The 72,089-nt window shown below is 41.6% G+C and overlaps 1 protein-coding gene across 1 annotated transcript; it reads right to left on the bottom strand.

Moving 5' to 3' along the window:
- Window positions 1-39,617: 39,617 nt before the first annotated feature.
- Window positions 39,618-45,626, bottom strand: ING2 (inhibitor of growth family member 2). Its single transcript, XM_019953585.2, has 2 exons — window positions 45,266-45,626; window positions 39,618-40,436 (listed from the first exon to the last, which is right to left on the bottom strand). Exons 1-2 carry the CDS (start codon window positions 45,447-45,449, stop codon window positions 39,766-39,768), a joined length of 855 nt encoding a protein of 284 aa, XP_019809144.2. The 5' UTR covers window positions 45,450-45,626; the 3' UTR covers window positions 39,618-39,765.
- Between the last annotated feature and the right edge of the window lie 26,463 nt (window positions 45,627-72,089).

The raw sequence follows: 72,089 nt of genomic DNA, 5'->3' as shown, positions 1-72,089 counted from the left end.
GCACAGAGTCAGACACAACTGAAGCAACTTAGCAGCAGCAGCAGCAAACACCTTCAGATTGCTTCCTCGGAGGGAGGCGTCATCCTAAGTGCTTTTGTTAATTCATTCACAGTCCATAGAAATCTCCAGGCCAGAATACTGGAGTAGGTAGCCTTTCTGTTCTCCAGGGTATCTTCCCAACCCAGGAACCGAACCCAGGTCTCCTACATTGCAGGTGGATTCTTTACCAGCTGAGCCATAAGGGAAGCCCCATTTAAACTTCAGAGCAAATCTATTAGATTGGTAATAATAGGACCATTTGTTACCATCATTTAACAGATGAGGAAACCGGGGTACCTGGAAATGACTTAATGCACCCAAGTCACACAGTTCATAAGTCACGGGCAGTCAGTTCAGTTGCGCAGTCGTGTCTGACTCTTTGCGACCCAATGGACTGCAGCACGCCAGGCTTCTCTGTCCATCACCAACTTCTGGAGCTTGCTCAAACTCATGTCCATCGAGTCAGTGATGCCACCCAACCATCTCATCCTCTGTCGTCCCCTTCTCCTCCTGCCTTCAATCTTTCCCAGCATCAGGGTATTTTCCAAGGAGTCAGTTCTTTGCATCAGGTGGCCAAAGTATTGGAACTTCAGCTTCAGCATCAGTCCTTCCAATGAATATTCAAGGGTTGATTTCCTTTAGGATTGACTGGTTGGATCTCCTTGCAATCTAAGGGACTCTCAAGCGTTTTCTCCAGCACCACAGTTCAAAAGCAGCAATTCTTCAGCACTCAACTTTCTTTATAGTCCAACTCTCACACCCATACATGACTACTGGAAAAACCATAGCTTTGACTAGATGGACCTTTGTTGGCAAAGTAATGTCTCTGCTTTTTAATATGCTGTCTAGGTTGGTCATAACTTTTCTTCCAAGGAGTAAGCATCTTTTAATTTCATGGCTGCAATCACCATCTGCAGTGATTTTGGAGCCCAAGAAAATAAAGTCTGTCACTGTTTCCATTGTTTCCCCATCTATTTACCATGAAGTGATGGGACCGGATACCTGGGTTCAAACCCAGGCAGGCTGGCATGGGGACTCTGGTTTAATAAGAAATGCATTTGATTGCTGTCCTGGTCCTACGAATTTCCTGATGATAGGAAGTTCTTTTGTTATTCATAATGAACCCCCTGCCATCCCATCGAAGTTTATGTTAAAGAGTGGACATAGGGTGGAGCCCCTACAGAGCCTCAGGATAGGGCTGGTCACCAGAAAGACCAAGTTATTAGAAGATTGGAGTTTCACCCACTGACCTTTGGGAAGCGGGATGGTAGCTGGAGGTCTTGTTGCTTAGCCACTTAATCATGTCCAACACTTTGGGACCCTATGGATTGTAGCCTGCCAGGCTCCTCTGTCCATGGAATTTTCCAGGCAAGAATACTGGAGTGGGTTGTCATTTCCTTCTCCAGGGGATCTTCCTGACCCAGGGATTAAACCCGCATCTCCTATATTGTCAGGTGGATTCTTCACCACTGATCCACCTGGGGAAGCTCAATGCAGGGGACATGGTTTCAATCCTTGGTCTGGGACGATTCCACATTTCCCTCGCAAAACTAGGCCCCAGGTGCCACAACTACTGAGACCAAAATCAAGAGCATGTTCCCTGCAAGTAGAGAAAGTCTGCATGCAGCAACAAAGACCCAGCCCAGCCAAAAACAAATAATTAATAAATAAAAATGAAAAAGCAAAAAGCGATACAGAATATGCAGAGGACTGGAGACACAGGACAGAGGGTTCAGATGGAAATCATGGGAAAGATTGTCTTTTGGAAAATTTTCTGTTGCGAAGAAGAAGACAGAGTTCCAAAGAAGACATACAGATGGCTAACAAACACATGAAAAGATGCTGAACATCGCTCATTATTAGAGAAATGCAAATCAAACCCACAGTGAGATATCACATCACACTGGTCAGAATGGCCATCATCAAAAAGTGTACAAACAATAAATGCTGGAGAGGGTGTGGAGAAAAGGGAACACTCTTTTCTTGGAGAAAAGGGAACGCTCTTGTGGGAATGTAAACTGATACAGCCACTATGGAAGACAGTATGGAGATTCCTTAAAAACTAGGAATAAAACCACCATATGACCCAGCAATCCCACTCCTAGGAATACACCCTGAGCAAACCAAAAGTGAAAAAGACACATGTATCCCACTGGCTATGGTTTTTCAGTGGTCATGTATGGATGTGAGAGTTGGACTGTGAAGAAGGCTGAGCGCTGGAGAATTGATGCTTTTGAACTGTGGTGTTGGAGAAGACTCTTGAGAGGCCCTTGGACTGCAAGGAGATCCAACCAGTCCATTCTGAAGATCAGCCCTGGGATTTCTTTGGAAGGAATGATGCTAAAGCTGAAACTCCAGTACTTTGGCCACCCCATGCAAAGAGTTGACTCATTGGAAAAGACTCTGATGCTGGGGGGGATTGGGGGCAGGAGGAGAAGGGGACGACAGAGGATGAGATGGCTGGATGGCATCACTGACTCGATGGGTGTGAGTCTGAGTGAACTCCAGGAGTTGGTGATGGACAGGGAGGCCTGGCGTGCTGAGATTCATGGGGTCACAAAGAGTCAGATACGACTGAGCGACTGAACTGAACTGATCCCATTGTTCATTGCAGCACTATTTACAATAGCTAGGACACGGAAGCAACAAAGATGTCCATCGACAGAGGAATGGATAAAGAAGCTGTGGTGCATATACACCATGGAATATTACTGAGCCATAAAAAGGAACACATTTGAGTCAGTTCTGATGAGGTGGATGAATCTAAAACCTATCATACAGAGTGAAGTGAGTCAGAAAGAGAAAGATAAATATTGTATTCTAACACATATATATGGAATCTAGAAAAATGATACTGAAGAATTTATTTACAGGGCAGCAACGAAGAAACAGAAATAGAGAAGAGACTTATGGACACGGGGAGAGGGGAGGAGAGGGTGAGATGTACGGAAAGAGTAACATGGAAACTTACATTACCATATGTAACATAGATAGCCAATGGGAATTTGCTGTATGGCTCAGGAAACTCAAACAGGAGCTCTGTATCAACCTAGAGGGATGGGATGCGGGGGGTGGTGGAGATAGGAGGGAGGTTCAAAATGGAGGGGATATATGTGTACCTATGGTTTGACAGAAAACAACAAAATTCTGTAAAGCAATTATCCTTCAATTAAAAAAAAAGAATAAGACAGGGACGTGGAAACAATAAGCCATTATCAAAGCATAAAATCTTTGTATGTTTGTTTGTAAGGATAGAAAAGACATAGTAGGTGCTGAGTTAATTCACAAACAAAATTAAAGCTCACTCTTATTTTGTGCTTTCTCCACGTACAGCACTGCTCTAAGCATTTTACATATATTAATTTATTTTTTATTCCTGCAATCCTATATGAAGTAGAGCTTTTATTCCCATCATCCCGATTATATGTGTGAGGAAACACGCACAGAAGACACTTGCCCAGTTCTGTGCTCTGAAGCTCCTCAGTCCTGCCTGGAATGATGAGTGGGAAGATCAGACTTGAGACAAGACTTTTAGAAGGTCTTCTTTTAAAAAATAAATCCACAGTAAATGGAATTAATTGTATTAATGATTTCATCTATTACCCAGGAAATGAATATGACCATGAAAGGCATTAGCGAGAAAACCTTGTAGATTTATAAAACAGCAGTATTTAAAAAACCTCTCTTCCTCACCACTGTGTTCTCAGCATCCAGTTCCATGTGCAAAACGGGCATTCCAGAAATATCTGTTGAACAATAAATAAGTAACTCCCAGCCATAAATTATTATTACCTGCTTGGTAATATTTACTGGTGCTGACATAATTTTTAGTCATGATAAAATGATACTGTGACAGAGAAAAGTACTATTTTTTAAAAGTACGTTCCGTAACCTCTCGTTTAGTGTTTCACAGGAAGGTTACTTTTAAAAATCTAAAAAGGGATATTTCTTACTGTCCTGTCTTTGTCTGTTCGGACTGCTGTAATGAAGACCCCATAGACTGAGTGGCTTATAAACCACAGGAATCGATTCCTCACAGTTCTGCAGGCTGGAAATCCAAGGTCACTGTGCTGGTAGGCTGCGTGTCTGGGGTGAGCCCACTTCCTTATCCACGGCACCTTCTGGCTGTGTCTTAGCGTGCTGGAAGAGATGAGGGGTCTTGCTCAGGCCTCCTTTGTAACCACAAGTCCCACTCATGAGGGCCCTGCCCTCACGACCTAATCATACCCAAAATCCTCACCTCCAAACACCGTCCCCTATGTTAGGACTTAAGCATGTGACTTTAAGGGGACATGTGCAGGACCTTGGCCATCTCCAGTTAGTTTCTAGGTTTTTCCTCTCCTTAAACGTTCCTTGGGTTGTGTATGTCTGTGTGTAGGGGGTGGTGTTTTTTGGTTTTGTGTTTTGTATTTTTCCAAAATGATCTGTGTTGCTGAAACAGCAGAGGGAGTTAAAATTAATGAATTGAGATTGCTGCTATCATCCAATGTTTCCAAGGCACAAAATATTTGAAAACTGAAAGTGTCAGTTTTCTATTCTACTAGAAACGAGTTTGAACAGGGAGCAGGAGAGGGGGCTTCGTTGCTCAGTTTTGTCCAATTCTTTGCAACCCCGTGGACAGTAGCTCATTAGGCTCCTCTGTGCATGGGATTCTCCAGGTAAGAATACTGGAGTGAGTCTCCATTCCTTTCTCCAGGGGATCTTCCCAACCCAGGGATCGAATCCAGGTCTCCTGCATTGCAGGGAGATTCTTTATTATCTGAACCACCAGGGGGAAGCATGAGAGGAGGAGTAGTTAAAATAAGATGCTAGTGTTGAAGTATTGCTTCCTGTGTTGAGAACGCCTAACTTGTCCAATAAAACCTTCTAGAGGGGACCTGAAGAGACAGCACTCTGACTTGCAGACCCACAATTCCACACAGCAAACCTCAGGAAGTGGCAGAGAAGGTAGACCCAGAGGCCCCTGGGAGTCTGCTAGGTCACCTCCAAAGGATATAGTTGTCAAGTGGGAAAAAGAGTTCTGGACCACAGAACTCCTTTAACTATAACATGTGGTCCATCTGCATGTAATGTAATGACTGATACATGCTTGCTCCATCACTAAGTCGTGTCCGACGCTTTGCGACCCTAGGGACTGTAGCCTGCCAGGCTCCTCCGTCCATGGGATTCTCCAGGCAAGAATAATCGAGTGGATTGCCTTGCCCTCCACCAGGGGATCTTCCCCACCCAGGGACTGAACCAGTATTTCCTGCCTCTTCTGTGTTGCAAGCAGATTCTTTACCCGCTGAGTCACCTAGGAAACCCAATACCTAATACGTGTGACTTTAAATCTACCTTTATATTTGTTCCACCAATTCATATATTTTGGGGGATGGTTAGTTATATGTGCCAATTTGACAGGCCTGCAGGGTACCCAGATATTTGATCAAACATTATTCTGGGAAGGTTTCTGGGAGCATATTATGGGTGAGATTAACATCTTAGTCCACAGAGTAAAGCAGATCATCCTCCAGAAGGTGGGTGGGCCTCACCCAATCAGTTGAAGGGCTGGATATAACACAAAGCGCCCTCCTCTCCCAGTGAGAGAAAATTATCCAGGAGACTGTCTTTGAATTTCATCTGCACTGTCGCTGTCCTGGGTCTCCAGGCTGCTGGTCTGCACTGCAGAGTTAGACCTGCCAGTCTTCATCATCTTGTGAGCCAATCCCTTGTAATAAATCTCTCATCTCTTTCTCTGTGTATCCACATCCTATTGATTCTATTTCTCTGGAAAGAATCTGAAAAAGGAGATAGATAAATGGATACCTATATCTATCTGTCTATCTATATCTGAATCACTTTGCTGTATACCGAAACTAACACAACGCTGAAAATCAACTATCCTTCAATGTAAATTTGGGAATCATATCCTGACTGTGATATCCTGCATAAGCTGTTAGGCCCTGTTTATGAGTCTATTTATTGGTCCACAGCCCTGTGTTACTCCAGGAGGAACATGGCTGAGGTTACATCGTAAGTCTCTGGTAGGGTAAGGGGTATGCCTCAATTTTTTGATTTTCCATTTATTGATCCAGACACTAAACAAATCGAAGACAGTATATGAGCCTCTTTTTCTTGCTCTGAGAAGGTTCTCAGCACTTTTTATCAGTACAGATAAAGGGCCAGCACATTGCTCTTATTAATATGCTGAAAATATTTGCTTCCAACATCTGTCATTTTGCATAACTATGAATACAAACCATAGACACCATCTGGGATGTCAGAGCAAAGGGGAATGTGACTGTTTGAAATTCCCTTCGAATTTAATTTCACAGTTTTTAAAACTCTTGTTTTTCCTTCCATGATAATCACAGGGGAAAATAATTAACAATTATCCTCTGAGTGATAAAATTACTGCAAATTAAGAAACTGTGATGAATGTAATTTCCAAATAATTATGTGACAGGAGCATGAAAAGTTCAGAACTAATGAAACAAAATTAATTAAAGCTACTGAGGGATCATTTTGGTGTTTATTTGTTTTGGTCCCTTGAGGACAGACTGTCCCAAGAGGCTTTACAACCCTGAGAACTACGATTCAAAAAGAAATATGAGGGACTTCATGGAAATCAAGTGGTTGAGATTCCAAGCTTCCAATGCAGAGGGCTTGGGTTCAGTCTCTGGTCGGGGAACTATGATGTTACATGCCGTGTGGCAAAATAATAATACTCAGCAATAATACTAGTAATAATGGTAATTAAATAAATAAGCAAATAAATAAAATTTTTAAAAAATCTGAAGGGTTTGCTCAGAGTATCTGGCAAATGTGTTGGGTTGCATTACCCATGGCACATGGCATATAGGTCTCCTCAGAACCTTCAGGAAAACATAGCTACTGTAATGCAAAGTGTTAAATTTGTTGATGTGAATATGAGATGGGGTCAGATGTGTTGATGCCTAAACCAGTGCTTCCAAATTGGGAGTTAACATCAGAAAAATAAACTAAGTCAGACCTCTGAAAATTATTTCGTCTATAAAAGCAATGAGAAAATGGGTAAAAAAAAAAAAAAAAAGAAAGGTCAGAATTTAGTCTTTTCAAAAGTGGTTCTGATTTAGTAGCTAAGACTCTGCCTTCCAATGCAGTGGGTACAGGTTCCATCCCTGGGTGGGGAATTAAGATTCCACACGCCAAGGGGTACAGCTTTAAAAAAAAAAATGTGCTGGAATAACCAAACATCTACGTGTTAAAAAAAAAAAAAAAGAATCTAGACACAGACATCATACTATTCACAAAAATTGAAAATGAACTATAGACTGAAATGTAAAATGAAAAAACTATAAACTTCTAGATGAAAACACAAGAGAAACTATAAATGGACTTTGGATATGGCTGTGACTTAAGACAAAACATCAAAGGTACAGTCCATGAAAGAAAGGGTAAGCTAGTCTTCATTAAAATAAAATTTAAAACTTCTGCTATGTGTAAGACAATATCAAGAGAATGAGAAGACAAGCCACATTCTGGGAGAAAATATTCATGAAAGACACATTTGATAAATGACTGTTTCTAAAATATAGAAAATACTCATAAAACTCAATACTAAAAATAAGAAAATGCTGATTAAAATGGGCCCAAGACCTGAACAGACATCTCACCAAAGAAGATACACAGATGGCAAATAAGCATATAAAAAGATGTTTCACATCCTGGGTCATCAGGGAAATGCAAATTAAAACAATAACAAAATCGGTTTTTTTTTCTTTTTTCTTCCAGCCACCTTCAAGATTTTATCTTTTTCCTGGTTTTTAGCAATTTGACCATGAAGTGCCTGCATGATTTTTTTTTTCTCCAGCTTAGAGTTCTCTGAGTTTCTTGAATCTGTGATTTGTTGTCTTGCATTAATTTTGGAAAATTCTCAACAATTACCTGTTTCACTGTTTTGTTGTTGTTATTGTTGCTATTCTCTTCTCCTTCTCGGACTCCAACTTCCACTATTGTCCAACAGTTGTTTGATATTGTCCAACAGCTTTTGTTGCTCTGCTAGGCCACTCAGTCATATCTGACTCTTTGAGACCCCATGGACTGTAGCCTGCCAGGCTCCTCTGTCCACGGAATTCTCCACATAAGAATACTGGATCGGGTTGTCATTCCCTTCTCCAGGGGATCCTCCCAATCCTGGGATTGAACTTGGGTCTCCTGCATTGCAGGCAGACTCTTTACCGTCTGAGCCACAGTGGAAGCTACATGTTGCTCTAGGCTTAAAAAAAAACAAACAAACAAAACAAAAAAAAACTTGGTTTTCCCTTCATGTTTCAGTTTGGATAATTCATATGAACCTATCAGCTCTTCCCAATCTGCTATAAGCCCATTATAGGAATTCTTCATCTTTAACATCACGGCGTTTGATTTCTCAAATTTCCATTTTACTCTTTTTTATAGTTTCTATCTCTCTGGAAAAAACCTCCCTTTTGTTCATGCATACTGTTCACATTTTCCTCTAATTTCTTTAGCATGAAAGTGAAAGTCACTCAGTCGTGTCCGACTCTTTGCAACCCCATGGACTACACAGTCCATGGAATTCTCCAGAATACTGGAGTGGGTAGCCTTTCCCTTCTCCAGGGGATCTTCCCAACCCAGGGGGATGATTGAGCCCAGGGATCAAACCCAGGTCTCCCCCATTGCAGGCTGATTCTTTACCAACTGAGCTATCAAGGAAGTGTTAATCATAATTATTTTAAAGACCTGTTTGATTGTTCCAACCACAGGAACAATAATTTTTTATAATTTTGAATTTTGAAAGAGACGAAACCATTTGAGCATTTGTGGTCTGTAACAACATGATAAATTTCTGATATATTATCTTGAAATTTAAAGTTTAGCACATCTAGAGATTATTCTCACAGAATAATTTTTCTAAAAAAGATTTTACTCAATACAAAATATATTTTATGTAAGTCTGAATTCTTTTAAATTTTAAATTATACCCTGGCATTTTAAGGTTTTCTCTAACTTATGGAGGTTTTTTAAATTGACTTCATGATTCTCACATAACTTAAAATGCTTATTTATGCATTCTATAATTACACCTTCAATTACAATGAAAATTTAATTTTAAGAATTTCTCCCTTATTAGTAATTGGTTTATTTGAAGCATCTTATGAAAGTAGTATTCTTTTCCATTGAATGCAATGACCTTTAAATTTAATTTCCAGGCCTGTGGATGTTTGCTTTGCTTTGCAATGTTCCAGCAGTTTTATAAACTGAAGATCCAAAACTCTGAGAATTCTAATAACTCCCTGATATGCTTTGCTGCAGTTCCTGTGTGTACGCTTTCCTTTTGTAATAACTCACTGACAAACTTTAACACTTGAGCCCCCGCAGCTCCTGTCCCCGTTCTCAGGCCAGAGAGTGTTTGTGCAGACACTAAAGGATGGGCTCTGGGGACAGAGGATCAAGACTCCGCACCCCGGATGCTGGCACTGCCCCCATACCGCACCACTCTTTATGACGCAGCTGTTGTCTCCGCCACCACGGCTTCTGCTACTGCAACTCTCACCACCACTGATCAGGGCCCAGTCCCAGGCCCCGCGGAGCCCAGGCTGTCCAGAAGATACGCGTATGTATGTGTGCGTGGCCATCGGGCCAATTGCTCAGTGCCAGGCCCCTGGTTTATCTCTGCTGCTGATATGCTTATTTCCATCGTCCCATAGGACTTGCTTACAAAACGCAAGTGCAAAGATGAAATTATCAAAACTTTCAAGATGGCAACTGCAAAGCCTAAACCACACACACTGAGTCAGAGACCACACAATACCTGACTCCATTCATATGAAACCAAGTCACAGACTTGGGAAGGCAGCCCTGGCTTCCATTTGCCCTTTTCTTAGTGTGGTGCCACCTTTCAACAGCAGTGCCAGAGGGGCTGGAGGCAGGCATCGTCTACCCCATTTAACATCCCCCTCCTCACCCTGTTGCATTGATCGGCAGTAAGCAAATACTTTAATACCTCTCCTCCAACCATTATTCTCAAGCTTCATTAATAAATCAGTGAATGATTTCTTAGTTCATATGAATCCCTAGATTTTCTAATATATTTTTAAAATCACATTGTTTATATAAACAAGGGACTTAAAAAAATTATTTGCCCACAATGTGCGCATGGTAGGGATAACCCTGACTTCCTATAAGCCTATAAGCTTCTTGACAATAGGAATTTTGTTTGCTTTGCTTATTCTGTGTCTTTAGTTCCATATTGTTTTGTACTGATTGTTCTCTACTAATCAACTCCTAGTGAAATTCATGAGTGCCTCTAAATGATGTGATAGATTGTGTAGAAGTCACTCTGCTGGAAATGATTGTAGTAATCAGGATTTAGAAATTATTTTGTAAGGCAGAGATTGCCATATTGCTCTTTGGGTGCGTGTGTGTTTAGTCACTCAGTTGTGCCCAACTCGTTGTAACTCCATGGGCTATAACCCTCCAGGTTCCTCTGTTCGTGGAATTTTCCAGGCAAGATTACTGGAGTGGGTTGCCATTTCCTTCTCCAGGGGATCTTCCCGACCCAGGAATCTAACCTGTGTCTCTTGCATCCTGCATTGGCAGATGGATTCTTTTTTTTTTTTTTTTGATACCCTAGGTGGGACATGAAGCAGGTGGATTCTTCGAGTCACTTGGGAAGTCCTATATTGGTCTTTGCACAAGCCAAATTGGAATCATGTAGCTCTTCTCTGATTTAGTTAATGGTTTATAGAATGCCTGCCAGATTTCAGGCACTTTTACATATATGATTGCAGCTCACCATTCTGGCAGTCAGTACACCATCTGTGTGTACAGTGGAGTGAACAGACACGACAGCTTGGTGTCATCATGTCATTAGCAGAACAAGCATGAACACATAGCACTTGAGTTTCTAGGGGATTCGTTGCCTGTGTCTGAGAGCTGCTAGGCTGCCCCCCACGCTTGCCTCTATAGTCTAGGCTACAATGTTTTTTTAATAAGTTCTTCAAAATTAGTTCAAGCAGCCTCAAACAGCTTTGAGGGTGCCATCTCGCCCATACCATTCACCCCGGGATTATAAAGGTGGTATTCAGCCTCTCCTACTGCTGCTACAGCCAGTGTCATATATATACGAATCTCCAGGCAATGAAGAAGTATCATTTGTGAAAACTATTGTTGTTGTTGTTCAGTCGCCCAGCCGTGTCTGACTCTGCAACCCCACGGACTGCAGCACGCCAGGCCTCCCTGTTCTTCACCATCTCCCCAAAATGATAATTGGCAGGTCAGCTACACATCTCTGCAAAAATTGTTTGAGGTTAAGTTTGCAAATGAGCTCCAAAGTGTCCTTTATAGATGGTGAGTCATCACTTCTGTAAAGTCCCTTTTGGACTGGCATCTCTTTTCAGCCTAGTAGGCCACGCCAACCTTCCCTCACCAGGGTCAGAGCAGGGCAGACATTTGAAAGCTTTGAATCTAGAGAATGGGTTTGGTTTTGGAGAGTCTAGAAGCGCCTGACTATTTAGAACATCCTTGATGAAGCATTATCAGGTAAAAACTGCTCACTTTGTGTCTCTCACAAAGTAAGAATTACCAAATTTTGGTAATTCTCCCAATATTTCAAACTTTTCATTTCTGTTGTGTGTGTGATGGTGATCAGTCTTCTTTGATGTTATTCTGTAATTGTTTTGGGGTCCCATGACTCTCACCCATATCAGACAGCAAACAATTGACAAATACTGTGTGTGTTCTGACTGCTCCACTAACCGGTGTTCCCCCATCTCTCTTCCTCTCTTCTGGCCTCCCTATTCCCTGAGACACAACAATATTGAAATTAGACCAGTCGATAACCCTACAGTGCCCTCTAAGTGTTCAAGTGAAAGGAAAAACCAACCAGTGGGGCAAACTTCACTGCTGTCTTATTTTAAGAAATTGTCACAGTCACCCCAGCCTTCAGCAACTACCGTCCTGACCAGTCTGCAGCCATTAACCTCGAGGCAAGACCCTCCACCAGTAAAAAATTAGTTTGCTGAAGGCTCAGGTGATGATGACCATTTACAGGCAATAAAGTATTTTTAAAAACACATACATTGTTTTTTTAGACTATTTATGCTATTGCACACCTGAAAGAGTATAGTTCAGTTCAGTTCAGTTCAGTCGCTCAGTTGTGTCCAACTCTTTGTGACCCCATGAATTGCAGCACACCAGGCCTCCCTGTCCATCACCAACTCCTGGAGTTCACCCAGACTCACGTCCATCGAGTCAGTGATGCCATCCAGTCATCTCATCCTCTGTTGTCCCCTTCTCCTCCTGCCCCCAATCCCTCCCAGCATCAGAGTCTTTTCCAATGAGTCAACTCTTCCCATGAGGTGGCCAAAGTACTGGAGTTTCAGCTTTAGCATCATTCCTTCCAAAGAAATCCCAGGGCTGATCTCCTTCAGAATGGACTGGTTGGATCTCCTTGCAGTCCAAGGGACTCTCAAGAGTCTTCTCCAACACCACAGTTCAAAAGCATCAATTCTTCGGCGCTCAGCTTTCTTCACAGTCCAACTCTCACATCCATACATGACCACTGGAAAAACCATAGCCTTGACTAGACAGACCTTTGTTGGCAAAGTAATGTCTCTGCTTTTCAATATGGTATCTAGGTTGGTCATAACTTTCCTTCCAAGGAGTAAGTGTCTTTTAATTTCATGGCTGCAGTCACCATCTGTAGTGATTTTGGAGCTCCTCCAAAAAAGTCTGACACTGTTTCCACTGTTTCCCCATCTATTTCCCATGAGGTCATGGGCCCAGATGCCATGATCTTCGTTTTCTGAATGTTGAGTTTTAAGCCAACTTTTTCACTCTCCTCTTTCACCTTCATCAAGAGGCTTTTTAGTTCCTCTTCACTTTCTGCTATAAGGGTGGTGTCATCTGCATATCTGAGGTTATTGATATATCTCCAGGCAATCTTGATTCCAGCTTGTGCTTCTTCCAGCCCAGCTTTTCTCATGATGTACTCTGCATATAAGTTAAATAATCAGGGTGACAATATACAGCCTTGACGTACTCCATTCCGGTCACAGCTGCCCGTGCTGAAAGAGTACAATATAGTGTAAACACACCTTTTTTGCACTGGAAAACCAAAAAAAATGTGTGAGCCTCACTTTAATGACATCTTGTCTTTATTGCGGTGATCTGGAATCAAACCTGCTTTATCTCCAAGGTCTGCCTGTATAATTTAAATATTAGAAGAGTCTCACTTCAGAACTGGGTCCTTTAGACCAAGAGCTTTGGGTTAAGGCCATGTTCATACTACAGGACGTGAAGAATAAAAAGGGCACATTTATAAATAGGCTGGTTGTCAAGCTCCTCCCTCTCTGGAACTTTACTACTGTTCTTCTCTGACGTTTTGTCAAATTCTGATGTTAGGCTCTCATGAAAGCTGTTGGAACATTGGAAGAAGGGGGACCTGTGTAGTGTGACATGTGCCTGGCAACTGAAGCTTATAAATCAAGCTGAAACCTGGTGAATCTACAAGATTTATGGCTCATGGGAAAATATGCTAACTCAACTGCAAATTGATACCACACCAAACTGGCCTCTGTCTTCTTACATAACACCGCTCAAATTGTCAGGCCGTCTTTGGGGGAATTTATTGCAGCACGTTCGATGGAAACAGAGTCTCTGGCCACTTGACTGAGCCCTTTCAGACCAACTCGAAATGATCTCTGACCAGCTTGCAGAAGAGATGGGCAGAGCCTCCAATACACACCTTCAACCAAAACAGTGGAAGGGATTTGAAAAACTGAATTCACAGAGTCATCAAAAAGCGATGGAAATTTTTGCCCTGAAATTTAATTTCATAGAACCCTTTAGAATACATACAAAGATTCCACACCCCTTTACTTAGGAAAGCATAACCTGGCTTTAAAATCTTTTGAACACGATCATAAAGGATGACAAATTAGGCATGTTGAACAAATTAGGAATTGCAATGTCTTCCTCTATCACTTTTTCTTCCCCCTTTCTGTTTCTCTGATGGAAATTACAACATTTGAAACTGCTTCTTGAAGAAGCTGGAGTTTCAGCCAGATTTCAGGAATCCCCATTTCCTGGGCAAGTTTTATCTCCTAATCATAGGGCGTCCCTGGTGGCTCAGACGATAAAGAATCTCTCTGCAATGCAGGAGACCAGGGTTCCATTCCTGGGTAAGGAAGATCCCCTGGAGAAGGGAATGGTTACCCACTCCAGTATTCTTGCCTGGAGAATCCCAGGGACAGAAGAGCCCAGAGGGATATATTAGTCCATGGGGTCACAAAGAGCTGGACATAATTGAGCGACCCAAAAACAACAACAAACACAATCATAAGTCTAGAATGGCAGGCACTCTCTCTGTGATGAGCTATTCATGACTGGCTATGAACCTACATCCTCTGGGTTTCTGCTCATTTCTGGCTCACTTTTGGGGGACTTCCGTTCCATCTGTAGAGTAAAGCCTTTGTATCTCTAGGTGATGCCAGGCCTCCCTTCATGATAATCAAGAGTCATGTAAGCATCAGTTCTGCCTAAATCAGAAAGAGCCTCCGTGGAACTTTCTGCCTCTCCCTCTGAATCTTCTGCTGTTTTGAATAATGATCTCAGATCTATTTTTGTTCATGCAATCCTGCATCTTGAATTCATGACATAAAAGTCTTAGGATTTGATATCCTGTATTTCAAATTATCACTTCTGTAGTTTAAAATAGTTTATGCTTTTATGCTATCAATCACTAGGTTGAGTTATTTTGTAGGACAGTCTACTTTCTTTATATACTCTCTCTGGCGAGAAATTGAAGAGAACTCTTTTTCACAGATTCATGTTCCTTCCAGCCTGACTCAATTGTATTTTAAGGGGTGTTTTCAGGTCTGATGAACACTGGAATCTTCAGGATTCCAACAACCCTCTTCTTCCGTCTGTTTCCCTGTCTTCTATGTCCACGGCCCTTTCTCTTCTTTGGTCTCTTTTAAATATTTATTTGGCTACACCAGGTCTTAGTTGCAGCATGTGGAATCTTAATTCCTTGACCAGGGTTTGAGCCCTGGGCCCCCTGCATTGTTAGCTCAGGGTCTTAGCCACTGAACCACCAGGGAAGTCCCCTGCCTCTTTAAAAAAAAAAAAAAAAAACTGGTCATAAATTAAAAATATAACTCATAGGACTTCCCTGGCGGTCCAGTGGTTAAGACTCTGCACTTCTAATGCATGGGGTGTGTCTTTGATCCCTGGTGGGAGAACTAAGATCCCACGGGTTGGGCAACCAAAAATAATGTTGCTGATACACTCACAGGTAGATGCCGTCTCTGACAAGGACACCCCTCCGGAGGCAGGCAAAGGTGTGAGTGAACAGAGAGGCCGTGGAGGCGGTCCACACCTGAGCGGAAAGTATTCCTGCAGATACCTCTATTCTGCCTCATGCAGCTCTGTGCTGAAAACATTGGCCTTGCTTATCCTTGTCATCTGAGTACAAGTCGGTCTTGTTGACAGAAGCCAAAACCATTCAATGAAACGTGGGTGAGAAACTTCATAAAGGAGGCATCAGTCTGACAATCTGGCCCGTAAAGGTTGGTCTTGGCCTTTGTAAAAGTGGAACAATAAGCCATTATGGACCCGTAATGTGATGCCAAAACAAGCACACAGCACCTCGTGTAAAGGGTTCCTGACCGTAAAGTTGAAACTAACTTCATGTACAGGAAATACACGAGTTTGCAGAAGAAATCAAATTACACCACCAAGAAACAGCCAGGATAGATTGTAGGAGAGTCTTTTGTCAAATGAGTCATTTTCTTTTACATACTGTACGTAGCATGTATAAAAGAGACGGCTATACAATAAAAGAGAGATGTCAATGTAAGGTGTGATACTTCGTTGGATCCTGACTCAAAAAATAATCTGAAAAAAAGCATTTTTAAGATAAAGTGGGGCATTTCAAATGTGCTCTGAATTTAGACTATATTAAGGAATTTTTTTTTAATTTATTTATTTAGGCTGTACTGCTGCTTAGTTTTGGCTTGAGTGACCTTCTGTGCAGTATGTGGACTCTTAGATTCAGCATGTGGGGTCTAGTTCCCTGACCTAGCTCCCTACATTGGGAGCCCAGAATCTTATCCACAGGATGACCAGGGAAATCTCTCTCTTTTTTTCTTTAATTGAGATACAACTGCCATATATTGCTTTATTAGTTTCAGGTATACAATATAGTCGTTTGACATTTGCATATATTGTGATGCAATGGTCACCACAATAACTTTATTAATAGTTAACATCCATCACCATATATAATACAGAATTTTTTTTCCTAAGGAATGATTATTGATCTTTTAGAGTGATTATGTCAAACCAGTTTTTGTTTAATTCCTTTTTAATTGTCACTTAGACATGCACATTGAAGTATTTACAAAAAGATAAATTGTTTGAGATTTGCTTCAAAATGCTCAAGAAAAAAGCAAAACAGAAATATATGGGGAGATAGATGATGTAAGATTGGGAATATTACAAGAACTGTTGAAATTGCATCATGACGGGTATATGGGGACTCATTATATTATTCTCTTTCCTGTTGTGTATGTTTAAAAGATTCCATAATAAAAGGTTAAATAATAAAATAAAATAAGTTTTCTTCCTAGGAAACAGAGGTAGATTCAAATTTTACACCACATGGTTTATTAGGGGGGGACATTGAATGGGGGTGGGTAAACATACAGTTCCTTATTTGTTATTTTTTTGTATTGCTTTGGGGAGATAATTTGGTGTTAACTCATTGACTTAAATATTATAAGAACTCATAATTCTACAAGTCACTGAAAGAGTCAAATAAAACAAAATTCCCTCCAACTAAATGAAAGACAAAGTATAGAAAAACTCCCAGTGATCAAGCTGTGAAAAAGAGGTGTCATGCTGAAAGCCTAAGAAGTCCAACTGTGTAGGGTAATGGAAGAACGGGAAATATAATTTTAACCCTGGAATTGTACAATTAAGAGATTTTTAGTTGATGTTTTTCACCTTGATTCCCTATTCTTGTTACTTTTCTGACAATGACACTTTCTGCTGTAGGCTAAAGTCATACTTTTGGTTGAGTAGAATGAATGCCTTGGAGTCCAACATGCACACGTCCTGGAATTTCACTTTGTCCCCTTGGTAGGAAGTTACATAACTTACAGCACGTCCAGTAACTTCTTTTGCAGCTGGCATCTCTTGCCAGGAAGGCTGTAACCAGAAGCTCGTCATCGGCTCTAATCTTTCCTAATGCCCAGTTGCTTGCTTGGACAATGTTTGACGGAGGTGATTAAGCCACATGAAAGAATTCCCACAAGTGCAGATGAGATCAAGTGTTCTGACTGAGGGAATGGGGCAAGGAACCGATGCCAAGAGACCCAAAGCCAGCTTCTAGATCAGCGCTGTCTACTAGAACTATGGGAGCCACAAAACTAATTCTAAATTTTCTAGGAGCCACATTTGAAAAAGTAAAAAGAAATAGATCAAGATCAATTTAAACAATATATTTTATTTAATCCAGTACATCCAAGGTATTACCATTTGTACATGTAATCAATATAGAAACCATCATGAGATATTTTACCCTCCTTCTTTATACTGAGTCTTCCCAATCTGGTATGTACTTTATGTTTTAAGCACGTCTCAGTTGGGACCATTCCCATCACGCGCACTCCATGGCCACAGGAGACTACTGGCTACCCTATTGGATAGCACGTTTTCAAATGATTGATGGTGGAATCGTATAGATAAAACCCAGAAAACCTTCAGCCACCCATGAGTACAAATTAAGTATTTTATTAGCAAGGGAAATATTCAATATAAAATATATATTCACTTCAGTCTTATGGACAGTGGGATGACCAGGGAGACTCTAGTTAGTATCAGACACAACAAGCTAAGTTTTCTCCTATTAGGACAGAGGACTGGGTATTGGGTATAAATGACCTCAGGAATGACCAAACTTGTTCATACAGGCTTATAAATGTGGGTCCTGGTGAATATATAGTTTGTAAGTCTTAGGAAGGAAAAGAATAGGTAATAGCTGGAGAATTCTTAAGAGAGAACCAGACAGAAACCTAACCCCCAAGCTTTAAGGCTTAATGACATTTATAGAGCCCAAACTCCGGCTAAGAAACAAGCTCTTCCTGGAGAGTTACAATACCCAGAGATATACCCACGGGGCCAGTTCATCCTTGTTCTTTTTTTACCTTTATTTTCTTGGCCACACTGCATGGCACCGTGTAGGAAGAGCAGTCTCAAGCACTGGACTGCCAGGGAAGTCCCCAGCCTTGCACTTCTAGCTACATTAAATCTGTAACTGATGTGTTTTAGAGTCTATACCCCCATGCCTGCAATCCTATTCACTGAGCTTCAGGAAAGACATCTACCTGTCTTGCAGGAACAGTAGGGTACCCTGTTAGCTCATTGCCAGACATTCTGAAAAGATCAGGCAATTCCAAGTTGGGGTCAAGCAAGTGTCTGCACCAATTAAATCAAACCTAATCAAGTTGCCAACAGTGCCCCTCTGAAGGTTTTTTTTTTGCTGAAAAAAATTAGCGTGTATCAAAATATAACACTTAGTCAAATTCATGAGGACCAGAATTGTCATCTTTGGACTCAACGAGCTGTGACAAGTCGGGAGCTAGTTTAGTTTGAAAACCATTTTTATCAAGATTCAACAGAACTGAAACAATCTTATCTAGTATTAATTTAAAATTTAATATGAGCATCTGCTTCATATTTGTGAACAGTGGCTTGCTGGGCACTATTCTCATTAGTGGATTGAGTGTCATTATTTTATTTATATCAGTCCTATAATATTGCTAAGACAAAAAGATGTAAACTCCCATTTTTTGTTTTCCCATGGGAAAGGCCAAATACAAGGACTTGCTGTATCTTAAGAATATTGCACCCAATATTGCCAAATACAAGAATTTGCTGTATCTTAAAAATATTGACTAGATGTCCCATTGCATGAGGAAAAAAGAAGGTAGTATATGCCAAGGAACCCATGGAAAACCTCTTGTAGGGGCTTCTAAGCCATTTGTCATCTGCCACCCTCTCCTTCATCAGGAAAAACCATGGCTTCACAAAGTGTTGCTAAAGTTCTAAGAACATGATATTTCAAGGTGTGGGCTGTACAATTCCCCAAAGATGATTAATAGAACTTGTAACAAAGAAAGGAGTACAATGTATTTGAGGTTCTGCAAACTTTTATTTTTCCTGCCTCTTGAGAAATCTGTATGCAGGTCAGGAAGCAATAGTTAGAACTGGACATGGAACAACAAACTGGTTCCAAATAGGAAAAGGAGTACATCAAGGCTGTATATTGTCACCCTGCTTATTTAACTTATATGCAGAGTACATCATGAGAAATGCTGGACTGGAAGAAACACAAGCTGGAATCAAGATTGCTGGGAGAAACATCAATAACCTCAAATATGCAGATGGCACCACCCTTATGGCAGAAAGTGAAGAGGAACTAAAAAGCCTCTTGATGAAAGTGAAAGTGGAGAGTGAAAAAGTTGGCTTAAAGTTCAACATTCAGAAAACGAAGATCATGGCATCCAGTCCCACCACTTCATGGGAAATAGATGGGGAAACAGTGGAAACAGTGTCAGACTTTATTTTGGGGGGCTCCAAAATCACTGCAGATGGTGACTGCAGCCATGAAATTAAAAGACACTTACTCCTTGGAAGGAAAGTTATGACCAACCTAGATAGCATATTCAAAAGCAGAGACATTACTTTGCCAACAAAGGTCCGTCTAGTCAAGGCTATGATTTTTCCAGTGGTCATGTATGGATGTGAGAGTTGGACTGTGAAGAAAGCTGAGTGCCGAAGAATTGATGCTTTTGAAGTGTGGTGTTGGAGAAGACTGTTGAGAGTCCCTTGGACTGCAAGGAGATCCAACCAGTCCATTCTGAAGGAGATCAGTCCTGGGTGTTCTTTGGAAGGAATGATGCTAAAGCTGAAAGTCCAGTACTTTGGCCACCTCATGCGAAGAGCTGACTCGTTGGAAAAGACTCTGATGCTGGGAGGGATTGGGGGCAGGAGGAGAAGGGGACGACAGAGGATGAGATGGCTGGATAGCATCACTGACTCGATGGACGTGAGTCTGAGTGAACTCCGGGAGTTGGTGATGGACAGGGAGGCCTGGAGTGCTGCGATTCATGGGATTCATTGCGAGGGGCACCTCGGGATTGCTCACGCATTGCTGCAGGGATGAATAGGGCCTCATCTCGAGTTGAGGCCGGAACCTCAGGCTTCCTCTCCATTTCTGACTTCGATCCCAGGGTCTCTGCAGATTGGAACATGAGGGGGTCACAAAGAGTTGGACACAACTGAGTGACTGAGCTGAATTGAAACTTTTTTTTTAATTCTACAGAGCTTATTTATTTTTTTAAGTAGAATTGATTTACAATGTTGTATTAATTTCTGCTGTACAACAAAGTGATTCAGTTATATATATGTATATATATATGTATTTTAAAATATTATTTTCCATTATGTTTAATCGCTGCAAAACTTTTTCACCTAGTAAGCATGTCTTGCTTGGTACCTTTACTAGAAAATAGAGTGGGCCGTCCTCCCAGTGTCCCAAATGAGAGGAAAAGTTCTAATAGTATTTCATCACTGTTATTAAAGCCAGCTGTTTATTTTTAAGGGTCAGGAGCTCACTCTGAAAGACAGCGACAGTTCATCGCCTCCACGCCTGGCCATGCATGACTTGTCTCTGACTATTCTTCTTCTGAGACAGAAGGAGCCTTCAGTATTTAAACTATTAAGAGAGAATGAAACTAGGGCTGAGAAATTGGTGTATGCGGCAGCATATTGCATAGAAAACAAAAGGGATCTATAAATGAAATTGTGTTGTAACTTTAGTTCTAGGTGTAAATGATAAAAGCTATACAGTTAACAAGACAAAGTAGGAGAAGTCTTTGTGATTTCGAGATGAGAAAGAATTTCTTAAATCTCCAAGAGCATAAACCATAAGTCAAAAAAAAATCAATTGAACTGGTGACATCAAAATTAAAGTTTTAGGTTCAACAAAGAACATCAAAAATAAAACAGATCACAGATTAGAAGAAAATGTTTGCAGTATTCATATCTTAACTATTTTAGAAAGTCCTGCAAATCAACAAGGAAACCTCTTACACCCCATCCCTGGGCTGATGTAAAACACCATCTAAGAGCAGGAGATTTTCACTTTTCTCACCTTGCTATACCCAAGCCTTTTACTTAGAAACCCATTCCAACCTTCAGCGAGCTCACTGGGGAGTTCACAATTGCAATGGGTTCTGGGGGACATTGCATAGAGAACAAACCCCACAGCACAAGGGGCTCTGAATCCTGACGAGGTGGTGGGTGAAGGAGGAGAATCCCGGGAATTTTCTGGAAATAACAGTTCTCCCTGAAGACTGCAGGGAGAAATGATTACAATAGAGAGGGGAGAGTCTGTGCAAAGTCCTGGAAATAGGGGGGAAATAGGCTGTAGAGAGAAGGCAAGGGGTATATTTCTAAATTATGGAAGGGTAAAAAGCCACACTGGCTCTCAAAGGCATGTCAAGGAATTTGGACTTTATCCTGAGTGTGGTGCGGCTAAAGGATTTTAAGCAGGGAGAGATTTATGTGAGTTTCAGAATGGTAACTCTGGTGAACATGAACCCCAAAGATCTTCAAAGAGCAGCAAAAGGATTCTATGAGGTGTATAACACGGTCTGCTGAAGAGTAGGAAGAAAATATTAGCTCTCCATTTTCTAAAAAAGGAAAACATTAAGCTTCACTGAAGTTTAATATATAACAGTTAGCATAGTATCGTATCTATAATTTAGAAGTAAATATGATTAATCCTTGAGCGACTTGGGATTAGAGGTGTAACCACTCCCCTCCATGCCTGCTAAGTCTCTTTGGTCACATCCAACTCTGCGACCCTATGGATTATAGCCCACCAGGCTCCTCTGTCCATGGGATTCTCCAGGCAAGAATACTGGAGTGGGTTGCCATGCCCTTCTCCAGGGGATCTTCCCAACCCAGGGATAGAACCTGCATCTCTTATGTCTCCTGCATTGGCAGGCAGGCTCTTTACCACTAGCGCCACCTGGGAAGCCTCTGTCCACCTTCCACTCAGTCGAAAATCCCTGGATAACTTCCCAGTCACTAGTCTGCCTCCAGAGACTCCACCAGGGATCAGGTAGCATGTATTTGTTGAAAAAATTCCATGTATAAGTGAACACTTGCAGTTCAAACCTACTTGTTCAAGGGTCAACTTGAACATATTGGGGATACATGCTCAAAACATTTTCTGATAGGGAGGTCTATTTAGAGACCACGGAGAGATGACTTGGAAGGACGCATAGGAGATAGTTCCTTCTCACCTCCTGGTAGATTTGATCCGGCCTTCAGGAAGAAGGGTTGCAACCAGAGCCTGTTCACCCTGCACCAGGACCCAGGATGGAGGAAGTGAGAGGGTTTCAAGGCTGCCACCCCAACTCTGGACTTGCCTGGAAATGGAGGAACCCCACTTATCTAAGATAGAAGGAACAGACATGGGCAGTCCTGGTGGGACCCACGAAAGGAAGCCAGCAGAGCCATTTGGCCAAGGGAGGCTCAAATTTTGGCAGCTGTTCAGTGACAACTTTGTGAGAGGAATAGGATCTGGCTTCTTCACAAACATAGAGTTTGACCTTGAACTACATTTTTTCCCCTAAGAGGCACGGTGCTAACCTTTCCAGAGGCTGTTGTCATGGTTACTCAGGGTTGGCCACTCAGCACAATATTGCAGAGTGTTTGGTCGCCAGGCTGTACTTTGGGGAGAGAGAGGGTTTTTTCGTGTTAAAAATACTCCCTCACATTTGATAGCTTGTCTCCAAGAGAGCACTTTGAGATTGGAAAAGACTAATTTAATTGTTTTCATTGCTGTATATTGTACTAGCATTGCCTGATGAAGCCACTTTGAAAATATTTTTTTCTCATTTGAATTTGCTTTGTACTAAGTTTTCATTTAGTATTTATGTTTTTCTTAGTGTTAAATTGAGAATATGTAAAATAGGATATTGCACTCAAGTTCCATTCATCGGTGCTTTCCATTAAAAAAAAAAAAATCTGCTCTGTGTACAATTTTCAGCTTATTTTCATCTTTTACAATTCATATCACTTACCACTTAATAATGAATTGTTGTCCCTTATACTCTTCATTTTTTCAAATGTCAGCCTTATTCGGAATATAATTTAAGCAGAATGTAACCAATGAATAATGCAAGGATTTAGCTATTATAGGCTTATAATTTTTCATTCTGCTCATAATTTAAGTACTCATGTATAAATGTTCATAATATAAAGTCATTAGGCAATGACTTGATCGTTATCCCATGGTTCATTCTTAGATCCTATGGAAACTGATAACCTTTAGCATACTAGTTAAAGGGAAGGTAGAAGGGTATTTTTGAGAGGAGACCTCAAAAAATTTGTGTGCTCCCTGGTTTCACCAAGGTTCCTTAGATGTTGTTTAGACTAGTGTTTGACACTGGAGGGAAAAATCCACTATTTAGGAGTTTAGTGGAAGTGTGTTGTATTACATTTGGAAGATAATGACAAGTGAGAGATTGAGGATGACATGTAGGTTCTCGCTTGTGTAACCTGCTTGGTGATTCTAATCATGAAGGTAGAAAATATAGGAAACGGATCTGCTTTGAGCAGGAAGACAACAAACTCAGTCTTGGACATGGTGAATTTGAGAAATGTTCGTGCTATTCAAGTGGAGAAGTAAATCTAGAGTTGAGAAGAGAGGCTTGGAGAAGTCAATTTGGGGGTCACTGGCATATAGATAGCAATTAAAGATACTGGAAAAGCTGAGATTTACCCAGAAGAATATGGAAAGAGAACAGCGCTAAGGATAAAGACTCAAGGAGTCCTGATAATTAATGCCAAAGGATGATAGTGTTAAAAGAAATAGCCCTGGTATCAATGGTACTCCTAAATGGGGTAAAACGAGTAGGAAATAATATCAAGGGCCCTACGGACCCTGACATAAACTTCATGGATGTGATGGCAGCCGATCTATACACATCCATCAAGAAATCTGGCTACAAAGGTGAGAAGAGAAACATGGTGTTAGTTTCTGCTGTACAACAAAGTGCATCAGCTATGTGTATACACATATCCTCTCCCTGGGAATTCCCTGGTAGCTCAGTTGGTGAAGAATCTGCCTGCAGTGCAGGAGACCCGAGTTTGATCCCTGGGTTGGGAAGATCTCTTGAAGAAAGACACGGCAACCCACTCCAGCATTCTTGCCTGGAAAATCCCATGGACAGAGGAGCCTGGTGAGCTACAGTCCATCAGGTAGCAAGAGTCGGACATGACTGAGCGACTTTTTATACATGGTGGTGTATATATATCAATGCTACTCTCCCAGTTTGTCCCACCCTCCCCTTCCCCACATGTCTGTTCTCCACATCTGCATCTCTATTCCTGCCCCATAAATAAGTTCATCTGTACCATTTTTCCAGATTCCATATATGCACTAATAAATGATATTTGTTTTCCTCTTTCTGAGTTAACTTCGCTTGGTATGATAATCTCTAGGTCCATTCATGGAGCTGCAAATGGGATTTCATGCACTTTGCTGTGCACCAGAAACTAACACAATGATATAAATCAGCTATACTTTGATTAAAAAATTCAGATTAAAAAATAATTTAAAAATAAAATGCCCCGCCTAACAACTTCTCTCCATTGCCCTCATCTGGCTTCCCCTTCCCTCTTTTCCTCTGTGATCTTCTAATTCTTAATTCCAGTCTCTATTTACCTATTGTTTACTCCAGAAAGCCTTCCTGAATCTAATCATTTCTTCTAGACTCAAGTTTTCTTTTTTTAGAAAACATTGCTACCAAGAAAGCCCTGTCAAGCGTTATTATACCTATTGGGTTGAAAGCTCTTTGTCAGTATCACATCAGTTTTGCTCAAAGCTATATTCCTAAGCACAGCAGTTGGGCTTTAAGAAGCTTCCAAAAATATTCAATCGAATGAAGAAATGATCAAGTGAATTTCCAAGGCAGCCCACAGCTTTTTGGAATTTAGAAACTAAAGTGAGTCAGTGTGCCAGGTTTGATCAGATTTGGGGGGAAAGCCTGGCAAGGCAATGAATGATATTAATCAAAATTTGAATTTATTCATTTCAATAAGAAATATTACTGACAAGTAGGCCTAGAGTTCATGTAGCTCTTATTTTCTCTGTGGATTTGAGAAACCAAATCATAGAATAGTTTTTGATTACCATAGATTCAGAGAAAGGGAAGTTATGATTTAAATGTTTATGACATTAGGTATTAATTGCCTGATTCGTTCATCTTTTTAACTGATGGGGACACCTGCCAGGTAGACTCTGCATCTGGTTCATGGATGATACCACCACTGTGAACCATTCTGATCTGACTGCTGTTTTGAGCCGTCTCTGCTAAGAAACAGTGACTCGTATTCAGAAAAGCAAACACCTTGTCTTGTATTGTTGGGGTCTTCAACCAGCCTGAGAGTCATCAAAGAGATCTGCATATTTCTCTTTGGATCCCTTGGAAGTGTTGTTATTTCCCTCATTTCCAAGTCCTTGGTCGTCACCTGCCCCAAGTGATGTTTTCCACTTGAGTATTCTGAGCCGGTACCAGCGATTGCTTATTGGAGCTACAGGCTGCATTAGGTAATTTACTGGGTCACTGACTCGTTTGAAATTGAGGGCTTCTTGGCAATGATATCTGAAAAGAGAAAAATGTTGAGTCTAGGAGACAAGATAAGCATTAGAATAGCTTTTGAGGGCTAAAGACAGGCTGGTGGCAAAATGCCGACTCTTTGGAGCTAGAGGATAGTCATTTCAAAATGAAAAGCCTGAGGGACTTCCCTGGTGGTCCAAAGGTTAAGACTACAGCTCCCAATGCAGGGGGCCCAGAGTTCGATCCCTGGTTCTGGGAACTAGTGTTCACATCCCCCCGGGTGTGGCCAAAATTAAAAAAAAAAAAAAGTTAACAGGAGTTCCTATAAATAAATAAAATGAAAATAAAAAATCCGGGGCGGGAGTGGGAATAAATTAAGATTTGGGGATTAACACACACATACTACTCTACATAACATAGATAACCAACAAGGACCTACTGTACAGCACAGAGATCTATAATCAATATTTTATAAAAATCTATAAGGGAAAATAATCTGAAAAAAAATATATATATATATACCTGAAATAGTGAGCTCCAAGAAGATTCCAGGTAACAACTATTTTGTTTTCTTTAGTCTCTTACCAGATATTCATTAACTGTTGTCCCATCAACTTATACAAGTCAGCATGCATAAGAGGGTATGCTATATGATACTGTGCTTTATAATTATATTAAAAATAAACTAAATAATGTATTTATACTTAGAATGATACATGCTTTTTTTTTAAAGCAGCTTTTATTTATTTTTTTTATTTTTATTTATTTATTTATTTTAATTTTATTTTATTTTTAAACTTTACAATATTGTATTAGTTTTGCCAAATATCGAAATGAATCCGCCACAGGTATACCCGCGTTCCCCATCCTGAACCCTCCTCCCTCCTCCCTCCCCTACCCTCCCTCTGGGTCGTCCCAGTGCACCAGCCCCAAGCACCCAGTACCGTGCATCGAACCTGGACTGGCGACTCGTTTCATACATGATATTATACATGTTTCAATGCTATTCTCCCAAATCTCCCCACCCTCTCCCTCTCCCACAGAGTCCATAAGACTGATCTATACATCGGTGTCTCTTTTGCTGTCTCGTACACAGGGTTATTGTTACCATCTTTCTAAATTCCATATATATGCGTTAGTATACTGTATTGGTGTTTTTCTTTCTGGCTTACTTCACTCTGTATAATAGGTTCCAGTTTTATCCATCTCATTAGAACTGATTCAAATGTATTCTTTTTAATGGCTGAGTAATACTCCATTGTGTATATGTACCACTGCTTTCTTATCCATTCATCTGTTGATGGGCATCTAGGTTGCTTCCATGTCCTGGCTATTATAAACGGTGCTGCGATGAACATTGGGGTACACGTGTCTCTTTCCCTTCTGGTTTCCTCAGTGTGTATGCCCAGCAGTGGGATTGCTGGGTCATATGGCAGTTCTATTTCCAGTTTTTTAAGGAATCTCCACACTGTTCTCCATAGTGGCTGTACTAGTTTGCATTCTCACCAACAGTGTAAGAGAGTTCCCTTTTCTCCACACCCTCTCCAGCATTTATTGCTTGTAGACTTTTGGATCGCAGCCATTCTGACTGGCGTGAAATGGTACCTCATAGTGGTTTTGATTGATACATGCTTTTTTAAGACAAGGAACAATGGTGGTGCTTACAAAAAAATTATTAGTTAAATGTTACTCTCTTATCTTGCTCAAAGTGTATATTCATACGCAAAATCATGTTATCTTCCCAAAGACAAAAAGGTCACATTCAGGAAAGTAACCATTCAACAGTCTGGAGACAAAACTCTGGGCATAATTATCTCCTTTCTTCACTACATGATTCTTATTAAACTATCCACAGTTTTTTTCATCCTTTATGTAGCTTTGATTGCAAACTCAGAATCTTCTTGAGTAGGCTGGCTTTTAAATACGCATGCATTTTAAAACAAAACTACCCTACATTTACTATATATCAACTAAACAAGAGTTTCTTCACAGACCAGAGTTGAAATTTTTTGGTGTTCAAAAAGTTTTTGGGGTGGAGAGTCCCAGGGCTTACTGGTTACTGTAACAGTGATATACTTCTGTACTTATTAAGTGCCTACTGTTTCCACAAGGTCTGAATAGGCTCAGAGTTGGAGAGAAACATTAGAGTAGTCGAATATAATTTCCTTTTCCTTGAAGGATTATAATCCGTAGTGTTTGAGGAGATATAACCTGGGAAAAAACTCTTTTGAAGCAAAATAAATATTAATTATATAGTTTTGAAGTTTGGTTGACTTTGGAAAGTTCTATGGACTTAAAATTTGACCTTAATGGAAGTGTAGGATTTAGATGAAGGAAGGTGAGGAAAGAATTCTTGTTTGAACAATGGAAATGCATAAACCAAGTTTACATAAAATAAATCAGGAATGAGATATGGAAGTGTCTATGACCAGAAGTGGGCAAGATGGAGAGAGATCACAAATGGAGAGTTAGAAAGAGTTAGAAAGAGTTTGGACTCTGTGGGAGAGGGGGGGGGGATGATTTAGGAGAATGGCATTGAAACATGTATAATATCATATAAGAAATGAATCACCAGTCCAGGTTCGATGCAGGATACAGGATGCTTGGAGCTGGTGCACTGGGATGACCCAGAGGGATGGTACGGGGAGGGAGGTGGGAGGGGGATTCAGGATGGGGAGCACATGTACACCCGTAGCGGATTCATGTTGATGTATGGCAAAACCAATACAATATTGTAAACTATTTAGCCTCCAATTAAAATAAATAAATTTAAATTTAAAAAAAAAAGAAAGAGAAGGCAGACTCTCCTAATAAGATGTTGGTTGGGGCACTTCCCTGGTCGTCTGGTGGTTAAGACTCTTTGCTCCCAATGCAAGGGACATGAGTTTGATCCCTGGTTGAGGAACTAAGATCCCACATGCTGCCGGGCATGACCCAAAACACAGCAAGAACTTTGGTTGGAGGGATGACTGTGGAGCTGGGAAATTGGGGGTTAATCCCTCAGTCTGATGTAGACTGAAGAGCCATAAACTCACGATGAGAGCAGAGAGATAATGGAAAGGGTGCTTCAGAAAGAATCCAGTTGGTGAGATGAGAGGTTTCGTAATTACAAGATAGGAACAGGATGTAACGGTTTTCATCAGCATCAAGAGCTCTCTGAGCTATCGAAAATCTCTAGCTTCATAGAAAACAAAGGCTTACATAGGCCAGCAGAAAGGAGAAGAAACAGGATTAAGTGATAATGTTGAATTCAACAGTGCATACTCCACAAAAGACTCAAGTTTCTAGCCTAATACTAGTGACACAGTAGAAAGGAACTATTAGTTATCATCATTGCAATATTATTTTGTATGTTTTCACAGAGATAGAAAGTGAGGGAATCTTACATCTGTTGGGTACCAGCTCGATTAGAATGTAGATGAGAATCGTATTTCTTTCAATTGTCACAATTAACCCTGAGATGTAATATTAATATTCCTATATTTTAATAGTTGAAGACAGAATGGCTAAGACGTGTATAGCCAGCAAATGGTCAGAGCCTAGGTTAGGACTGAGGTCTGCCTGGCTCTGACAGCCCTGCTTTTTCTCCTATCTCTGAATTAGAAATCAGAAGATCTTCCAGGAGCTAGAAAAGCAGATGGATAATGAAAGCCAATGAATGCTATAAACATTCCTGCAGAAAAGTTGTCAGCGAGAGGGAGAATGTTCAACAATGGAGCACAGAAGGGACGTCTGAGAGACAGAATTGAGAATGGATTTAGCTGTTTATAGCAGAAAGACCGATGACTCTGATACACACAATCCAGTGGTTTCCTTGAAATATACTTGGTGCTGCGACTTTACAAGGGTGAGAAGCTATTTTCCTTATCTTTTAACTCTTACCCAACGATTTCATTGTTGGTTTGCCAGATAACAAGCACATACTCTTTGTACTATAGAGAAATTGCCCGTTTTTCCAGAATTAGTTGATACTTGTTCTACCAACATTCTCTTAAAACACCAAGCCTGCCAGCGACAGCATGCATTAGGACAGACTTGGGATTGCTGTGTTGGGAGTTCCAAAAAGTTTAAGTCCTGATCTCTGCCATCCAGAGGCATGTAGTGTGGTGGAGAAATAAAATCCCAACATATGGAACAATTAAGAAACAAAATAGACACATAATTAAGTGCTAATTGTTTGGGAACGACCGCCTATTTTAAGAGGGAGGATAATGAACTCAGCCATATAACCGGTGCATAATTTATGACATGCTGTGCACACCATGGTTGAACTTAGCGCAGCAGCAAAATAACTTTTGATACTACAAACAAGGCTTTGCCCCTTATCATGGGAGAGGAGTCAGACCTGTGGAAAAACAGACCTGTTCATCTGTTCCTAATGTGAAAGGAACCTCCTCTCTCGTGATGGTATGTAAAAAGAAATAGCAAACGTACTGTAGATTGGGAGTTTGACTGACGCGTTCACCCTGCTGTATGTAAAACAGATAACCAACAAGAACCTGCTCTGTAGCACAGGGAACTCTCTGCTTAATGTTTTGTAATAAGCCAGAGTTCAGGTCTCACGGCTACCTGAGCCATGTGGTAATATAAAAGGCAGCTCAGTTCAGATCTTCAGTATTGCTGGCCCTTTGTCCACGTTTTTCCAGAAATGGATACAAGATTATTAAAAGTAGTTTCTTCTAGCATTTCTCCGATTAAAATAGGAAGGCGACAATCCCTGTGTACCTAAGAAATCTAGGCCAGTTCTACTTATCAAGAAACTGAACAAGTTAAATTATTTTCAAGGTTGAGATAACAGGCTACAGATAATTCTTATTTAGACAGTATTGTTATTTGTTGCATCAGATTCATTTAGGAAGGCTTAAAACATGTAGACTTCCTCCACGCAATTAAGTATTACTGCCTAACAGAAAGAATGTTAAGTTCCTACCCCTGATTAATGTCTCCTAAATAATGGTGTGAATGGTATCAATACTGAGGATATATTGCAAGGGCAAGGCTTGGGTGTAACTCCCTATACAGTACAATTATCCAGAATATTTGATGGATGGTTTAGGGCAATATTCTCAAAAAGTATGAAATGCCCCCTACTTCCTTGGGATATGAGTAGGTATTATAGGGGAAGCAAGTAATGAGTTTGAGTAGGTATTACAGTGGCAAGATTTCTCAGAACCTCTAATATGTACCTTTCGGAATTTGCAGGCAGTCAAGGTCTTAAGACTCCATGCTTCCGGTGCAGGGGGCATGGGTTCGATCCCTGGTGGGGGAAACTAAGATCCCATATGTTGCATGGTGCAGCCAAAACACACACACACACACACACACACACACACACACACACAAGCCGTGTCCGACTCTTTGCAATCTCATGGACGGTAGCCTGCCAGGCTCCTCTGTCCATAAGATTCTTCAGGCAAGAATACTGGAGTGGGTTGCCATTCCCTTCTCCAGAATCTCTAAGAAGTGGGGTATAACATGCAGGTTACCCCAGCTTTGTCGGGCAGATTAGCACTCTAGGATCCATGGAACACTTTGAGAAACTCTGGTTTGGAGCAGAATCCCACCCCCAAGACAGAAGATGTTGCTTAGTTACCACAGGAATGCTCTTCCAGTTCTATGTGATATGATTTTGCAAAATATTTTTTCAGGCTACTTAGATCATCTTTGAATTGTCTTATTAATGTCAAGAGTCAGGACAAGGTAGGTCTGAAATGGGAAAATATGTTAAGGAAACAAATGACACTCAGCTTATGCCTGGGGACCATTTACAAACGATTTTGTGCAATAATACTCCCTTTTATAGCTTACCATTTGCATCCTATACCCTGAGAAGGACTGACCTCAGTGGAGCATTACAAGTAAAACAAAGATTCAAGGATCTGGTAAAAACAAATCAAAAACCCGCAACAAATCATCTACCTTAATCCTGCATGTAGAGAAGTAAAATTCACCTTTAGCTTCTGTTTCACAACACACTAAATTAACCAACCGCTTGTTAAGGTACCGCAAACTCTCTCACACATAAAGTAGCTCTGCACAAAAGTGCTTTTCCACAATCCTAAAGGTACTCTCGGCTCAAAAGGAGCCATGCCTAGTTTCAGATCTTCAAATGGTGTGAGAGTGACGTTTTTAAGAAAGCTTTAAAATCTCAGTTCCAGATAATTAAGAATTTAATCTACTACTGGAAAGAGAAATCTACTTAAGATGAATTTTAATAAAGAGTTAAGTAGAAAGAAAAGTATTTAGATCCTTTCCTTTTAGATTCATCATTTTTTTCTTCTCTTAACCAGCCATTGGAAGCTTCTTTGTTTTTCATGGTACAATTAGAAAAATTCCACTAAATTACACCTTAAATTTAGTCAGAATTACCCTGAAGTAACACGAAACTGATGTGGGTGTAGAAAATACTCGGGGCAATATGTAGGCACCATGAATTCGGACCCAAAGCTATTACAAATTTTTTGTAGTCAAAACTGAGTAACTTTTCAATTACTATTTTGCCAGAGTTTACAATCAGTAAATCTGTGAGAATTTCAAATTGATAGGAAATATGAATTTACAAAAGCCAAAAGGCAAACACGCTCTAAAAACCCGTGAAGAAACTTTCTGCCGTTTGGAGGATGTTATGTTTCGGGAAGGCACAAAAGCACAAAACCGTCTGTTTTCAAGGCTTGGGATTATCTGCTACCAAGTTACAACCTTGGTAAGTAAAACAGCAAGTTCTCCTCTCAGTACCAAAAGCACTGCTTCCCACTGAGGCCATCAGCCTCTATCACGCATCGAAAATCTGAGCCCCTGGGGAAAGCCAGCCAGTTGGCCCGACACCACCATTTATATGTGGGGAGTTTTTAAGATTAGTGTCCCTGTAAAAATAAGCTAAGGGCCCTGGTCAAATAATTCGATCTTGCTGTTCAAAGCCAAGTATATAGCAAAATGCTGCTATCTGAAGACAGTCAAGAACAGGGAAGAAAAAAATCCACATGTTAAAAAAAAAAACAGAAAAAGGTCCCAAAACAGAGGGGTGATTTGGGCCTCTGCTTTCACAGGTAATACTATCGAGCTGGAGTTTAATAACACAGCTTTGTTTTCATTATATTTTATAGTGTTTCACTCATAGAAAACAATACTAATTTTCCATTTACCTTTTAAAAATAAACTGACATCACAAAGTGAGTCTTTTTGTTTTCTTACAAGAAAAATATAGAGTAAATAGACATTGAAACACAAAATTAGAATGGTTTATGGAAATGGCAAAAACATATCAGGCTCATTCTAGTGTCTGCTGTTTAGAAAATGCTGCTTAAAAGGTCTTGGTTCTTGAGAGTCCCTTGGACTGCAAGGAGATCCAACCAGTCCGTCCTAAAGAAAATCAGTCCTGAATATTCATTGGAAGGACTGACGCTGAAGCTGAAACTCCAATCTTTTGGCCACCTGATGCGAAGAGCTGACTCATTTGAAAAGACCCTGATGCTGGGGAGGAGAAGGGGATAACAGGATGAGATGGTTGGATGGCATCACCGACTCGATGGACATGAGTTTGAGTAAACTCCAGGAATTGGTGATGGACAGGGAGGCCTGGTGTGCTGCAGTCCATGGGGTCGCAAAGAGTCAGACACAACTGAGCAACTGAATTGAACTGAACCATATACATGGATTAAAAGCTGTTATTTTAGGACCTCCCTGGCGGGCCAGTGGTTAGGACTCTGTGAGTCCATTGCAGGGGGCGTGGGTTCCATCACTGCTTGGGGAACTAAGATCCTGCCTGTGGCATGGCCAAAACAAGAAATCCTGCTATATTATAAACTAGTTAGTGAACTAACCAGTTAGAGAACTTTGTGACCAAAATTCTCTCCTACGAGTAATGCTGAGGCATGGATAACAATAACCACATTTTCAAGATAACCATTTCTTCACTCATTTTACAGCTGAGCAAACTGCAAGCCAAGGACAGGTGACCTGACGGGGATCCCAGAGGAGCCCACAGCAGGAGTCCAGTCCAGAGCCCTGGCTGCATGCTGTGGGCTCCTCAAGTGGCTCTGATCAGTAAGGAATTTGCCTGCCCAGCAGGAGACCAGGGTTTGATCCCTGGGTGGGGAAGATCCCCTGGAGAAGGAAACAGCAACCCACTCCAGTCTTCTTGCCTGGGAAATCCCATGGACAGAGGAGCCTGGCGGGCTACAGTCCATGGGGTCACAGAGTCAGACACGACTGAGCGACTGAACAGCAGCAGCAAAGGAGGTTTGGTTTCTCTAACTGATGTCGAGTTTAGGCAACCTAGCAATTTCGAGATAACTTGTAGTTTACTTAAAATAGATTTTGAGTGATATCAAACCCTAAGGACTTGATTTAAGGGATGAAGGGCTGTGGAGTTTATTAATACCAATTGCTCCTCTTATTTCAGGTGGGAGAGAGGAAGACAGATTTCTCAGAGGAAGCCACCTGTGGGTATATAAAAGGATGGGGGGGTGCCATTTTCCCAAGTGCCTACTGTGTAGAGGGATTCCCTCATAACCAAGTAGGTAAAGAATCTGCCTTCAGTGCAGGAGACCTGGGTTCAGTCTCTGGGGCGGGAAGATCCTCTGGTGAAGGAAATTGCAACCCACTCCAGTATCCTCACCGGGAGAATCCCATGGGCAGAGGAGCCTGGTGAGCTATATAGTCCATGGGGTCGCAAGAGTCAGACACGACTTAGCGACTAAACCACCCACTGTGCAGAAATTTTGCAATTTTCAGTTCTCCTGTCCACCTCTTTTTTCACACCTGCATCCAGGCAACAAAATGAGTTCATCTGAAGGTTACGACCAGAGACTCCAGTTGCCCTTGTGCTCCAACCGGCACTCTGGGCCCAATCACCTGCCCTGTCTCCCCAGTGAGAGCTGACACACACCTCCCACCAATGCCTGCAGACTTCCACTACCTTTCCCGTCTCAGCTCTTCACGGGCAACACGGAAGCTGTGAGGACAATCCCATTTTCCCAGGACTAAATCTAGCAAGCTCTCTGCACTGACGCCCATTCACTCCAGAACTTAAGCACCTCTAGCTTTACAGACTTATCATTCCAGTCACTGCTTTAGCCTCAGTACTGAAAATGCTTTAGCCTCAGTACAGACCCCATGGACTGTAGCCCACCAGGCTCCTCCATCCATGGGATTCTCCAGGCAAGAGTACTGGAGCGGGTTGCCATTTCCCTCTCCAGGAGATGTTCCCTACCCAGGGATCGAACCCAGGTCTCCCACATTGTAGACAGACGCTTTACCGTCTGAGCCACCAGGGAAATCCTTAGTACTGAAAATAGTGCCTTGTAAATACAGTACAGGTACAACAGGTATGCAGTCAGTAAAGAATCTGCCTGTGATGCAGGAGACCTGGGTTCGATGCCTGGGTCAGGAAGATCCCTTGGAGGAGGGAATGGCTACCCACTCTAGTATTTTTGTCTGGAGAATCCCAAGAACAGAGGAGCCAGGCGGGCTACAGTCCAGGGGTCGCAGAGAGTCAGATACGACTTAGTGACTAAACCATCACCACCTTAATGGATATGCAATAGATATTTGAATTAATGAGCAAAAATACCACCCTCCCTTCTGCGCCTTAGCTGGCACTTTCCCTGGGCCTGAGGCTAAGCCCTCACAGTCTTAGCTCTCGCTCCTTCCTGCCTGCCCACTCGGACTCCACGCCTGCAGTAACCCGCTGGTCTCCAGAGGTCTCATCTGTCCCCTTCTAATGCAGTATTCCATATAGCACATAATCATGTGGCTGTCTCCTTCAGTTAGAACCCTCCCTGAGCTGCCCGGCCCCTCATCCCACTGCTATTCCCTTGATGTGAGAACTGGAGTTGCTGGCTCTGCTGCAATCTTCTGCTCCGGACTTCCCTGGTAAAGTCCAGTGGTTAGGACTCCGCGCTTCTAATGCCAGGGGTGTACATTTGACCCCTGGGCTAGGAAGTTTCACCTGCCCCGGAGCTTGGCTCCCCCAAAAAGTAATGGAGCTGGCCCAATTTATCCCAGCCAAGCCTTCACCCCAAACCCTGCAGCCTGTTAAACTTAAGTCTCCCCCACCTAACCATGAGTTCTCAGTCCTCACCTAACTTGATAACCACTTGAAAGATCACTCCTTTCCTGAAACACTTTCCTCACTTTTGTTTCTGGTGTCGTTATGTTTCCGGTTTCTCTCACCCAGAACTTGGAGTCTCCTTTGGCTGGCCCCTTTCAAACACTGTGGTACCGTCAGGCAGGTCCACGCCTCCCTTTTCTGGATGTACATGGTCGCTACTCAAAATGTGGGTTCCTGAACTAGCAGTGTCCACCTAGGAGTTTGTAGGATCTAGAAACGTAGGATCTCAGGCCCCACGCCAGGCCTACTGAGTCACGATCTGCATTTGCAGAAAATTAGATGACTCACAAGTTTGTTAAAATTTGAGCAGCACTGATGTATTTACATGAGTGATTTCAGTCACATGACTTTAAACTCCCTTCCTAGGCAAACTCCCCAATGTTTAATTTCCCGTATCTTCCCCTAGCGTCAGCCCCCCAACTCCATGATGGAATCCCACTAGAATTCTATCAGGCACCTCGAATGTAAGTGCAAAACATAAATCTAGATCTCTCAAGCCCAACACTCGAGTCATGCTTCTGGGCCAAAGTGCTCCAAACACCTGTACCTTTAAACACAGAGTCCTACCACCCACCACCACCTCCACTGTTCCCACCCTAGTCTAAGCCAGTAAAATTTTTGGCAGAAAGACCTGTCTCCTGTATCTCCCTATCTTCACCAAGGCTCCCTGTGATAAATTTGCACACATTTTCTACCATGGCTACCAGGAAGGCCCTCCCCCATTGCGTCAAATGCTCTAGTCAAACTGACATGCCTGTTCCATTTCTCCCTCCTCTAAAATTCTTTGCCTGCCTCACTTCCTTATTTCTGGTCTCAGCTTAATGATCACTTCCTTAGAGACTGTCTTTAACTACATAACTGTAAGACTCACCTCCCTTTCTACTCATTTTCCATCTCCTTACTGTCCTTTCCTCTTGGGATCTAACACCAGTGTGTGGGTGCTCAAGTCACTAAGTCCTGTCCGGCTCTTGGTGACCCCACGGACTGTAGCCTGTCGGGTTCATTTGTCCATGGGATCTCCCAAGCAAGATCTTCCAGGAGTGGGTTGCCATTTCCTTCTCCAGGGGATCCTCCCGACCCACGGATCAAACTCACGTCTCCTCAAACAGCAGGTGGTTTCTTTTCCTCTGAGCCAGGGAAGCCCACTTTATTCCCAGTACCTGGAACTATCTATACTCTCTCTTTATATATATACATATATGATATATTCACCCCTAGACTGTCTGGTCCATGAATAGGAACTGTTTCTTTTTTTAATAATCACTATTGAGAAAACAAGAAGCACCCAAATACTGATTCTTCAAGTATTGTTGGTGGAACTTCAAGGATCCAGGGACAAAACTCCCAGGTATGTATCCACACTTACCTGTGCTTCAGGCACACAAACCTAGATGCAGAGAATCCACTAGCGGTTTTCAATCGGCCCAGAGTTTCATAGCATGGCAGAGGCTCTACTTTTCTGTACATTAGGGGTCTTAAAAATTGTAATATTAAAACTACATTTAATAACAGATGAGTTAAATCACAACTGCTAAGGGTGGGCCCCAAGTATCAGTATTTTGTGAAGCTCCTGAGGTTAATACCAATGTGAGACAAGTTGGCGAACCATTGGTACATACTATGAGTTGGTAAGCATGCACTGAAATAGTATATGAAATCTGCTACTTAAAAAAAGTAATGCCAGTCATAATGTTATACAAACTTAAGGCTTCTATTTCCTGTGTGGTACAGAAAACAAAAAAGAAATTCATAAAAATAAGTGTTTCAAACATTGGGTCTGAAAGAGAACACACCTTTCAGGACTTTCCGTTGCTTTTCCTGTCAAGCTTAATCCAAATTTGGAGACTTCAATTTGTAGGTTCTTCTTTTCCCCCACATGCTGAGGCAAATTGATGCACAGAAGTGTTGACCTCTATGAGTCACACCTGCGAGTTTTGGGGGGCTTTGCACATACTGCTGTTTTCAACAGTGGCAGGTAGGCAGCTCTATCCGGGTCACAAGGACATAATCACTAAGACAAAATGCTGTATCTCAGAAGAGAAAAGGATTTCTCCACAATTCAATATTTCTTGCTCAACATAATCAACTGTAGTCATCAATCAAAATATCCTTAGGACAGAAGCTAATCAAATACTGTGTGTTTACCCATCTCTAAGCTCACCTTTGAACTGTCCTCATACCTCAGAATGAAGGACAAAATTAGTGAAAAACAAGTTGATTATTTAAATCCCTGAGTGTTAGTTGCTCAATTGTGTCTGACTCTTTGTGACCCCATGGACTGTAGCCCACCAGGCTCCTCTGTGAATGGGATTTCCCTGGGATTTTCAAGGCAACCCACTGGAGTGGGTTGCCATTTCCTCCTCCAGGGGATCTTCCCGACTCAAGGATCAAACCTGAGTCTCCTATATTGCAGGCGGATTCTTTACTTTCTGAACCACCAGGGCAGCCCATTACTACAATAGAAAATACTCTATAGATTTCAAAAGAACCATAGAGATACTTAAGGCAACTGCATACTACAGATGAGCAGCCTGACACCCAGATGAGCTGAAACGTTATGCCTAAAAGTCACACAGGAGAACTAGAAGAGAAAAACACTTTTTTCTTTTTTTTTTCTTTTTTCCAAACAAGCAAACAGGATTTTTCACATGTTAATCAAAAAGAATTCAGATCATCAGATTAGGAAGAAATGAGGACTAAAAAGTATGTTACATATAGATTTAAGGACTACTCAATCCACTGCCCCCACCCCTGAAAAACCAAAAATTCTCCAAATATATGGATATGTATCCATCAAGATGCTCACCCTTAAAATATTAATCTTGGAAAATTCAATTTACAAATACATTATTAATTGCATTGTTATAATGAAATTAGTTCATTAAACATGAAGACACCAAACAGCACCAATTCCAGAAAGTTAAGAAAGTAAATACACTATTACTTAAAATAATATATAATTTCTGATTGGGACAGAAACAAACTACAGCCACTAGCAAAACTACTTAAACTACTGTTTGACATAAAGGCAATATTTAAAGACTAGTATACACCTTTTTCCCGCTGATAGGCCTGTGACCAGGCATCCCAGCCATGGGTCAACATGAAAAATACTTAACAAAGATGCTTCTTTAAAATTGCTCAAGTGCCTTGAACCATGATACTGCATAACCCAAATTTTGCCAATACAAGCCCATGGCAGCATTTTTGGTATTCTAATTGCTCCTACCAGCCTCAATTAAAACAAAACAACTCCCTTATGAAGCACTAGACTCAATGTAGCTGTGAAGCAGCAGCAAGGTATTTATAAACTGGCTACTGACAGTGTATCAAAACGCTACTATGGAAAATACAGCAGCAAATACTCCGATAAGAGCACATTATTCCACATGGAATCCCAAATTCTTATCTCTAGTTCCTTAAATTCTTGGAAGACTAGAGATCAACAAGTGTATGTGTAAATGGGGCCAGGGAGAAAGAAGCTCTGAATGGTATAGTGTTCATATTTTAAATTATCCAAGATAACCTGAAGGCTTACAGAGAACTCTCAACTGTATCTAAACTTTTTTAAGCACACAGAACTAAAATGCTAGCAAAACTTTGGTGTTTCCCCCCAAATTAGCATTGCAGTTTCAGTGAAGATGAAATAGGCATGGTGTGTGAAGTTTTTATCATGTTCAAGCCACCCTTTTCTAGTCCCTGCTCCTTTCATCAGGCGATCTGAAGACTACCTGGTTTAAAATATTTGGTAATTCAGTGCAGAAAATTAAGGTCACAGACAAAGTACAACAACTTTTAATACACCATTAATACTAATGATTAAAAATTATTGCATAGTCTTATGCATTTACCCTAAAACATTTTCTGAAAGTAAATTCTGAAAGCATTATATAAAAGACAACCCTTTAAAATGTGGATGGCCTTTAACTACCTCGATCTTCTTTCCTTTTTTGTCTTTTCAGTACTTTTGTCCATTGTTTTCTCATTATCTCCCCTGCACTTTGGGCAATACCATTTCCCCTTTGGTTTATAGGTAAGTGAAACACACGAAAAGTGAAACCATTCGATTGGACACTGTTCATTGTCACATCCGATCATTTCCCCGTAAGACACTTGGTTACATAAACAGTATGTAGGTTCGTTGGGATCTATTGCAAACTCGACGGGGGAAGCTTCTCTTTCCTGCTTGGCCTTGGAGCGTTTCTTTTTCTTGGCGGACTTGGATTTCTTTTCTTTGGGGGGCTGATCGTCACAGTCCTCGATCCCGTTCGTCATGTGGCACAGGTCGCGGCTTTCACTGGTCCGCTGCCGGCGGGGCCTTCTGGAAGACCGTTCTGGTTGGCTGGAGTCCATCTTCGCTTTATCCGCAGCTCGCTCACTTTCGGCTGGATCTTGAAAACACTGGGAGTGGAGCTCCATTTGCCTTGCCCGGTTTTCCACCAATTCGAGCATCTGTGTGACAATTTGAATTTTTTCATCTCCCAGTTCTTGACTATTGATTAATGCCCTCTGGAGATGCTGCTGGAGGCGTTTTTTCTGGTTTGAATCATCTTCTTTCTTATATTTTTCATAGACATCATCAATTTCCTTTAATGTTTCTAAAAAAAGAAAAGAAAAAAATCAGAAAAAAAAGAAAATGCACGTTGGCACATATAACATTTTTCAAGTTAGTTATTTTTCCCAGAACTGGTACAGTAAGAAAGAACTCAAAAAAAAAAAGAACTCAACCATAAAACCACATTCCTGCACAGTATGAATACAGTAAAAACATTTTATTGTCCTTACCAAGACCACACATTATCCAACATGAAAGTACTTTTAGAAATAAGCTAATAAAAAGAATGAGCCCTCCCTAATATTCATTAATCTACACTAGAAAGGACAAAAGATGTGTGGCTAATTAAAAATAAGTCTTTCACCGGGACTAGGCTAGACAGTTCAATCCGTGACTTGCTACATGGCCCCAGAGGCACTCTCTACCTCGACTTTCAGATCATCCCCTGGAGATTAAGCAAAGCAGACACAAATAACTCTTAGCTTTCCATGATATTCGCTTGAATGGCTCTTTTATTGCATCACATGGGAGACGCTGAAAATCAAACTATTTCCAGAACAGGTTTAGGTTCAGGTTCTGGCATCAACTGACTAAGCTATTAACAAAATTATAGTTAAGTCAGCAATGGGTCACTGTGCTTTTGTAGATAACTCAGCATTTGGTCCTCAGTTTTTTGATCTGCTGATTTAGGTACTTTAGAGAATGTGGGATACACTTAAATCAACTAAAAATGGCTGAGTCATTAGAAGACATACAAAAATCTGAAAATATAGTTCCAGATGTCACCAAATTTACATAAGTGTCTTATTCAAATCTGTCCTCTTTCTTGTTCTTATGAGATACAATGCTACCTGAAAGAGTTCTTAGAAACAGCGCAGAAACAAAAATTAACTTGGAATTTATCACACCACATGCCATATCACTGTTTTATCTTCTAATGTCATTACTCTAACGACAAGAACAAAAATGTTAGATGAGTAACATACATTGGGGGGTGTCTCCAAGTAAGGTAACATAGAGCATGTATTCAACACAACTTATGAAACAGAACCTCCTTGGAAACTGTAGGTACTCACACAAAGGACAACTATTTACTGGACAATGTGCCCCCACATGTCTGAGGGTACTCACACCCGCACAGAGTATTTTTAAATAATGTTCACATCTTGCTCATTTTCCCAGCTAGGTATGTAAGTGGATTTCTTTAGAACTCAACTTTCTTCCAGGAAAAAAAAGTTCTATATTTTCCCCTCAGACATACAAAAATTGAAGTTTAAAAAATAAAGGCAGCCTTATCCAATAATCAGGAATTAGAAGCTAATTATAGTAACACAGATACTATATATGAGGTAAAAATTCACCTTTGCAAGACACCTTAATTACATAGTGACGGAAGAAAGGCCACTAACACTCACTGAGTCCCTTCCATGCAACTTTCTCATGATCACAATCCTGTGAGCAAGCCACCACTTCTGCATGTGAAGACACTGAAACTCAACAGGTAACCACCCTAGACTTTGAACTGCACCATACCTGTCAGTTTGGCTCTACCCTTTAAGCACATTCTACACACCTGCATGGAAGGCACTGGATATTAAATTCGAAATTTTAGCTCAAAGGTGTAAATAACCTTTGATTATGAAGGAAATTATGAACAAGAATACCGGAACAAAAATTGAGGTTCTCTAATAACAATACCCCATAATAAACTGGGCTTCCCTGATAGCTCAAACGGTAGATTCTGCCTGCAATGCAGGAGACCTGGGTTCAATCCCTGGGTCAGGAAGATCCCCTGGAGAAGGAAATGGCAACCCATTCCAGTTTTCTTGCCTGGAGAATTCCATGGACAGAGGAAACTGACAGGATACAGTCCTTGACATCGCAAAGGGTCAGATACGACTGAGCGGCTAACACACACATAATAAATACTTCATTCAATTATGCAATTGTTTTCTTCATTCCTCTATCTTTAAAAGTTTTTAAGTCTACTTTTAGGGTTCTTCAGTAATTTCTGAAAATGTATGAAATAGGAAAAAAATTTGACTGTCTAAATAACTTATATCACTATTACTGTAAATATGAAATAAAAAAGCAAAAAATACTTAAGAACTAGCAAAGAAATTAAAGACATGAAAAATCAAAAACACACAAGTATACAAAGCTAACAGAAAACTGAAAGTTGAGCTTAGGAAGCATGTGCATAGAGTGAAACTAGATCACTGTTTTTGTATTACTTTTGAAACGAACCTCATGCGAAGAGTTGACTCATTGGAAAAGACTCTGATGCTGGGAGGGATTAGGGGCAGGAGGAGAAGGGGACGACAGAGGAAGAGATGGCTGGAGGGCATCACTGACTCGATGGAAGTGAGTCTCAGTGAACTCCGGGAGTTGGTGATGGACAGGGAGGCCTGGCGTGCTGCGATTCATGGGGTCGCAAAGAGCCGACACGACTGAGCGACTGATCTGATCTGATAGTCTTAAGGGAGCTACAACTTTTTATAATCTCTCAATGGCACCCCACTCCAGTACTCTTGCCTGGAAAATTCCATGGAGGGAGGAGCCTGGTAGGCTGAAGTCCATGGGGTCGCTAAAAGTCCGACATGACTGAGCGACTTCACTTTCACTTTTCACTTTCATGCATTGGAGAAGGAAATGGCAACCCACTCCAGTGTTCTTGCCTGGAGAATCCCAGGGACGGGGGAGCCTGGTGGGCTGCCGTCTATGGGGTCACACAGAGTCGGACACGACTGAAGCGACTTAGCAGTCTTTCAAGGCCCAATACTGTTTCTCACGTGGTCAAATCTACATGGTCAAGACTGCATATTTCCTATAACAAATTATCGCTCGCCAATTCAAATTAAAGTATCTTAACTTCTGTGAACTCAAACAGGTCTTTAAAGAAATGTAAAAGCATCCAAGTTTTACAAACTTCAGAGTTATCATTGGAAAACTAAAAAGGTTCCACATACAACTCTGAGGCACACATGTAATATCTTTAGGTTACAATTCAGGTATGTGCTCCATGTCTATAGAAAACACCTTTGGAGAGCATTAAAAAAAAAGATTTAAATACTTTAGAAACGACCATGTGCACCTGAAGAAGCCCCGCTGTGGAGTCAAACATTCCCCGCTTAATTGGACAAGTTACTCAAACTCCTTGTAAATTTAAATTTGTCTGAAAAATGAATGTTTACTTCATTGAGCTGTGAAGATTAAATGGGATAATGTTCTGAACGCAGTGCAGCAACTGACAACCAGTAAGTAATCTGTATTAATCACTTCCCCCACCCCAAAAGAGACCAGTCCTGTCAATATGGATTCAAAAGGCAGAAATAAACTGCCTTTAAACTGTTTTTTAATAGGTTAAGAAACAAGACACAGAGACAACTAAATATTCTATCAGGCTGCAGGCCCCAAAATACCACCCCAGAAATGCGTTAAGACACTAAATTGTAGGATTAGCGACGGGTCGAAAAACTGAGAATGGGTCCAAGAAGTTATCTTTTTAAAGTTCAGAGGGCTGATTTCACATCAGGTCCAAGGTCGGTTGCTTGATTCGGGATTATTAACCGCAAACGGCTCCCCATTTAAGTTAACTCCTCCCCTTGCAGTTGCAGGTGAAAGGGTCACCAATGACAAATAACAAATAACACGCTCTGTAAGAAAAGTCGATTCCCTGTCCTAGCTGTCTGGGTCTGACCACAAAGGGCGGCTTTTGCCACAGCATTTAAACTCGGCGAAGGAGGGACTCCGGAGTTGAGAGACGCCAGGCGGTTGCCCAGTCAACCAGCTCACACCCTTAGGGGACCCGGAAGTGACGCAGGGCCCGGAACCTACGCGGTGCCGGGATCGGCGACGGTCCCGGAGGCTGACTGTATTTCTGTCGTGATTTGAGTGATTGGGGCGGGGGGGGGGGGAGGTGGAGTCGAAAATTCACAGACAAACGTGTCCCGAATCCCAACGCTGACTGCGCCGACGGCGAGCTAACGTCCTGCACAGCCGCCCGAGCCTGCCCTCGACGAGCCATTTTCCGGACGGGCGGGAGCGCGCGTGCCCGCGCCCCGCCCACATCTACGTCACCTTGCAAGCCCCGCCCCCAGGCGGGGGGTAGGGGTCCTCCTCGCCCCACACACAGAGACACACACATACACACACCCCTCGGCTCCCCCATGGGGAGCCCCCTAGCCTTTCAACCATTCGGCTGTAGCAGCCGGGAAAGGCTGCGGCCCGGAACTTTCCCTGGGGCGGGAGACGGGGGAAGACTCGATTCCCGAGCCCGGAGCTCCGGACCGCCAGGGGAGGGACCTCCCCGGAGGCCGCCTTCGCAGTCCGCCCTCGCCCCCTCCCCCCCAGCACGTTCCAGTGCATCTGCGCTCAGGGGGTGGGGGCCTGAGGCGGGCTGGGCTGAAGGAAGCCCGGCCCTGTGGGCCCGCGGGAGTCCGGCTGCGGCCGGCCGCTCACTCCCCACGGCACCCGTCCCTCCACCGCCCGGCTGCACGCTCCCCGGGCCGGGGCGCCGAGGGGTCTGCGGCACCCGGCGGGCGAACACCCGGAACAAATGAGCTTGCTGCTTAAAAATGGCTGATTTCGTCTTCACAGCGGCTACAGCCGCTGGGTCTGCAGCGGGGGCTGACGGGCGGCCACCGCTCCCTTCCACCCTCAAACCCCCCCACACAAGAAGTCCGCAGCGGGGGAAGGGGGAGGGCCGCGAACCCCACCTGCGGGGGCCCGCTGCCCCGGGTCCCACATGCCAGACCCCCACACACACTGTGTACACTCGGGGTGAGCTGGAAAAGTGGCACTTTCCCTGGGGCAGGCTCCGAGCGACCGTGCCCGGGCCCCGAGTCGGGGTGGAGGACCCGCGGCCCCTACCTTGATATTTGTTGTCCAGCTCCCGCAGCACGGACACGTTCCTCTGCATGTCGTGGGGCAGCGACTCCACACACTCGAGGTAGTCCTGCACGTAGCAGGTGAGGAGCCGGCTCCGCTCGCCGGTCAGGAGCGCGGCCGACGAGTAGAGTTGCTGCTGCTGCTGCTGCTGCTGCTGCCCTAACATCCTGCCGCTGCTGCCGCCGCCGCCGCCACCGCCGCCGCCGCCTCCGCATCCAGCAGCCACACATGCAACAGCCACGGCCGCCGCGGCTCCTCGGCTCGGCAGCCCGGCGCCGCGGGGACACCGGCCGCCGCTCGGGAGGGCACTGCTGAGTCCCCCGATCTCCGCTCCCTCCCCCCCGAAAGAAGCCCTCACTCCCCGCCCCCGCCGTAACAAGCCCAGGGGCGGGGCGAGATCGCGGCTCCCTCCTTTCCCCCTCCCTTCCCAGGACTAGAGCAGCGGGGACCCTCCCACTCCCGATCTCCCTTAGCGGAGCTGGCGCCGGGGTCCCGAGCGTTGACACTTCCGGTCCCCCCGGGAGGCCCCAGATGCTACCAGTGCCGCCCCGTAACTCGGATCCCCATGACAAGCCTCTCGCTGCCCGCTTTTCCCCCAATCACCCTCCCGCGCCTGCCGAAGAGTCTCTCCCGCTGGGCTGCCCCCGCCCCTCCGGCTGCGGCCGCCTCTGCGCCTGCGCAGGGCTCCCTCTAGAGGAGGCCCGGGGGCCCGCCCCTACCGCCCTACCGCAGGGTTCGCATTCTCCCGCCTTCCCTCCGCCACCCGGGCGATTGGTCTGTCAACTCTCGGCCCGGGCGGGGGGAGGGTGCGGAGGGCGGCCAAACGGCAGGCTGCGCCCCGCCTCCTCTTAAAGGGGCAGCACGGCCCCGCCGCCTCTCCGCTCAGTGTCTGAATGGGACTGTAGCGCGAGGGCGGGCGACTGCCTTCCTTCCGCCCTTCCCTCAGGGAGAGGGAAGCTGGGTCCCGCTCCCTCGGCCTGGTGTTACCGACTTTCCGCCCCGCCCCCGCCCCCATCAGGTGCGGCCTAGCGCTGCCCCTGGAGAGCCTCAGAAAGCGGCAGCGGGCGGCCGCTTCCCGCCGCGACCCTGAGGGCGGCCTGCGGGGACGACGCGGCGGGCGCGGCTCTCGGGCATGCTTGGCGGCGGCGGCGGCGGCGGTGTGCCCGCCGGGCCGGCGCCGCGCTCGGGCCCCGACCTCCTCCCACCGCGGCCTTCAGGCTCCTGGCGCACCGGGGGCCGATCGCGGAGGTAGGCGGTGGCGCCCCCGCGGCCTCCTGCGTCTCTTTCTGCCTTAGGCCGCCCGCCTTTGGGATCTTCCCTCTCGGCTTCGTCCCGCGCCCGGCCTTGCGGGGGGTCTCCCGCCGCCCCAGGACCTGCAGGTTTGGTCCGCCCTCCAACTTTTGAAGACTCGCGTTTATTTTAGGTAGACTCTGCCCTGTACCTGTTTGTCCAACAGACAACGTTTTTTTTTTTGTTTTGTTTTTGTTTTTAATGTTTTACCCTCGGGGATCAGAACGTTTAAACTTGAAACATCGGAGGTGACGGCTTCCTGGCGGCGATAGGGGCACGGTCAACTTAACATTTCGACCTAAAACAAAACCACTGTGGGCCCAGCTTGAAGGGGTGATGGAGACGCCGGGATAAACCTAATGAGAAGTCAGGCACTTACCTCGTCTTACGTGATCGGCACTCACGGTTTAAATTTCTGTCTGGTGTTAAATGAAATGCCCAGCAGAGGAGTTGATTTGAATTCCGTATGGACTCGGTGTATATATAACAGCGTGTATTTTTTCAAAGAAATGGGTGTAAAGAGAACAAATACATGGGGAACTTTAACAATTGCCTGTGTAAACAAGCACTATTGTGAGTAGTACCTCTGCATTAAAAAGAAAACCTGAATGGGCGATAAATTTGAATTTCTCCTTACATGCAGTTGGTTCGCAGTGGTGGGCCACCTGTCTGGTGACCTATTTAGAGCCCTTTTGAAACAGCTGTTAATAGTACATAACCACTGACATGCAAAGAGCAATCTAGACCTTTATCTGGAGGATATTTTAAGTTTCAAACCGAAAAAAAAGCACTCTTGGAAATTTGAGTCTTGGGAACAAGATAACATGGCTCAGGACTCAGAAACTGTCGTGTGTTTGTGCTGTGAGGCTTCAAGGTTTTGATCACTCGAATATTAAATCAACCTAGGCAGTACAGTGTATTGTGTTGATATTTTTGAGAACTGCCTAGGGATTTTCTTGTTGTCATTCTGGAAGTCTTTCAGATTAAGTGGCCAGGTCTTGTCAAAAAAGTCACCGCTAAGAATTGAATTTTAATCACCTTTTTCTTAAATTCTGCTAATTTGTGTACTAATATATTTAAATCAGCCAGTTTTTAATGAAGGCCCCAAATAATACAAGATGCCCTATAATTTACTGATTCAGATTTGACACAAAATGCGCCTATAGGTTTTATTCAGCCTAAGAAGTGATTTGCAGGCCGGTATGACACATTGTTAGAAACTGGAAGTGAGAGAGAGAAAGCAATGATTCATAATACCTAAAGCACTCCCTCCAGGAACTATGAACAGCATGCGAGGAAGGAAGGATGAATATGGAAATGAAAACATTAGTTTCACCTTTCACAATTCTATTGAACAGGCTGAAAAGAAGCAAAAAATCTAAATAATGACTTTTCAGCTTGTGTTGCTCTAAACCTATAAAGAACACTCTGATACGGTAATATATGTGTGTATGTGAATTGTTGGAGATGTGCTTTCTTGCTATGCTGATTTATAAAAGATAATCAACATTTATTCCTACCATAGTTGTGAAAGCAGAGCGTGGGGGGAGATGAAAAAAAAATCACTGTACTCCCCAAACTCAGCCCTTGACCTTGGTTATTTATCATGTCCTTTTCTTCTCAATAGTCACTGAACTGGAAATTTGGGGCCTTTTCCTTTACCCTGCTAAATGCAATATTTAAAAGTCCCCAATTCTCCAAAATATAGAAGTTAATTGGTGACGTTTAATTGTATGAGTAAAGAAAAAAGACATCTTATTTGCTTTTCAGTATGAAAGTGAAAAAGTACAAAAGTAACCTTAAAAAAGATAAGTTACTGACACCTTCAAATTAGTAGAACTGTCTGATGTTAACATTAATTTATAAATCTGTTACTGTAAGAGGTTCCTGGTAGGAAATTTTTAAGAGGTCCCTGGAAAAAAGTGAAAGTGAAAGTTGCTCAGTCCTGTCAGACTCTTTGCCACCCCATGAACTATACAGTCCATGAGGAATTCTCTAGGCCAGAATATTGGAATGGGTACCCCTTCCCTTCTCCAGGGGATCTTCCCAACCCAGGGATTGAACCCAGGTCTCCTGCATTGCAGGTGGATTCTTTACCAGCTGAGCCACAGGGGAAGCCCAAGAGGTCCCTGGAGGCCCTTATTTATATTGTAAAGGGTTGGCAGGGTATTCGGGAGGCCCCTTCAAACTATGAAGGCGGGTTCCCAGGTGGTACAGTGGTAAAGAACCCACCTGCCAATGCAGGGGATGCACAGGTTCAAATCCCAGGGCCAAGAAGATCCCCTGGAGAAGGAAATGGCAACCCACTCCAGTATTCTTGCCTGGAAAATCCCGTGGACAGGGAGCCTGGTGGGCTGCAATCCACGGAGTCTCAAAAAGGTGCAACTAAACACACACTGAGCAACTAAAAACACCATTGAGCAACTAAACACACACAACTCTTCTTAAAAAAAAACAACAACTCTCTGCAAACTGATGGAAAACTTTAACTAGCAAGCAGTGCTGAAGGTTTCCTAAAGACACCTCTTGAGAAAACTCAGCTACTGCTTGAGTCAGGCCAATTAAATTTGAAATCCTTTTCTTTTTTTCTACTTTTTAATATTTTTAAAAACTTTGAAAAATTTCAAGCACACACAAAAGTAGAGGTAATAGTACAATAAATCCAAATATACCATTCACCAGCTTGAACATTTATCAATATATGGCCCATAATATTTCACTCCCTTATCCTTTATGCATTATTATGATTTTTCTCCATAAATACTTTAAATATGAACACAATCTACAACATCATTATCACATTCAAAAGTTACCTATCATTTAATATCCAGACAATTGAAATTTCCCTATTGTCTAATTGATGCCTTTTCACACTTGGTTTGTTTGATGAGTGTACTTGGCACAGTTGTTCCACACTGCATTTGGCTACTGAGGCCTTTTCTAAACCACTAAAGCTAAGCTAAGTCACTTCAGTCGTGTCTGACTCTGTGCGACCCCATAGATGGCAGTCCACCAGGCTCTGCTGTCCCTGGGATTCTCCAGGCAAGAACACTGGAGTGGGTTGCCATTTCCTTCTCCAATGCATGAAAGTGAAAAGTGAAAGTGAAGTCGCTCAATCGTGTCCAACTCTTCGAGACCCCATGGACTGCAGCCTACCAGGCTCTGTCCATGGGATTTTCCAGGCAAGAGTACTGGAGTGGGGTGCCATTGCCTTCTCCATTCTAACCACTAAGAGGCAGTTAATTCCCTATTTAATTCAGTGAAGCAGATAGCAGTGTTTTTCTAAAGATGTTTGGATTGTTGGAAAGCATTATGTAAAATACAGTGAAATTCAAAGAAATCACTTTTAAACAAAATCTTCATATTGAAAGTTTACTAATTGATAGCCCCCTGTAGAAATGTAATTACATCTATTGCAAATAAATCTTCTAAAAATCTAGGCATTTGTTTTAGAGTATAATTTGTCCTAGAAGTCCAAATGAAGCATTTTAATTATATTGAAAAAACCTAAAACTTGAAATCAGTTCATTAGTACAATAGGCAACAACAATAAGCGCAAATACTAAGAATCTACATCTCCAGTGAGCTCAATTTTAAAGCATTTTTGATTGCTTTATTATGTAAGTAGCATACCTTAATTGTGGGGCTTCCCAGGTGGCTCAGTGGTAAAGAATCCACCTGCCAATGCAGGAGATACAGGAGATGGAGTTTCAATCCTTGAGTCAGGAAGATGCCCTGGAGGAGGAAATGGCAACCCAGCTCCAGTATGCTTACCTGGAGAATCCCATGGACAGAGGAATCTGGCAGGCTACACAGTCCATGGGATCACAAAGAGTCAGTCACGGCAGAGCACGAGAGCGCACCTTAATTGTAGGAAAACAGAGCAAAAAAGAAGACATATGAAATCACTAAAAACTGGAAATGAGTCTTCTTGGTATCTAAGTAGACCCCCAAGATGATTCCATTTTAGTTTTTTGCTTTAAGGAAACACTTTATCTAGGACTAAAGGACGAAGTTAAGAAAATACCAGATTCTCAGGATGGAATATTGCTAATGTTAGTATTGTTATCCTGTATGTTTATGAGGTAGACAGCACAGACTGGTGTACACAATCAATCCTGCTGTGGGTTATCGTGCTGTGCAGCAATTAGAATGACCACTAGCAGCAAGAGACGATCCTAAAACCTTTTAACGGAGCTACTGTGAATGACTTGGTCTATCGTCATAGAAAATTCAGTATGATAAAATGTCATTCCCATAACTAAGAAGAAAAGCAAGCATGTATTATCCACTTTGGTTATCCCAGAGAGAAAAATAAAACATATGGTATACTTTGCATATTGCTGACCAGAAAAACATTCAGTATTCCCTGGATGGTTACCATAGTTACACAAGCCATTTATAACACCAGGAGGGGGAACTAGGTCACAGTATTGAAGGAGTTTGAATTATGCAATTATGTTTCCTAAAAGCAGGGGAAAGGGTTTAAAATTTAGGGAAGAGAGATTTATATTCATGTTCAGAATTGAAACTCTGGCCTAATTTTGCTGGGGAAACTTAGTAAATCTGTCCAAAATTAAATGGTTGATATTGCAGGTGTAAATCATTTAACCTGTACAAATAATGAAATAGCTTGATCCATAAGTGTGGTAAAAGAGATGCCAGCACATTTTGTCCTCATCCATACCCCTTTATCTCAGTGAGTGGTACCGTACCTTAAAATGTTTTTGCAGATATGCAATAAACCCAACAATAGCCTAGAATCATAGAGTAGCCAAAATCTGTAAACTGAAGTTTTGACCTCTTACTTTTGCAAGTTTGAGATTAAAGCTTGGGGCAGTGCTTGACATATGCTATGCTTAATCTGGTGTAGAGATTCTCCTATTAATTTCATCAAATGGACAAAGAAGTGTGGTGAAGAGGTAATGTATTGAAAGCCATGGTAGCATAGGCTTAACCCTCTTTAAATTATGTTTTTTTTCTTTTTTACTAAGTACTTCAAAAAAGATGATTTTATTCAAGAACTGTGCCTGTTGTCTCAGAGCCCTGCACAGTGCTGAGTAAATATAGGTTGAATGAAGGAAAAACAAAAAAATTGCTCTCAAGGTTACACAATTTCAGATGGTCATTTTTAATCTGATCACTATAGACTTGTATAAGTAAAAGTCATTCAGTCATGTCTGACTCTTTGCAACCCCATTTTCCAGGTAAGAATACTGGAGTGGGATGCCATTTCCTTCTCCACAGACTTGTATAGTTAACACTAATCTTAGATCAGTGATGTCCCCTAAAGGAAGACAGGACAGGCAACAGGTGCCCTCACCCAGTAGCTGGGTGAACCACTACTGATGTTAATTCATCGTAACCATTGTGTTGTTGCAGAAAGGGGCACCCCTTCCAGGTCCTGAGAGTGGGCTCTGTCTAACACTGGGAGATGAATTGTCCAAGGAGACACATGCTGACAAAGCAAGAGGATTTATTGGGAAGGGGGGCCCAAGTGGAGAGCAAAGGGGGAAGGGAACCCAGGAGAACAGCTCTGCTACGTGCATGGCCCACAGTCTTGGATCTTATGGTGATAGGATTAGCTTCCCGGTTGTCTCTGGCCAATCATTCTGACTCTGGGTCCTCCCTGGGTGTGTGAGCATTGCTCAGCCAAGATGGATTCCAGCAAGCAGGATTCTGGGAGGTTGGTAGGACAGGGACTGGCTTCTCTTCTCTGCTTTAGAACTTTTCTGAATTCTTCGGGTTGGTGGTAGCTTGTTAGTTCTGCCTTCCTTTGTAGGACCTCCTGTTTAAGATAACTCATGCAAATGGCTACTATCTGGCCTGGCCAGGGCAGGCAGTTTCAGTCAATGGTTCCCCTAACAATGTCTGTAGGGAAAGATGGTGAAGAGGTTGAGAATCTCTGTTAAAGATCAACTCTAGACTAACTTCTTTTTACAGGTGATAATATGGGGATCACGGGCTTCCCTTGTGGCTCAGCTGGTAAAGAATCCACCTGCAATGCGGGAGACCTGGGTTTGATCCCTGGGTTGGGAAGATCCCCTGGAGAAGGGAAAGGCTGCCCACTCCAGTATTCTGGCCTGGAGAATTCCATGGGCTAGTCCATGGGGTTGCAAAGAGTTGGACACAACTGAGCGACTTTCACTTTACTTCACTTCAATATGGGGACCCAGATAAGTTAAGTAACTTGCCCAAGGTCATACTGCGATACATGAAATAAGTATACACCTAAAAATTTAAGAGTAAAACAAATATTAGTTAATCTTGGCTCATAATCACTGGAAAGGAGAACAGTACCCATAGAGGGGGGGGAAATTAAGAACTTGGGATATTATAAAATTACTTTTTCTGAGAAATCTTGCAGCGAATTTGACAAAATCACCTCTAAAGGAAAATTAGAATTTCCTGAATGGTAATTATCCAAATAATCACAAAATCAAAATTATGAGAAATCCTCCTATATTCCTTTAGACTGTTACTTATTTTCAAGGGCAAATGCCTCATGCCTTCAGCTCTGGTTAAAATAAAAATGGTCTTTTAAAAATAAAACTTATGCTACTGGCCGAGCTTCCCAGGTGGCTCAGATGGTAAAGTATCTGCCTGCAATGCAGGAGACCCGGGTTCAATCCCTGGCTCAGGAAAATCCCTTGGAGAAGGAAATGGCAACCCACTCCAGTACTCTTGCCTGGAAAATTCCATGGACGGAGGAGCCTGGTAGGCTCCAGTCCATGGGGTCACAAAGAGTTGGATGCAACTGAGCGACTTCACTTTCACGCTACTGGCCAGGAGCTTTCTGCTAAATCTTTTGTTCCTTGTAATGATTCTAATTGATTACTTAATGAGGCTTTATTGGAGCTATTGTTTCATTAATTGCTCTTGGCTTGGTTAATTTAATCCAGCATTTCAGTGAATATTGATTTAGCCTCTGAGGGTAACAGATTTTAAAAAATTGCTTATCTAATTTATTTCCATGAATTGGGGTTCTCTTGATTCTTTAATCTATGGAAACCAGTGTATCTGGATTTACTCAGTATATATGTTTCTGGAAAATTATAACCTTATTTTGCTACAAGTGTTTTTAAATGGGCTAGTTCTATAAAATAGCCACATTTTGGAAATATTTATTTAACAAATAATTTATCTCATTTTCTTTTGTCTTCTAGACTGCCCTCATTTTTTCCATTCTGCTGGAGAAAACACAAGATTGTGTTCTTCATTACCTACCTGCAGCTGAGGTGTGGCATCTTTTGCATGTTCTAACTCTGGTGTACATTCCAGATCCTTTAGCATAATACCCTTTGGTCATGGAAATGACATCATCAGGGAGACAACCTTGAAGAAATGCCTGAAGTGACAGTAGAAATATTTTTTCCTGTTATCTGCTGAAAGTAAATACTAGAATTAGATTAAAAGAACAAAGATATAAAAGATATGGGGGGAAATTTATGTGGAAAGTATTAGAGGCTGAAAAACTTTCTGTTATAGGGAAAATAGAAGAATCAGAGAAAGGAATGATTATTTGAGCCATTCATGGTAGTGGTTATAACATGAGAATTAAGATTTAGGGATCATGACATTTAAATTATATCTGTAGGAGCTATTCATAACACTTATGTATAACAAAAAATACAGTTGTAATTCAGGGTTGGACTAATAGCCTATCTAATGTAATCTTTGAAAAGTGGCATGTTGATTCAAAAATAATTTCAAAAGAGCCTACTGACTTCCTTACATGATGTTAGCTTTATTATTATTTTAAATTTATTTTACTGAAGTATAGCTGATTTACAGTGCTATATTAATTTCTGTTCTACAGAAAAGTGATTCAGTTATACATATACACTCTTTTTCATATTCTTTTCCATTATGGTTTATTAAAGGATACTGAATATAGTTCCTTGATGTTAGCTTTAGAATTATTACTATTTACTATTCACATTAAGTATCTCTGGAAGAATAGTCCAGTGTTAATCTATAATAATAGTTGCCTTGGCTTTAGAGCCTGGGGATCTGGAGTCAGAGGGAGCATTGTTTTCACATATATTATTTCGCACATTTGATTTTTTAAATATATTTATTGCTTTAACAAAATATAAACTTTATTTTTAATACGAAAGAAGCAAAAAGATTTCCGTGCATCCTACAACAACAAAATGTATATGTATACTACTCACTGGGAAAGGAGCACATAGTGTTTAGCTTCAGTTCACTTTTAATGAGGATTTTTCTGCTACTATTGCTGGTAATGTCTGTACTTTGCATACATTAAGAAATACCACAATTAGTAAGTTTGAAGATTTGAAGACATCACCCTTTAGAAACTGATCTAGACAGTTTTCACTCAGAAGTACATTTTTTTTGTGTGTAAAGTTTTTTTTAGCAGTTTAGGAGAAGTTCTGTTAGCTTTTTCCTCATTCAGTATAGCCCTCAACTTGTTAAGAGCTTTCTTAATTTTTGTGCAATCTTACTTGAATACCTTAGGTTATCATTGTTATGAGTTAAATGTTTGAAAGTTCATATTCAGGCTGATGTTCTGTGTTCATGCCACATATAAGTTGTGCCTACAACCACAGAAGGGACCTATGAACCGTGTCTACCGCAGAAGGAGTCCGTCCCTGCTGTCCCTTACTGAGCTGTGGTCTTTACATGATTGAAATTTAAGCTGAAGTACCTAATGAAGAGGACTCTGAATATAGCAGCTGAAAAAGGAAAAAGATTGGGAGAAGAGTCCAGATGTCATAAAGCAAAGAGAGGATGAGGTACAGGAAGCAGTTATTCTTATTTCTGTTCCATGGTTCAAAGGGTTCCAAGAAATAGATTCCATCCCACTGGGCGTATTTTTCAGTTTGGGATAGGAATCAATTAATTTTTTAATAAAATTGATATTATATGTGTTACATATATAACACACAGGAAAACAACTGAATATAGTGACTTGAGTGGTTATGATACCTCACGTAAGGGATCTTTTTCAGAAACTATTCTTCGGTGTGTGATGTGTTGCTTTCTAGAAAGAATGGGGCTGACAGCACTTCTGTAATGAATAATGACCTGGGAAGAGAGAGACGGAGAAGCCAGGAAGGAGTAATTAACAAGGAAGTGAGGTTATAGGAAATGAAGGAGCTAGATATAGAAAATTTCCAGGAGGTAATATCAGTTGGGGTTAGTAGGCTTCCCTGGTGGCTCAAATGGTAAAGAATCTGCCTGCAATGTAGGAGACCCCAAGTTTGATCCCTAGGTTGGGAAGATCCCCTGGAGAAGGGCATGGCTACCCACTCCAGTATTCTTGCCTGGGAAATCCCATGGACAGAGGAGCCTGTAGGGCTACAGACCATGGGGTTGCAAAGCATCAGACACGACTGAGCACGTGTGTTTCTTCCAAACAGCATTAACTGTTGCTTCCTAAATGTAGCCTACTTGTTTGTAAAGAACAGCCCACTGTAGAAATTGGAGTCTGGGAACGTGTTGGAAAGGGTAGATAGAGAGACTAGAGGAAATGATTTAGATGTGCAATAGTCTTAAAAACATTTTCCCACATGCCAGGACTTAGCTAGCTTCGTATTACTTCTGTCAGTAAGCTGGGAGTTGGTAATAAGGGATAGCAAGGACGTACAGACCCTTGGGAGAAAAAGTTTCTGCAGCGGGTCTGGTTGCTTATTTCTTGCATGTCTCCAAGGAAACCATGACTGACCTGGCAGGCCCTGGGAATTTGGCCTGTGGAATGTTTTTTATGTTAGTGACGATTTTGTGGTGAACCCGGAGAAATGGAACACGCCATACTGGCTTGTCAGGTTCCTTTGCGCAACACGGCCACCTGGTCTCACGGCTGGGGACCTGAGTCTCAGCTGCTGTAGCTGATTGTACTGCATAATGTGTGTATTTTAACAGCTCCCCATAAAAATCTTGGACCCTGAGACTCAAATGGGCTTCCACAGGTAGAGGTACTTAAATATGCCTGTAGTTTGCCGCTAGAGAGAGAGAGAGGATTCTTTGCAGCTTCAGACCAAGGACATTGGAAGCCTGTAGTAACTTCTCTGGACTTCCCAGCACATCTTTTCCGGTTACTTTGCTCTCTATCCTTTGCCATAAGAAGTCTTAGCCGTGTTCGTAATCTGCCATTGACTCTTGTAAGTGGTTCTGGGCTCACCAAAGACAACAGCCACATCCAGAGTTCTGAAGAAATTTAAAACCCAATTTATCCATTCAAGTCTTGATAGGATTCACTGAAAAAAGAATAATTGACATACGCAAGTATGTGATGTATATGGATTTAAACAGAATCAAATCTTTGATCCATGTCCAGGAGACATTTATAGTCTTGTAGGGATACAGAAGAACGAATATAGAGTGTTAGGAAAATGCTTATAAGAATAAGTATAAATAAAATCAAATTAGGAATAAATGTAGAAGCAAGGCAGCATAAGAGAAAATTGGTAGAAGTCAATCATGGTTTATGGAAGATGGTGCATATTCAAGAAGAAATATGGGACTATGTTGTCAAATAATGGCTTTTTCCCCTTCATATCTATTATAGCAGTATGTAAAAAAATATGAAATAAAACACATTTTTTTTCTTGGATTTTATCTGATGAGTGCTGAGTCCAACTGAACTTGGAATTATTTGTGTGGAATCAAAATTTGTACTAAATCAAAATGTACATATCTTATGGGATGATACTTTTTGAGCCCTACAGTTATTAATTACAGCTATGAGTTAATATGCTTTACTATTATTGTTCCAAAGACTCCACCCAATTCCTTTTATAATCAATAAATTGTATCTGGTCATTTCTTCAGCTATTTAGTTAAACTGCTTTCAGCCAAAGATTAAGAATGAACTTCAAAAGTTCTGCTTCTGGTATTAACCAGAGAGCTCCCATCAAATCACTCTTCTGCAAATAACAGCTATAAATTCTGGATAAGATATTTTAAAAATACCAAGAGGCACTGGAGAGCAAGCAAAAGAAGGCAAATTCTGGAGGGAAGTCAATACTTAAAAGAATGAAATGGCACTCAGAAGTTTCCTATTTTTATGTCTTTTAGCCTGCAGCACCCAGTTCTGTAGGATGATGTAAACTTGGAAACTTGCAGATGTACTGGCTTGAAGAGCCAGAGAGTGGGTTCCAGCACAACCACAGTGTGACACAGGGCCTAGAGTTAATATCATGTGCTGCTTTGACATTGGGCAGAAACAGGAAGGCTACAAATGGCCTAACACCAAGTTCCCTTCCCCACTCTGCTCCCATGGTCCTAAAAGGTCCTGTAGCCAAACAACCCTTCTTGTTTTGAGGACCGGGTACATCCCTGCAAGCCCTAAATGGTGTCTGGTATCCTCCCCCAGGCTCTGAGTACGTGTGACTGACTGTAAACTGCCATCAGTCTCATGACTAGTGCTTGGTGTCATGTGTCAGGCCTTTGCCATAACCCTAGGTTGGGAATCCTTGCCTCACCAAAGAGATGAAAAAGAGGCAATTAAAACAACAAAAAATGGAAAGTGGAGGAGAAATCCCAGAAAGAGGAACGCCACAGAGAGGGAGCCTTAAAGTCTGTGTAGAAACTGCCCAAGTCTCTAGCTAACTCCTAAACTACCCAAATGCAAGGTGGACTCCAAGCAGCCCAGATAAACCCAAGAACACTGCACCGACTTGAGTTCAGTCAAGTCCACTGTATACGAAGACAAAAAGACATTGCTGCTCTTTAGAGAACATAACAGAAGTGAGAGCTCTAAAGTACATCATTCTCTACGTCCAGGATAGTATCTAAAACTACTAGACATGCAGAGAAGTAGGCAAATGTACCCTCTAAACCTAGTTCAGTGGTGAATTAGCCCCACAGTGAATCAGTTGTTGGAATTCAGCACAAGGATTTCAAAGTAGCTGTCACAACTATGCTCAGGACTCAAAGCACACTTGTAATGAATGAAAATACGGAAAATCTCAGAACAGTAAAGAAATTTTAAAAGAACTGAACGGTAACTATGGTACTGAAAAGTATAATGTCTGAAATAAAATTTACACTGCATAACCTTAAGAACAGAAGGAGGTATTTGCGAATTTGACAACAGATCAATAGAAATTATTCACTCTGAAGGTCTGAGAGGAAAATTGCTATAAAATGAAATAATGAGCAGTACCTCAGGGACCTATTATATAAGATAATACCAAAAGATCTAACATGTAGGGTTCTAGAAGGAAAAGAATGAGGCATGCAATTTTTAGTGTTCTATTTTATGTGGCTACAACATTAAAAACACTGGATAGTTAGGACTTCCCCAGTGGTCCAGTGGTTAAGAGTTTGCCATGCAATGCAGGGGATGCAGGATTGATCCCTGGTCTGGGTACTAAGATCCTACATGAGTTGTGGCAACTAAGACCCAACACAGCTAAATAAATAAGTAAATATCTTTTAGGAAACACCGAAAAGTTAAGGATGTGTATTGTAAACCCTAGGACAACCACTCACCACACACACACACACACAAACACACACACACACAAATCCTAAAAGTTTTGCTAAAATTAATCAATTAAAATGGAATTCTAAAAATTGTTCAAGAAGTAATGAGTTTATTCTAAAGAGAAAATAGGAGCTTCCCATAGCCTACTTTCATTCTGTCTTTACGTTATCCAGAATGTTTTAATATATATATATTCTACCTCCTACTGTGCTTGGGAGTAACTAACCCAGAAATAGAGTTTTCTGTATTATAGCACATTTCCTTTTGAGTCATGTGTAAATTCTGTTCTTATAAACCCATTTAAAAATATATTAAAGGAGTTGCTACTTTACATCAAAAGGGTAATTTTAATGAATCCTTAGGTTTTTGTTTATAACATTTCATATTTCACAAAATATTTTCATGCTTATTCTTCACACTGACACTGAAGCAGACAGCATTTCACAGATGAAGGAACTGGCTTGTATAGATTAAGTATCTAGGCTACATTCTAGCCCCAAGTGAAATAGCTCCTGAATGGTAGAGTCAGGTATTCTGGTTTCTAATAAAAATTTTTCCATTATCCTGATATAAATTAAAAGAATATTTTAATAATACAAATTCTCATGTTGTTTGTTATATAAATTTAGATTTTTAGAGAAGAGTCTTTTTCTTAAAGTGACACTTATTTGCTTAACTGTTGCAATGTATTTAGCATTTTTACAAGTTATGAGAAATGTTTAGTATTCTCCATTATTGGGTAATAGTAATTGCTGCCAGCCTTGCCACCACAAACAACACAACAGTGAGTACTTGTGAAGTTACCCTGTGAACCATTTAAAATTTTCTCTAGTGTATATCTAGGAATGAAATTACTAGGTAATAGCATGTGGACTTTATCACTTTCATGTAATACTTCCGAATTGATCTTGGAAAGGGCTTCACCAGTTAACACTCAGTTAACACCAGTTAACAACATTTGGGGTGTTTCTTCTGTACATCCTCATCATCACTTGGTTCTATCCAACTTCCTAATCTTGGTCAGTTTACTGGGTAAAAACAAACACATAACTGTTTCACTTTGGATTTAATTACTGGTGAGGTTGAGAATCTCTTTATGAAAATTCTTTGACCATTTTCCTGTAGGGTTTCCTGTTTTTTCTTACTGGTTTGCATGATTTCTCTGTAGCTATTTTTCCCCTTATTGATTTTAAATACTATAAATATCTCTTACCAGTCTGTTAGCTATGTGTAAACATTGCCAGTATGTTTTCTTTGAACAAAACTACTTAAACAAAACTACTTTTGGTGTATTCATGTATCCATTTGTGAATTGAGAGGCTTGTTTTAAGAAATTTTAAAGAAACTTTCCTCTCTTTAATATTTTCTAATCTTTTACACCTTTAATCCAACTGGGATTTATTTTTGTATATGGTGTATGGTAGAGACAAAGTTTTATTTTTTTCTTCTTGAAGCAAACCATTTTACCATGATCCATTAAATAATCCTTCTTTTCCCCTATGACTTGACTCAACCCTCATGCACACTCCTATTCTGTTTCCTTGTTTGTTTTGTCTGTCCCTTACCTGAAGTACAGTTTTTAAGTTTTGTTGGCTCAATACCACGTCTTAATATTTGATAGGTGAATCCCTCCTTTTTCTCAAAGTAGGGAGTTTGTGGAGGTTTATTTATTTGTAGATATTTTGACCTTCATTTGTCAAACTCCCGTAAAAAATCTTGCTAGAATTTTATTGGAATTGCAGTACATTCATCAATAATTGTGGGAGGGCTAAACAGTTTTACAACGATAAGTCGTCCCAACCAAGAACATGATATAAGTGTCAATTTAAGCAGGATTTCTTATCTTTCATTTATGATTTTTTAAATTTATTCAAACATCTTTAAAAAATACATGCAGATGATAAATCCAAACAGTAAAAAGGGACATACTGTGTATGTACAGTCTCATGCCTGTCTCCCCACCCCTTTTCCCAGAGAAAGCCAATTTCTTACCAGTCTTCCCAGAGATTTTCTATGCATATGTATGTTAGAATATAACATTTTAGCTGAGAGAAGAATTCTTTATGTGTTTTATTCTAAACAGACCACCATGCAAAAATTTCAGAGTGAATATATGAGTCTTGACCCCTTATCCACATTAAAGATTAAAAACAGGAAAGAAGCTATGTGAAGATTACTTTAAACTTAGCTGTGCTGTGGAGTCATTCAGAAAGTCAAGAGATAGTGATTTCAGTGAGAACTGTCAAGAAGGTCTAATATGTTTGCTTATAAACCAAGGAGACACAGTTCATTAACTGACTCACCTGCTGCTGCCGCTGCTAAGTCACTTCAGTCGTGTCCAACTCTGTGCAACCCCATAGACGGCAGCCCATCAGGCTCCCCCGTCCCCAGGATTCTCCAGGCAAGAACACTGGAGTGGGTTGCCATTTCCTTCTCCAATGCATGAAAGTGAAAAGTGAAAGGGAAGTCGCTCAGTTGTGTCCTACTCCTAGCAACCCCATGGACTGCAGCCCACCAGGCCCCTCCGTCCATGGGATTTTCCAGGCAAGAATACTGGAGTGGGTTGCCATTGCCTTCTCTGAACTGACTCACCTAGAAAATCTTAAAAACGAAGAGATGAGTAGCTCCTGTGAAGGTAGGATTGAAAGAAGCTTTGCTGACACTTTGGGATCAGCTTGGTATCCTTGGCATTTGGCCTGAAGTTACTCACATATTTCCTGCAAATCAGATGAGGGGCACAGAGCCTATAACTGTCGAAAATTCTGACCTCAAAGAACCATGGAACTCCAAAAAGAAAAAGTCCCTGTGGAATGGACCATGGAAAATGTTATTTGCAGTGAAATGTCAGCAAGAGGAAAATACATTGTCTGAGCCGTGGTACAGTCATCTGTTCCTAGTTGCCTTCTCAGAAGGACAAAAGCACCTGTGATATAAAAACATAGTCTTAAACTCTTGCTGTAACCGGGGAATGGGAAGCTGTCTGATTTAGTAATCAGATTTAAATCTCTTGTTATCAAACATACGCACATGGTCCTATTCCAGATCAAATGTTCTCCAGTAGTTGTGTTGAGGTCTTTTTATGGTAATGTGGAATATTGGGAACTATAGTCCCCAAAGTCTCACCAGGGTTCTCTCTTCCATGCTTTACAGTACAAAGTTCTGAGGCTTCCATTGAGACTCTCAATTTACTGTTGAAAGTGTGCAGACTCTCTCTTGAGGGCTTTCTCCCTATGAATTGGGAAGAGATGCCCCTACTCTGGAGGAAACACTGGTCTGAGGCTCTTTAAGTTCCATCTTGCCACCTACAATTCTGAAACATGAAGGGACTGGATCTCCTTTTAATCAATATCAAAGATCGCCTGCACTACAGATATTTTTCTGTGTATAGTTTTTGAATAATTTTTTTTGTTGTGGTGCTGATGTTTGTTTGTTTGTTTTTAGAGAGGGAAGGTTATAGACATGACATTGGGGGCTTCCTTGGTGATCCAATGGTTAAGACTTCATCTTCCACTGCAGGGGGTCAGGGTTTGATGCCTAATTGAGCTGAGATACCACATGCCTTGAGGCCAAAAAAAACAAAACATGAAACAGAAGCAATATTGTAACAAATTTAGTAAAAACTTTAAAAATGGTTCACATTAAAGCAAAATCTAAAATAACACTAATTAAGGGTAGAAATTTTCAAAATAGGCAACACTAAAAAGAAATACATTGAATTTCCACATTCACAATCTACCACCCAAAGTACTTTTAACATTATTTTTATATGTCCTTCCAGTCTTTTTTCACCTGTTCCTTTGTTTTTTTTTTTTTTTTTTACATAATTGAGCTGATAATATTTATTTATACTCATTTGTATATAATGACTAAATTTTTTTTTTTTGGGGGGGGGGTTCCGTTGGGTCTTGGTTGTGGCACTCGGAAACTTTAGTTGTGGCATTTGGGATATAGTTCCCTGACCAGGGATAGAACCCAGGCCCCTGCATGGGGAGTGCAAAGTCTTAGCCACTGGCCCACCTGGGAAGTCCTAGTAATATTCTACCATATAAAAATATTATAATTTTTGGCCATTCAGGTTGTTTTGGGGTTTTCTATCTCATAAGACTGATATGACCATCTGTATGCTTTTATGTATTTTGGATTATGTCCTTAATAGAGGCCCCTTAAAGCAGAATTATCGGGTAAAAGCTCTTGCTACATATTGATATTCAGCCAGACAGTCTCTTTTCTTTCCTTTCTTCCTTCTTCCTGTGAATCATTCAGCAATACCCACAGCAGCTGCTTCCCTTCTGTGCTTTATGTTGTACTCTTTGAGGTCTTGGGTTTTTCTCAAATACCTCTTTCAGTTGCAAAGTTCTTTGCACAAAACTGCCAGCTAACCCAATGGGCCCCCTCTATGTTTCCATATTAGCCCGAAGTTGAGAAAGAGAGAAAAGCTTAAGGTTCGCTTTTCATCTATCCTGCTTCCTAAACTCTTAGCTCTTCCCATCCATCTTTAACAACACAGATACAAATTAAAATATTTTACATATTTCATCTTACGTAACCCTCACAACAACTACACTGAGTCAGTCTTATCTGTTTTATAGATGCAGAAATTGAGGCACAGAATTTAAATACTTTGCCCAAGGTCATATATTAAACAGTATATTCAAGACTTCAAGCCAGGCTTATCTAACTTCAAAGTTCTTTCTACTATACCACTGTTCCTTCCTCATTAAAAGAAAACTCATTGAGCAAATTCCTTGTGGATTAAGTTCTCAAATTGTTATGTAGAGGATGAAAACACTCATCTTAGATTTTTGTGCCTGGGGCCTGTGAATAAGACTGACAAAAGACACACTCACAGGAGAAAAGGCATACAAATTTTGTTTGATGTTGTTCAGTCAATAAGTCGTTTCTGACTCTTCATGAGCCCATGAACTGCATCATGCCAGGCTTCCCTGTCCTTTACTATCTCCTGGAGTTTGCTCAATCTCGTCCATTTAGTTGGTGATGCCATCCAACCATCTCATCCTCTGTCGCCCCCTTCTCCTTTTGCCCTCAATCTTTCCCAGCATCAGGGTCTTTTCCAATGCGTGGACTCTTCACATCAAGTGGCCAAAGTATTGAAACTTCAGCTTCAGCATCAGTCTTTCCAATGAATATTCAGGGTTGATTTCCTTTAGGATTAACTGGTTTGCTCTCCTTGCAGTCCCAGGAACCCTCAAGCCTTCTCCAAAACTACAGTTTGAAAGCATCAGTTCTTTGGCCCTCAGCCTTCTTTATTGTCTGTTTGATGTTAAGATTTTAATATTTTCACATGCATGGAGACCTTCATATAAAGTGAATATCCAAAGAATCAATTAAACGCAGGGGGCTTATATACCATCTTAACAATGGGTGCTAAATCCTAGAGAAGTGACAAGGCAAAGTGAAAGGGGTTTGGACTTCTGTGGGTGGTAAGTTGTGGGAAAGTAAATACAGGAGGACAGTAATGGAAGATGGGTTACTGAGAAAGGTTTTATTTATGTGGACTCATCTCGGCACCATCTCCATCACCCGTGACAAAAGTTGTTTTTCCCTTCCTGGTCCAGGAGAGGGTGACAGCCTCACAAAAGTAAACTTGTGCTCAGCTTTTAGCCAGAAAGGGGAGAGCAGAGAGTTTTTCTTGCATCTGCTGCTTCTCAGTTGCCCTCAACTCAAAACAATGCTTATGCCAAAGTGGCATATTTGGGGGTGGCATATTCTGATCCTCTTCAATTTTCCACTTCCCCTTGGTGTAATTAGATAAATAAAATCCAGATTTCTCTTTGTTTTCCTCTATTACATTTTCCTCATGTTCAGGCAACTTGTTCTTTCAGTTCTTCCTTTAATCTTGGCTTCATAACTGTGAAACTGAAATTTTATCTAGGTAGCACAAAATAATTTTTTAAGAAGATTGCTGTTAATTAATAAAGCATTGCCTGCTGTTCTAGGTGCTGTTTTTAAATTAAGAAAATGGAATGAAATTGCATTTGTATTCTGTTTTGACAATCAATGGGCTTTCCTGGTGGCTCAGATAGTAAAGAATATGCCTGCAGTGCAGGAGACCCAGGTTTGATCCTTGGGTCGGAAAGATCCCCTGGAGAAGGGAATGGCAACCCACTTCAGTATCCTTGCCTGGAGAACCCCATGGACAGAAGAGCCTAGAGGGCTACAGTCCATGGAGTTGCAATGAGTCAGACACAACTGAGGGGTTAACACTTCTTTGACAATAAAAGTAGTCTGATGCTAAAGGACTTATGAATATTTCCAAAACATGTGAGAATGTAACATGTAAGAATATATTCTTACCTTTTTTCTTGTCCCCATCAGAATTGAGTGCTCATGCTTATTACTTTCTTGGCTTTGCAAGTGGGATTTTAGCTATAAAATTAAGCACATACTAATTGTTCATTAGTTAGCTAGTTGTGATTTTAAAACTCAATTAAGCCTAATTTATATTTCTAATTAAGAAATTCCTAGTGTTCATCGATGGATGAATGGATGAACAAAGTGTGCAATATGTACATATAAATGAAAGGAAAAGGAAGTCTTGGAAAGGTAGGCAAGTCTGATACGTGCTACAGTAGGGACAGTACTTGAAAGTATCATGCTAAATGAAATAAGCAAGTTACAAAAGGACACATAGGTTTTCACATAGAGAAATTCCACAAATAGTACCTAGAGTAGTCAAATTCATAAACACAGAAAGTAGAATACCATAGTTGCCAGGGGTAGAAGGCATGGGGCTGACAAAGTTCTGGAGATGGATGGTATTGATGTCAGCTCAACAATATGAATGTACTTAATGCCACCGAACCGTACACTTAAAAATGGTTTATTCTGTGTTATGTGTATTTTACTACAATTTTAAAAATTACCAAGCACCTACTTAAGTGCCAGGTGCTGATAAACAAGACAGTAAGGTGCCTGGTCTCATGAAGCCTCCATACTAGTCAAGGAAAAAATGACTAAGCAAAAAATAAGATAAAGAAGGACCTGTGATTCCTTAGGATAAGGGATACTCTATTAAGAGTTAGTGATATTTATGCCCTGGTCGCTCAGATGGTAAGGAGTCTGCTTGCAATGCAGGAGACCCAGGTTTGATCCCTGAGTCAGGAAGATCCCCTGGAGAAGGAAATGGCAACCCACTCCAGTGAAAAAATAAAAAGAGTTAGGGATATTTGAGATAAGACCCAAAGGATGAGAATGAGCCTTTATAATAGGCATTGCAGGGAAAGGATGCAGCAAGTGTTAAAGTCCTGAAGAGAAGAGAATGAGGCCAGGGTGATTGAAGAAGCAGACAGAAGCCTTTCATGTACCGTCTGGAATCTTTTGAGTTTGTTCAAACAAGGATAGTCAAGGCTATGGTTTTTCCAGTGGTCATGTATGGATGTGAGATTTGGACTGTGAAGAAAGCTGAGCACCGAAGAATTGATGCTTTTGAACTGTGGTGTTGGAGAAGAGTCTTGAGAGTCCCTTGGACTGCAAGGAGATCCAACCAGTCCATTCTGAAGGAGATCAGCCCTGGGATTTCTTTGGAAGGAATGATGCTAAAGCTGAAACTCCAGTACTTTGGCCACCTCATATGAAGAGTTGACTCATTGGAAAAGACTCTGATGCTGGGAGGGATTGGGGGCAGGAGGAGAAGGGGATGACAGAGGATGAGATGGATGGATGGCATCACCAACTCGATGGACATGAGTCTGAGTGAACTCTGGGAGTTGGTGATAGACAGGGAGGCCTGGCATGCTGCAATTCATGGGGTCAAAAAGAGTCGGACACGACTGAGTGACTGAACTGAACTGAATAGTAACCATTCTTTTGCTTCACTTGGAAGTGATCAGAGCATTTCCTAAACTATCATCCATCTAAAGAGAGAGCTGATCACAGGAAGAGGGGCTGGAAATGAGAAATAGAAAAACATGAAAGCTGGCATATTTGGAAGAGATCACGTCGTTGCAGCTTGAACTACTGGCAGAATTGGAAGTAGGCAGCTTTGCTCCTGAAACCTGTTAGCACCATTCCAAATATTCTCCAGTCAATGTAAACTCCTTAGGTGTTTGGCAGATAAGATGCCCAGTACATGTTTGATGAATGACATGTTTATCTGTTTCCTGCGTTTTTTATTCCCTGAGAAATCAATGCCCTAATGCTGCCTCCTGGAGGCAGAGGGTTGTGTGCAATACGAAGACTTCTCAAGGAAGGAGGGAGATTTAGAGAGCTAGGCTGCTATCAGACTCTCCTAAGATGAACTTTGTCCAAAAGAGAGAACTGGCTCTCTCCTCTCCCTTTTCATTAGTGTGACATCCACTGGTTATTACATCACAAGTCTTTTTTTTTTTTTTTTTTTTTGCTGATATTTCGCCAATTTTATTGATTGAATGATTTATTCTTTTTATAGGTCATGTCGGATTTTAGAGCATGTACTGTGTTTGTGATGGCCATCTCTTAACTATCAGAATGGAACAAAACATTGGAGGTTATTTTAATGAGAACAGTCTTCTCCAGGAAGTCTGTGATGACCAAAAAGCTAGGAAATGGTAACCCACTCCAGTATTCTTGCCTGGAGAATCCCATGGACGGAGGATACTGGCGGGCTACAGTCCATGGGGTCGCAAAGAGTTGGACGTGACTGAGCAACTAACACTTACTTCCTTACCTTCCCCACAATGTCTTGCTTGGTGATAAGGCACAACTCTTCATCGTAACCCAATGATGTTGGCAAAGTGAGATTGTTAACGCTGTTCAGCAGCCACTCCCCAGTGGATTTAATCCGCAGACATCTGGTGGCAAAGGTGTCCACAGCATGGACAGCAAAGAGCCGCTTCAGCTGGGAGCAGTAGCAGCTTGACATCCAGGAGGAAGGAAAACAAGAGGTAAGTGCTTTGTGGGAAAGATTCCAGCACCAGCCTGTTCTTATCACTTGTCTGGGGAAGCGTCTAAGGTAAAGCCCTTGCCCTCTTTTCTTTCCAGGGCATAATCATTTGAGATGTTGTTGGAGGAAAAGACTCTGAGAATGGGAAGAGGGTGTTCTCCACCACCTGGGTAGCTGGGTGGCTGTAATGACCATCCTCTCTCAGTGTGGGCCCTGGGAAGAACTCACTGGGTATCACAATAGCTAATTTTTCTTTAAGTCGACCTACAGGTCATCTGTACCAGCACACCTTCCCCTTTCAGTGGTTAAAACATCCCTCTGGAGAATGACCCCTGAGGCCCTGAGAACTTTATTGTACTATCCCCAACCCCCACCTCCCCTCACACCTCTCTCCCCTCTAGCCTCATGGTCTCAGTTCAGATGTCAATCAACATGCCCAGCTCAAGACCACCTCTTTAGCTGGTCTGAGAGCTATTGCCAGCTTTGGAAACTCAGAAGTAACTCCCCTTTGTTCTGGTCCCGCAGCTCTAAACTCTAAAGTGAGGGCTTGGGAATCTTCTAACTTGATGAGAATATTTGAGGACCTGTCTGATCAGTGTACTTTGTACCATAAACTCAAGTAAATAAAAAACAAGTCAATCAACAAAATACAAATATTTTCTACCACTAAATTGCTAAGGCAATTCAAAAGAATATGCTTCTGGAACAAAAGGCCATTCCAAACGAGGTGCCCTAAAAATGTTTTGAAAGTAGTAGTATAATGGAATAAAGATGCTCTTTTCAAATAAAATTTTTCTTTGAAATACACAAAATCAGGATTTGTAAATTTGTTTTTTTTTTCTTTAAACAGAACTGATTTGAGATGTTTACATATTATCTGCAGCAGGATGTGTGTTGCCATGTTCTTCATGAACCTTTTACACCCTGAGATACTTGCACTGACATGCTAGGTGTTTAAAGTTAACATGATTTTTCAAATGCCTACAATTATTTAACTATTATATACCTATATAACTATAAAGAATGTATAGATGATTGTTTGAATAGTTATGCATGCCTTTTGACCATTTGTCCAGCTATACTTGAGAGCTACAACATTAAGGTGCATTTTGCTCAACAGTGAGAAGCTGACTTTCAACAATTTCGAGGTCAAGCAGGCAACAGGTAAATGAAGTCAGCCATAGAGCACTTACTTTCCATCCATTTCCACACCCTCCAGCCTCTTTAGGGCAAACTTGCAATTCTCTCCAATCTATTATGCTCCAAACGAAGTCTTGAAAAACTGTCAACAACTTGTTTGCCATTGAAGCTTCCATTTTGCTTCTATTACTTGACCCTTACGGTCTCTTATTTGAAGGTTCATGGAGTAAAAAGAGGTTCCCTTATTAGACTTTTGGGATTAAATGGTTGAGGAAGTACTTGTGATCCGATATCACTAAATAAGTAAATCATTTTAATTTATCAACCTGCTCTGCAGAACTCATTTTTAAGTTGTACAACCTTCCACACAATGTCTTGCTCAGTGGTAAGGTACAATTCTTTATCATAACTCAAGTAGCCTTTACTTCACCTGGTATGATCTTTTAGGCTACTGTCTTGAAATAATTTCTCCCATAGAAGAATGTGTTGGCCAAAGTAATACCTGACCAAGTATAAATAGTGCCCCCAGCATTATCAAGTCACTTTAGCATATGCTGCCCCCAAGAACAGTTTGTTGGGATTTTCATCTTCATAAAACCACCAATGTTTCTTTCAATTTTTTTTTTTTAAGTAAGAGTTTTCTAAGTTTACTTGTACAACAATCTCAGAAATTCCAAAAAGGGCCACCTTGTTCCACACTCCAAGGACATCAGTGTACTGCACAACATCCACAGTACTCCACCAGAATGCGGCCTCCTGGTGTTGTGCAACTCAGCAGCTTTGGATTTAAGGTTGTTGGTTTATTTCTTCCCCCCCTTCTAATATGCCATATTTATTTTGAACACCTTGAAAAACAAAAACACACAAAATATCCCAAGGATCATAAAACGTATTCCTAAATCATACCAAAGTATTAATACTATGAATTCAATTTACTTGATTATCTGTATTTCTATACTGTTTTCCCAGACTTTGAAAAGTCACCCCCAAAAGAAGCAACTCTGGCAGGATAAGATAATGGGGATTTCTTACTCAAACCCTCTTTGTTTCAATCTCTTGGGCCCTCCTAAGGAAGGATGCATTCTCTGATTAGAGCCAGGGGATAGATGAGGCAGGCTCATACATGGAAACTGTCATTACTTCCACTGCTGCGATACTGACACAGGTGAAGTCCATGTCCCTCAGGATCCACTTGTCTCAAATTCCCGCTCCCCCTCTTTTGATGATGTTGTTCAGTCACTCAGTCATGTCCAACTCTGCAACCCCATGGACTGCAGCACGCCAGGCTTCCTTGTACTTCACCATCTCCTGGAGCTTGCTCAAACTCCTGTCCATTGAGTTTGTGATGCCATCCAACCATCTCGTCCGTCCTCTGTCGTCCCCCTCTCCTCCTGCCCTCAATCTTTCCCAGCATCAGGGTCTTTTCAAATGAGATGGCTCTTTGCATCAGGTGGCCAAAGTACTGGAGCTTCAGCTTTAGTCCTTATAATGAATATTCCTCTATTTCTTTGCATTGATCGCTGAGGAAGCCTTTCTTATCTCTTGCTATTCTTTGGAACTCTGCATTCAGATGCTTATATCTTTCCTTTTCTCCTTTGCTTTTCGCTTCTTTTCACAACTATTTGTAAGGCCTCCTCAGACAGCCATTTTGCTTTTTGGCATTTCTTTTCCATGGGGATAGTCTTGATCCCTGTCTGCTGTACAATGTTACGAACCTCCTCCGTCCATAGCTCATCAGGCTCTCTATCTATCAGATCTAGTCCCTTAAATCTATTTCTCACTTCCACTGTAAAATAATAAGGGATTTGATTTAGGTCATACCTGAATGGTCTAGTGGTTTTCCCTACTTTCTTCAATTTCAGTCTGAATTTGGCAATAAGGATTTCATGATCTGAGCCACAGTCAGCTCCTGGTCTTGTTTTTGCTGACTGTATAGAGCCTCTACATCTTTGGCTGCAAAGAATATAATCAATCTGATTTCGATGTTGACCATCTGGTGATGTCCATGTGTAGAGTCTTCTCTTGTGTTGTTGGAAGAGGGTGTTTGCTATGACCAATGCATTCTCTTGGCAAAACTCTATTAGCCTTTGCCGTGCTTCATTCTGTAATCCAAGGCCAAATTTGCCTGCCTGTTACTCCAAGTGTTTCTTGACTTCCTACTTTTGCATTCCAGTCCCCTATAATGAAAAGGACATCTTTTTTGGGTGTTAGTTCTAAAAGGTCTTGTAGGTTTTCATAGAACTGTTCAACTTCAGCTTCTTCAACGTTACTGGTGGGGGCATAGACTTGGATTACTGTGATACTGAATGGTTTGCCTTGGAAATGAACAGAGAGCATTCTGTAGTTTTTGAGATTGCATCCGAGTACTGCATTTCAGACTCTTTTCTTGACCATGATGGGCTCGATAAAGGACAGAAATGGTATGGACCTAACAGAAGCAGAAGATATTAAGCAGAGGTGACAAGAATACACAGAAGACTTGTACAAAAAAAGATCTTCACGACCCAGATAATCACGATGGTGTGATCACTCACCTAGAGCCAGACATCCTGGGATGTGAAGTCAAGTGGGCCTTAGAAAGCATCACTACAAACAAAGCTAGTGGAGGTGATGGAATTCCAGTTGAGCTATTTCAAATCCTGGAAGATGATGCTGTGAAAGTGCTGCACTCAATATGCCAGCAAATCTGGAAAACTCAGCAGTGGCCACAGGACTGGAAAAGGTCAGTTTTCATTCCAATCCCAAAGAAAGGCAATGCCAAAGAATGCTCAAACTACTGCACAATTGCACTCATCTCACATGCTAGTAAAGTAATGCTCAAAATTCTCCAAGCCAGGCTTCAGCAATACGTGAACTGTGAACTTCCAGATGTTCAAGCTGGTTTTAGAAAAGGCAGAGGAACCAGAGATCAAATTGCCAACATCCACTGGATCATGGAAAAAGCAAGAGAGTTCCAGAAAAGCATCTATTTCTGCTTTATTGACTATGCCAAAGCCTTTGACTGTGTGGATCACAATAAACTGTGGAAAATTCTG

Source organism: Bos indicus, chromosome 27 (assembly GCF_029378745.1).
Source record: "Bos indicus isolate NIAB-ARS_2022 breed Sahiwal x Tharparkar chromosome 27, NIAB-ARS_B.indTharparkar_mat_pri_1.0, whole genome shotgun sequence".
Classification (NCBI taxonomy): Eukaryota; Metazoa; Chordata; class Mammalia; order Artiodactyla; family Bovidae; genus Bos; species Bos indicus.
The sequence above is the reverse complement of the archived record's forward strand: the minus strand, read 5'-3'. Positions and strand labels throughout refer to the sequence as shown.

What these genes read in the sequence shown, in the direction of transcription:
- ING2 (XM_019953585.2), bottom strand. Translation starts at nt 45,449, where the DNA reads ATGTTAGGGCAGCAGCAGCAGCAGCAGCAGCAGCAACTCTACTCGTCG. An exon ending in GCTGGACAACAAATATCAAG is followed by an intron (nt 40,437 to 45,265) that starts GTAGGGGCCGCG and finishes TTCTTTTTTTAG; the next exon opens with AAACATTAAAGGAAATTGAT.